Source organism: Trichomycterus rosablanca, chromosome 3 (assembly GCF_030014385.1).
Source record: "Trichomycterus rosablanca isolate fTriRos1 chromosome 3, fTriRos1.hap1, whole genome shotgun sequence".
Taxonomy (NCBI): Eukaryota; Metazoa; Chordata; class Actinopteri; order Siluriformes; family Trichomycteridae; genus Trichomycterus; species Trichomycterus rosablanca.
The window spans coordinates 53,509,606-53,581,694 of NC_085990.1; the positions used below are offsets into that span (position 1 = coordinate 53,509,606).

The 72,089-nt window shown below is 42.9% G+C and overlaps 3 protein-coding genes across 5 annotated transcripts in view; all 3 read left to right on the forward strand.

Moving 5' to 3' along the window:
- The first annotated feature begins 8,186 nt into the window (after window positions 1–8,186).
- m6pr (mannose-6-phosphate receptor (cation dependent)) lies at window positions 8,187–20,184 on the forward strand. The gene is made up of 7 exons (XM_062991470.1): window positions 8,187–8,383; window positions 9,900–10,063; window positions 10,145–10,305; window positions 13,491–13,600; window positions 14,962–15,092; window positions 17,075–17,201; window positions 17,281–20,184. The coding sequence occupies exons 2-7, from the start codon at window positions 9,909–9,911 to the stop codon at window positions 17,401–17,403; spliced, it is 807 nt and encodes a 268-aa protein (XP_062847540.1). The 5' UTR covers window positions 8,187–8,383; window positions 9,900–9,908; the 3' UTR covers window positions 17,404–20,184.
- A 5,994-nt stretch (window positions 20,185–26,178) lies between these two features.
- Window positions 26,179–45,558, forward strand: casp2 (caspase 2, apoptosis-related cysteine peptidase). 3 transcript variants are annotated; one of them, XM_062991473.1, is made up of 12 exons: window positions 26,179–26,238; window positions 26,877–27,016; window positions 31,190–31,339; window positions 31,427–31,504; window positions 33,605–33,677; window positions 33,976–34,067; window positions 34,135–34,314; window positions 34,451–34,579; window positions 36,717–36,807; window positions 36,881–37,057; window positions 41,144–41,253; window positions 41,335–45,558. In XM_062991473.1, exons 1-12 carry the CDS (start codon window positions 26,229–26,231, stop codon window positions 41,467–41,469), a joined length of 1,365 nt encoding a protein of 454 aa, XP_062847543.1. In that variant the 5' UTR covers window positions 26,179–26,228; the 3' UTR covers window positions 41,470–45,558. The 3 variants fall into 3 exon arrangements, with proteins under 3 accessions (XP_062847543.1, XP_062847542.1, XP_062847544.1); XM_062991472.1 differs by lacking the exon at window positions 26,179–26,238 and adding an exon at window positions 29,979–30,165 and having other exon boundaries at window positions 26,927–27,016; XM_062991474.1 differs by lacking the exon at window positions 26,179–26,238 and adding an exon at window positions 29,979–30,165 and having other exon boundaries at window positions 26,927–27,016; window positions 36,881–37,051.
- Window positions 45,559–68,485: 22,927 nt separating this feature from the next.
- Window positions 68,486–72,089, forward strand: part of clcn1b (chloride channel, voltage-sensitive 1b) — a 36,775-nt gene continuing 33,171 nt past the window's right edge. Inside the window, exons 1-3 of the mRNA XM_062991477.1 lie at window positions 68,486–68,645; window positions 70,957–71,088; window positions 71,183–71,311. Of these exons, the coding sequence (XP_062847547.1) occupies window positions 68,582–68,645; window positions 70,957–71,088; window positions 71,183–71,311 (325 nt within the window). The 5' untranslated portion in view covers window positions 68,486–68,581. The remainder of the gene's footprint in view (window positions 68,646–70,956; window positions 71,089–71,182; window positions 71,312–72,089) is intronic.

Genomic DNA, 72,089 nt, shown 5'->3' on the forward strand with positions numbered 1-72,089 from the left:
GATCAGCTTGCATGCTTTCCTCAAGCAACACGTCACCTCCCAACTCACCCAATTAAATATACGTAGTCTGTTGTAGAAACTCCTGCACTGGCTGTTGTTTGAAATAATTTACAACAATAAATAGTCCATTGTTTGTGAGTTACCAGTTTGGTAACATTCCAAATCACTGCCCTAATTACATTTACATTTTCAGCATTTAGCGAACGCTTTTATCCAAAGCGACTTACAGTACAGTGACAGTATATTATTTAAGCAGTTGAGGGTTAAGGGCCTTTGCTCAAGGGCCCAACAGTGACAACCTGGCAGTGATGGGGCTTAAAACAGCAAACTTTCGATTTACTAGTCCAGTATCTTAACCAGTGGTTTTGCTGCAGACCTCCTGACCCATCTCTGCTTTTCACCTGCACCTGGAGAGTCACGCACTGATCCCCTTTATCCCCCGTCTCTGTGCAGCACCATCGATCAGCCAGCAGAGGTCGTAACTGCAGCAGTTATGAGGAATCTTTTCTAACACTCCCACCCTCGGACGAGCCAATCATTGTCCATATTGGCGCCTGGCCTGTTGGTAGCAGAGCTGGTATTCAAATTTAGGGAGTTCACCTGGATTAATCAAGTCCAAAGTAGCCAAGTAGTTGTAGCCAAGCATTTAAAGAACTGGACTAGTAATCAAGAGGTTGCTGGTTCAAGCCCCACCACTGTCAGGTTGTCACTGTTGGGCCTTTAAGCAAGGTCCTCAACTCTCAATTACTTAGACTGTACTCTGTCACAGTACTGTAAGTCACTTTGAATAGAAGCATCTGAGTGGATTTGGCTATGAGACCAGCAGGGGGCATCTGTTCTGTTCTGTGGTGAGTTGGAGGTTAATAAATATTGTTTGCAATGCAGCGTGGGTATTATGGTTTGGCATAGGCGATAAGTCACAAATACTGTAAAGCTTGTGTGTGTGCTGATGTATTCTAATAGAAACTATATTACCCCCCTGTACCACATATTTAAATTTACACTCCTCCTCCCCCGGGTTTCCCCTCTGTATTTTGCGTTCATAACAGTCACAACCAGATCGCAACACCTTTCACACTACATGATTTGGAGTCGGTGTCAGGTCCAGATATTTAACATGCTAGATATTTTTCTTGAGTTGCTTCTGAGCTGCCACATCTAGCGGCGACCAGTCGGCGAGCGAAAACCAGGACAAACATTGTGTAGTGTGAACTAGGCATAACACTAGCCCCACTTTAAAATATGCAGGTGGTAGCATCATGTTTTGTATGGTGTATATGATATACATACACCGATCAGCCATAACAAACCACCTCCTTGTTTCTACACTCATTGTCCATTTTATCAGCTCCACTTACCATATAGAAGCACTTTGTAGTTCTACAATTACTGACTGTAGTCCATCTGTTTCTCTACATACTTTTTAACCTGCTTTCACCCTGTTCTTCAATGGTCAGGACCCCCACAGAGCAGGTATTATTTAGGTGGTGGATGATTCTCAGCACTGCAGTGACACTGACATGGTGGTGGTGTGTTAGTGTGTGTTGTGCTGGTATGAGTGGATCAGACACAGCAGCGCTGCTGGGGTTTTTAAACACCGTGTCCACTCAGTGTCCACTCTATTAGACACTCCTACCTAGTCGGTCCACCTTGTAGATGTAAAGTCAGAGACGATCGCTCATCTATTGCTGCTGAGAATGATCCACCACCTAAATAATACCTGCTCTGTGGGGGTCCTGACCATTGAAGAACAGGGTGAACGGGGGTAACAAAGCATGTAGAGAAACAGATGGACTACAGTCAGTAATTGTAGAACTACAAAGTGCTTCTATATGGTAAGTGGAGCTAATAAAATGGACAGCTGGGAACCTAACACTGGATTACTTAAAAAATAGAGAGAATTTGTATTTTTGAGTAACCCAGTCAGAGTATTAATCCTAATGTATATGAGTATCTGTATCTCCCCGACTAATGTAATGAAATTAAAATAATTATTTAAAGCAAATTGGCCAAAAACGTGTAATAAATCCGTCTGTAGCAGCTGCCAACCAAGTGGGAGTGAATCATTATAAACAGTTCCAGAGGATTCCAGAGTTGTACATAAACGCAGTGCTTTCTTTTAGCTACAGTAAGTACAGATTACAGGTCGTGAATAAGGATTTAGGGGGTTAATATTTTTCAAGGCATTGTATGTATGTGCTTATTCACACGCTTAAACAGAATAAAAAGAGAAACTATTGTATGTTACAAAATGGTGGCAGAATGACTGAACGTTAACTTCCTAATAGAGATGAAATACAACCCCAAATCAGAAAAAAAACATCATAAAACAAACACACCTGATATATTTCATGTTTTATCTGCTCAACCTCATTTCATTTATTAATAAACATCCATTCCTGCATTTCAGACTTGCAACACATTCCAAAAAAAGTTGGGACAGTAAAGCATTTACCACTCTGTAATGTTGTCGTTCCTTTTCACCACTTAAAAGAGGTTTTGGCACCGAGGAGACCAAGTGATTTAGTGTTTCAGCTTTTATTTTGTCTCGTTCTTCCTGCAAACACGTCTTAAGATGTGTAACAGTACGGGGGGTCGTCGTCGTTTCAAAATCCTCCACACGTTCTCTATTGGGGACAGGTCAGGACTGCAGGCAGACCAGTCCAGTACCCGTACCCTTGTACGAAACCCTTGTTTAATGATATTATGCACTGTAGAGGGAGAACATGCAAATCCCTTCCCATCTTTCTTTGAGGTTCATTATTTTTAAACATTTTAATCATTTTCTCACACATTTGTGGACAAACTGGATCCTCTGATCATCTTTACTCATCAGAGACTCTCAGCCTTTCCTGGATGCTGCTTTTGTACCAAACCATGATTACAATCACCTGTTCTCATCATTATTTAGTTTTTTCACCTCATTGCTAGCCCTAATTACTATACCTCATTTATTCCATGCTGCTATTATATATATATATATACGTTTATATTTGCTGCTATTTATTTGAATATTTTCATATACTTTTATTTTTAATTCTGTGCTGCCACTTACATCATATACTTTATAGTTTAAATCTATGCTGCTGTATATTTCATTGATATTTCATATCTTAATTCTATGATACTGTGTATCAATGCTTTTTTTTCGCCTACTTTTTTAAATTCCGTGCGGGCCAATTGCAACGAAATTTTGTTCTGCATACACTTGTGTATAATGAATGACAATAAAGTTCATCTAAGTCTAAGTCTAAATTGCTCGATTCGTACAAGGGTACGGGTACTGGACCGGCCTGCCTGCAGTCCTGACCTGTCCCCAATAGAGAACGTGTGGAGGATTTTGAAACGACGACGACCCCCCGTACTGTTACACATCTTAAGACGTGTTTGCAAGAAGAACGAGACAAAATAAAAGCTGAAACACTAAATCACTTGGTCTCCTCGGTGCCAAAACCTCTTTTAAGTGGTGAAAAGGTAACAACATTACAAAGTGGTAAATGCTTTACTGTCCCAACTTTTTTTGGAATGTGTTGCAGGCCTGAAATGCAGGAATGGATGTTTATTAATAAATGAAATGAAGTTGAGCAGATAAAACATGAAATATCTCAGGTTCATCCTGTCTGACATCAAATAAAAGAAACTGATCTGATTTGGGGTTGTAGATTTTCGTGCAATTATACTGACTTAAGTACAACTATTAAATAATCTAACAGATATAAAACACTTAAAATGGTTCAAACCACAAATCCAAAATCAAAATAATAATGTTGACTGGAGAATCAAGTGCCTACAGCAGTGCCAACTCTGTGGTTATAGTCAAATCACTGATTTAACCACTATGTGGGCAGTCTAAACCACCCTAAAACTAAAGATAAAAGATAAGAAAAACACTAATGACGTTGTAAATAGGACTCACCTGAGAAATGTACCCGCAGGAGACCATGTTCTCCCTTGTCCACTCTCTCTCACCAAGGAACTAACAGGGATTGCACAAGAGAAGAATGTTCCACATACCTGTGCGTGCTCGCTGACTGAATCAGTGCTGAGACTGAGATAAACGTTCACTGATAACGTGATTAACTTACCTGTTACTTAACTTAGTCAGTTCTTTAAACGTTTACACCACTGTCAGAGGTTCCTCGGTGCGCTCCATGCTCTCGGGGTTCCTTCCCCTCCTCCCTGTTTCCTTAAATTCCCAAACAAGTCTGAACAGAGAACACAGATCCTCCCTTTTTTCTTCTACTTCTACTTCACTTTCGCTCCTGTTTGGTCGTGACATAAAAAGGAACACACACACACCTAAATCCAAGGTCAGGGTTTTTAGCAAATCCTTTGCACTCCTCGGTAATCCAACATGATAAGAACTGTAGCTTCTGTAGTCCAGACCTGGGTCGTCTTCACACCAAGTTTCTGTGAGCTTATTTTTTTTGTACAGACACAGGAAGTGGACCTTCGGAGTGTCTCTCAGAGTGTGCTGATTGGGCAGATCAAGGGTGCTGGGTGTGTCTGCACTTCAAGCAGGTACAAACAGGGTGGGGGAGAACAGGGGAGGAGACCGGGGAGGGAGGATAACACGAATGCACTACAACTCATGTAAGATGTATTAAAATAAATAAACAGCAATGCTATAGACTCCAGACATTTGTAATCCTATAGAGTGTATGATATGAGTCAATAATGTACATACACCTGTAAGAAACAGGTATGACCTGGCAGTATTGGATTTGATTGATTCCTTGAGCAAGGACCTTAACCCTCTCTCCAAAGGACCTTGCGCTCTGACCACAGCTTCCAAACGAGCTGGGATACACGAAAGAGAAATTCATTGTACTCTACACGTGTATCTGTATATATGACAAATAAAGACCTTTTATAAGGTCGCATACAGCCACTCATCTGTGTTCATATAAATAGAGCTATTGTAGTTTGTCCGAACCCAGAATGCAGATTTCAGATCTCCAAAAGACCGAAAAATTCCTTTCTAAGTAACATCAGGTCCCAAGATCCTCTTCACAAATGAATGTCCCGAATTATAAAGTACGTGGGACGATGTTCTCTTGCCACTGTAATGAAAAGGATGGATAAAAACGGTCAAAATGTTCGTTAGTTAAACCTATTTTTCCCATAAGAAATAATGTAAATAGAATTAATCCATGCCAGACCCCCCAAACCCCCCCTTTACCTAACCTTTCTAATGTGTTAAATGCTATTTTTTGTTATAAATACACATATATTTTCCCTTAATCTTAAATTATAGAATAGACATTCCTGTAATAAACAATAATAAACAACAATACACAGTAGTACTGTACTGTACATAACACACATCACATTTCAGTACAGTACGTGTGCTGCACCATACACCATAATACATTTCTCTCTTTTTTTATAAAATGTATCTACCAGAAACAACAACAACTTTCATACTGTACTCTTAATTTAAGTTGACATCTTTGGCTTGCAGGGAGGAAAGAGGGGCAGGAAGAATAGAAGGGGGTTATTGTTTGGAAGGGAAGCCCCCTTCCAAAATAACATTAGGAATCATGTCTGGAGTCGTTTCTCTGCGTGGCTGAGTGTGTAAACCACTGGGACCTGCTTCAGGCTCACTAGGTTTCATTTTCTCTGCAACAAATTTGGGGCCAAATATAAATAGCACACTGGAAAAACACCGTCTGCTGTCTGAATGTTTGCTCACTATATATATATATATATATATATATATATATAGAGAGAGAGAGAGAGAGAGAGAGAGAGAGAGAGAGAGAGTCGACTTGTTTGTGAAGTCATGTGTTTTGTTTGCATGTGAATTTCAGTTCATAATCCCAAATTTGTTTGTACGTTAAGTTGATAAAAATTGCTCATAACCCAAAATGTTCGTATGGTAAACGGTTCGTAAGTCAAGGGTCTACTGTAAAGCATAAACATACACCACCGTTGACCACACACAGCTTGGCTTAGTGCTTATTTACGTAAAACTGAAGAATTTATTCCAACACAGGGCAGGATGCACATATGGGCTTTGTGAGTGTGTGTATACTTTGACTTTATTGTTTTAGAACTCAGCTTATTCAGTAAGATCACAAGATCTTCAGATCAAAAACCCTACTAGATCTGTGTGATTTGCCTTCTTATACCATTCTGCAAAAAAATATTAACGTTTACATTTTTGGCATTTAGCGGACGCTTTTATCCAAAGCGACTTACAGTACTGTGACAGTACACAGTCAAAGCAATTGAGGGTTAAGGGCCTTGCTCAAGGGCCCAACAGTGACAACCTGGCAGTTGTGAGGCTTGAACCAGAGACCTTTTGATTACTAGTCGAGACAGTCATACATTAATCCCTAGGCTACAACTGCCCTAAATTACATTTACATTTCATCTGAAGTGACTTACAAGCACATCAGGACTCTTCAGGACTCAGCAACCTTCTAATTACTAGTCCAGTACCTTAACCACAGAGCAACCACTGTCCAACAAATAGATATAATAGTCTACCAATAGACGACATTTGGCTTCGTTTATTCTGCAGAATAGATAGATCATAAGAGCTGTGCTGTAAGCTGTAATAAAACAGAGCTGCTTATCTCAAATTTACCATACAGAACCGATTTACATCATTTCAATTTAGAAAATAAGAAAGAACAGTAAATGAGAGGAGTTTTTATGTGTACAAGACCTCCACTACATATAACCAGATCGGCTGTTTTTAAAATACTGAAAACAAACCAAAATGAAAAGAGAGCAAGCTCTTCCTTCCTTCCATTAGTCCTTCTTTCTTTCTTACAACACAATAAAAATACTACTGTAATATTATGCTGCAAACCTTGTGGACCTTGGTAGGCTAGTGGGTTACCCACTGAAAGGTTGTGGGTTTGAAGCTCTGCTCTGCCATGAAGCCACTGTTGGGCACTTGAGCAAGGACTTTAACCTTCTTGGCTCCAACGGCACCAAGACCCCCAGCTTGCAAAGAATTCTAAACTGAGATACATAAAGAAAGCATTTTATTGTACTGAATGTGAGTATCTGTATAAAATTTTACCATGATTGAGCTTTTTACTTTAACTTAAACGTGTTTCCCTTTGTATTCATAATCTGTGTCGTTCACAGTTAGCAGACGAGCTACAGAAATGGGTGGGTGTGACTAATCACTGTTTGCATTTACATTTCTACAACAGGTTTTGATGGGACATCAGCTCTGACACCTTTACATGTCTGTGTTTGTTTGTAGGTTGTTGGAAACTAAGTTAAACAGGAATGTAAAGAATTGCTTCTTAAATGCAAATCGGCTCAAATAATTTTTTTAAAAGGATTTTTTTTGGCAATGTATGTGGCAACCGCTTGCCAAACACAATCCTTTAAATTATGTGTTATTATAATTTAATGTTTGTAATACCAATTTCTATTACATATGTTTATTACAAGTAATAAAGTGTTTATTAAACTGTCTGGTTGTCCAAAAGTAGTTATGATACTGTGTTTCTGTGGTGTGACTGTGCAGAATTACCATGATTATGTTCACCTGTCTGTCTGTAAGTCTATCTGTCTGTCTGTTTGTCTGTCTGTCTATCTGTCATCCATCTATCTATCATATATCTATTTGTCTGTTTGTTTGTCTGTCTGTCTGTCTATCTATCTAGCATCCATCTATCTGTCTGTCTATCATCCATCTATTTGTCTGTCTGTCTGTCTGTCTATCTATCTGTCTGTCTGTCTGTCTGTCTGTCTGTCTGCACGTCTTTGTACTGTGGGAGGAAACCGGAGCTCCCAGAGGAAACCCACACAGACACGGGGGGGAACATGCAAACTTCACACAGAAAGGACTCGAACCACTCCACCTAGGAATCGAACCCAGGACCTTCTTGCTGTGAGGCGACCGTGCTATCTATCATGCCACTCATAATAAAACCTGACCAAAACGAACTTTAATGAACTTTAATACATTGTTAATACATTGTAAATTTTAAGTAAATAACATGTACTTGATCAGTCTATCATATTTAATTGAAGGGAAACTTTAATAAAACTATAAAATGAATATAATGATCCATGATGACGCTGTAACTCTGTAAAACTCCATCTCCCATGAGCACTTGAGTCGCCGAGTTCCGCTTCATAACAGGTCACGAGGTACATGAGCTGGTCACGTGTTGTAGTTTAGTTTCATTTCCGCGTTATGAAGTGGTGAAGTGCATGTATCATGAGACTCGTGTTGACTTGATGAGGGTTTATTTGGAGTTTAATAAGCGATATTTCTTCTGCTTCTTGGATGTGCAGGTGGAATATGTGCTGATGGTTTAACAGATGTTCTATTATCGGCTGCTTTGAGAAGAGGAAGTTGCTAAGCTACCTGAAATCACCTGGTTAGATTCCTGCTGGTGGAACGGTACGATCTGTAATATCGTGATCAGTGCTTTATATCAAAGCCAGGCTCAGGATATACTGCATTTACACACTTATTACACTGGTAATAACTGGGGCAGACTGGGAGGGTGAAAGAGAAACTGCTGACTTTGTGCTACATGAACTTTCTTATCTCACTGACTGTAATAGTTATCGGTTTATTTATTTATTTATTAGGATTTTAACCTCATGTTTTACACTGTGACAGGACAGGTAATTACTGCTTACGCAAGATTCATCACTTCACAAGTTTAATACAATTTTGTATCTCCAATTCACCTCACTTGCGCGTCTTTGTACTGTGGGAGGAAACCGGAGCACCCGGAGGAAACCCACGCGGACACGGGGGGAACATGCAAACTCCACACAGAGAGGACCCGGACCGGACCGCCCCGCCTGGGGATCGAACCCAGGACCTTCTTGCTGTGAGGCGACAGTGCTACCCAGCAGGCCATCATGCCGCCCAGTTATGTGACAGTATACAGTCTAAGCAACTGAGGGTTAAGGGCCTTGCTCAAGGGTTTGAACCAGCAACCTTCTGCTTACTAGTCCAGTACCTTAACCATTTAGCTACAACTGCCCCAACTGCCTCATACGTTACATTATGGTACAGGTGATGTGCATGTCATGGTGGTTATGGTGATTCAATAACTGGAAACATCAGGCAGCATCAAGGGCCAATGTAATGCAAAACTCTTTCTACTGTGTTTGGGTGATCAAGGCATTTTACATTTACATTTTCAGCATTTAGCAGACACTTACAGTACTTACAGTATACAGTCTAAGCAATTGAGGGTTAAGGGCCTTGCTCAAGGGCCCAACAGCAGCAGCCTTGCAGTGGTGGGGCTTAAACCTGGCAACCTTCTGAGTACCTGTCCAGTACCTTGACCACCAAGCTGCAGCCACATGTTTTCCCAAAACGTACCTTGTGTTGTTCATGAGTCATGAAAGCGGACCTTATCTGGAGTGAGCAGGGCGGCGCGGTGGCTCGGTGGGTAGCACTGTCGCCTCACAGCAAGAAGGTCTGGGTCCTTTCTGTGTGGAGTTTGCATGTTCTCCCCGTGTCAGGCAGGCAGGCAGGCCGAGGGCTTGATGGTCACAGAGCCTTTATGCGCCGAGATCTCCCCTACCTCCCTGAATCTTTTCATGATGTTATAAACTGTAGATGGTGAAAGACACGTCTGAGAATCGTCTTTGAACTGACCGACTATTCTCTAATGTTGTCTGGAGCAAAGTGGAGCCATCCTTGCTCACAAAGACTGAGTATAAACGTGGACTCTCATTTTGTACCCACTCATGATTCTCTAATGTGTTACCAGTTAACCTGCTTATTGTGGAGCCTTCCAGAACAGCATTACTTTTATAACCTTAGTCTTATTTTGCCCCATTAGTCACATTTTATTGTTTTTTATATTTACAAAATACTTTGGGCATTATTAGTTATCTTAACATATTACATTTAAGTTTTTTATTGCATTTTTATATTAATATTTGCGTAGATCTCGATCATGGCCGCAGCCCTGTGTTGGAGAACGCTCACGTTCCTGAGCGTGCTGGTCGCCGGAACACTCTCCAGCGAAAACACGAAGCGGTGCAAACTGATGACCGAGAGTCCGTCCGAGAGACAAGTGCTCAGCCTCCTGGAGCCTCTCACTAATCAGAAGTAAGATTTTCCTCGTGTACCCGCTGTTCTGCTTTTACTTTTATGTAGTTGTGAACACTCTCTTCTCTCTGGTGTGTTTAGCTTCTCGTTTGAGGACAGTAACCATAAGGAGACCTACACCTACGTCTTCCAGGTGTGTGGCGACGCCGACGGGATGAAGGACGCCGGACTGGTGCAGAGCAACAAGGACGGCACTCAAGTCCGCATCGGAAACTATACGTCAGCGCAGGCTATCAAGGGATGTGAGTAACCATGTGCCAAAAATATGCGGACACTGATTGGTTCCTGTACTTAGATTATAAACTGACAGAATAAAGCTCAGCATTTTTATTAATATGAATATTTTATATAGGAGGCTGGTTTTTTCAGATTTGTACTTTCAGCCCTAATAGAAGAAACATCTAGAAGCAACCACAGCTCAGCCTGCTGTACGTAACGTGTGTCTGTTATTGACCACAGCAAACCACTACTAAGTTCCAATTTTTAGGGTAAAAACTATCAACTATCAACTAAATGTAAGATTCAGACATGTTGTGTGTACAAACCTCATTTCCAAAAAAGTTGGGACATTTGATTTATTTACCAAACAAAAGTACGAAGATTCCAAATACAGTGGTACCTCGGTTTCGCCGATAATCCGTTCGAGAAGGCCGTTTGAAAACCGAAACAATAATTCCCATAAGGAATAAAGTAAATACAATTAATGCGTTCATGAAAGGCAAAAATATTAACAAAAAATACATTTTATAGAGAGTAAATGTAGTTTTAAATACAGAAAACAATGAGAAATGATTATAAGTAAGTAATGAAACGGATAAATGAACATTTAACATCACACTTACCTTTATTGAGGAGTCCTGTCGGCGTATGGAAGGCGGCGAGGAAGGCAGAGGGATACCCCCGATATGGCCGCGCGAGTCTTTGTTCACGTTGGCCCGTACCGAGTCACGTGGGAAATGGCCGAACGCGATCGGTACGGTTCAACGAAAACCGAGTCAGCGTTCGAAACTCGAGGTAGAAAAAAACAGACGAAAGTCAACGAAAATCGAATCATACGAAAATAGGGGCTTACGAAAACCGAGGTTTGACTTGTATTTTGACTGATCGACTTCATTGTAGTTTGTAAACAAAAACACACTCCAAAAAAGTCAGGACGCTCCATCAGCATTCCAATCGTCTGACTCTCCTCTTCATGCTGCACTGAGTATTTTCAATAGGATACAGATCTGGACTGCAGGCAGGCCGGTCAAGCACACGCCCTCTGTGATTATAAGTCTACCTATAATAATAATACCTGCTATCATTTTCCTGGGATTCCTGGGAAAAGACGTCACCTTGGTGGCAGCGTGTCTCTCTAAATTCAATGGTACCTTCACACGTATGCGGTGATGCACCACCAAAGCATGACAGATGTTTGTTTTTGCACCTTTTACTGATAAGAGTCTGGATGGTCCCTTTGGTTTCCAAGCTGAAACCTGGGTTCATCTGACCACAGAACACGCGTCCACTGTCTTTCGGTCCATCTCTATAGAGTTGTTGAAGAGCTTCCTCCTTCCATAGGAGTTTCAGGTTGCATTTCATGATGCAGCGGTAGTCTGTGTTAACTGAAACTGGTTTTCTGAAGCATCCTGAGCTCATGTGGCTGCATTTATCACAGTAGCGTGAAGATCACATACATACAACACTGCTTTCTGTTTTTGCCTTTGATGGATTGAAATTTTGCCAGATTTTCTCAATCTTTTCACAATATTATGTACAGTAGACGGTAAAACACTTTATTTATTTACAGTCTTGCATTGAGAAATGTTCAGAAGTTTGGTACACAGTGGTGACTGAATCTTTTGTTTTATACCCCATCATGATTCTTTCACCTGGTACCAACATCATATCAACTTTTTGCCCCATTCCAACTTTGTTTTCAGTGTGTTGCAGCCATAAAAATACAAATAAAAATATTAAACAATCAAAATGATAAAGACTAGATAAATTAAGCAGACTGAAACATAATACCTGTCCTGCCATAAATGATTTACACGTGTTAAACATGGCATTAAAATCCAAATAAATAAATAAATCTTTGTGGTCATCATAGCGGATCTGCATACCAGACTTGGCACTGATGCCCTTCCTGACACAACCTTCCTATACATTTTGAATGGATTATTAATGAAATAAAATTAACATTAAAACACGTTTCTTTGTACAGTGGACCCTTGACTTACGAATGTAACTGGTTCTGAAGTTCTGTTCTTAAGTCAAAATGTTTGTTAGTTAAACCTGTTTGTCCCATAAGAAATAATGTAAACAGAATTAATCCGTGCCAGACCTCCCAAACCCCCCCTTACCCCTAACCTTTCTAATGTCTTAAACGCTCTTTTTTGTTATAAATACACGTATATTCTCCCTTAAATCTTAAATTATAGAATAGATAATACTGTAATAAACAATAATAAACAATACACAGTAGTACTGTACATAAACACACACCACATTTCAGTACAGTACGTGTGCTGCACCATACACCATAATACATTTCCTTCTTTTTATATCAAATGTATCTACCAGAAACAACAATAACTCTCATATTTCTCTATTATTTCCTTCTTTATTTCAGTAGTATTGTATTTTGTAAGTGTAATTGCACGAAAGAAAGAATACTTTACTGAGCCGAGTTCCTTCTTCTCTCTCACTCACTGTCCCCTCTGTCTGATACACAGTGACACCTACTGGCAGGAGTAATTATACAACACAACAAATGTAATAGATTTGTTTATTTTCTCAGCTCTGTGCTCTCTCTGCACCTTATTTGGGGACATTTTAATATTGAAAACATCGGAAAAACACCGTCCGCTGTCCGAATGTTCGCTCACTGTACATATACAGTGCACACTTTTTGGCATTTTCTCAATCAGCTTCATGAGGTGCCACCTGAAATGGTTTTCAATTAACGTTTGTGCCTCGTCTAGAGTTAATTTCTGGAATTTCTTGCTTTTTTTATGTGTTTGAGAGCATCAGTTGTGCTGTGCAGAGGTAGAATTGGTAAAATATAAAACATATTCTGGTTTGTTTAACACTTTTTTGTTCACTACATCATTTCATACGTGTTCCTTCATAGTTTAAATGTCTTCAGTATTAATCTACAATGTAGAATCTAAAAATAATCAAGAAAAACCACTGAAGAGAAGGTGTGTCCAAACTTTTGATATATATATATATATATATATATATATATAGATAGAGAGAGAGAGAGAGAGAGAGAGAGACGGTCGGAGGCAACTTGTTCGTGGCGTCACGTGTGTGATATCAGCCCTACTCTGCTGTGTTTGCTTAGTTAAAGCTCATCTCAAAATACTTTAGTCAGATCAGTGAATCTGCACGATGCTTAAACCCTCAGTAATGACAGACCTGTGTCTGGTTTCCTCCACAGCTGACTGGGTGATGCTGATCTATACCGGCGGGACTAAATATCATGAACATTGCTCAGGAGAGGAGAGGCGAGCCATCATCATGATCTCCTGTGATAGAACTAAAGCCTCGGTAAGCCCTTCCTGACATATACTACTAAGGATTCATTTCCTAGTCAGAATTTAGAAGTGTTTAGATAAGAAAACAATAATAACCTTGACGGGAGCTTTTGGTTCAGCTTTATTTTGATTATGATGGTTGCTCGTGGTATAATGGCATTGCTAAGTACCTAGGAGTCAAACCGGCCCTTCCTGCTGTGAGGCGACAGACAGACAGATAGATAGACAGACAGATAGATTCAACTTTATTGTCATTGCTCAGTATAGGTACAAGGCAACGAAATGCAGTTAGCATCTACCAGAAGTGCAAATGGTAGCATTCCTTGTTTCTACACTCACTGTCCATGTTATCAGCTCCATATAGAAGCACTTTGTAGTTCTACAATTACTGACTGTAGTCCATCTGTTTCACCCTGTTCTTCAATGGTCAGGACCCCCACAGGACCCCCACAGAGCAGGTATTATTTAGGTGGTGGATCATTCTCAGCACTGCAGTGACACTGACATGGTGGTGGTGTGTTAGTGTGTGTTGTGCTGGTATGAGTGGATCAGACACAGCAGCGCTGCTGGAGTTTTTAAATACCGTGTCCACTCAGTGTCCACGCTCCTACCTAGTCGGTCCACCTTGTAGATGTAAAGTCAGAGACGATCGCTCATCTATTGCTGCTGTTTGAGTCGGTCATCTTCTAGACCTTCATCAGTGGTCACAGGACGCTGCCCACGGGGCGCTGTCGGCTGGATATTTGTGTTTGGTGGACTACTCTCAGTCCAGCAGTGACAGTGAGGTGTTTAAAAACTCCAGCAGCGCTGCTGTGTCTGATCCACTCATACCAGCACAACACACACTAACACACCACCACCATGTCAGTGTCACTGCAGTGCTGAGAATCATCCACCACCTAAATAATACCTGCTCTGTGGGGGTCCTGTGGGGGTCCTGACCATTGAAGAACAGGGTGAACAGATGGACTACAGTCAGTAATTGTAGAACTACAAAGTGCTTCTATATGGTAAGTGGAGCTGATAACATGGACAGTGAGTGTAGAAACAAGGAGGTGGTTTTTGTGTAAAGTGCAGATGCAAATGATAAATAATAAATAGTAAATAATATGTCCAGTGTGTAGTCCAGGGTGTTGGTGGTGTTAGCGGCGTAGTGTAGTGTTTAGTAAAGTAACTGAGGTGGGAACAGTGCTACCCACTGCTCCGCCGTACCTCCCTGCTTAATCTCAGAACAAGTATAAAGCTTTTTTATCATTTTTAATCTTCATGCATCATATGAAAGGATTAGAGGTGTGATGCACTGTAGTGTAGGTTGATGATTGTGATGTTATTTTCTCTCTGTTTGTGCGTTAATGTCCTGTTTTGAATTTTTAGACCCCCCTGTCAGCGGTGCTGGAGAACAGAGAAAGAGACAAACAGTGTTTTTATTTGTTCGAGATGGATTCCAGCGCAGTGTGTCCTGTTATTGAATCGAAACTCAGCATCGGCTCGATACTTCTCATTGTGTGAGTACTGTAGAGTGGGCATTACAGAGAATGAGTTAACATGGACAACATCCCTACATCATGTTCTGTTTTACTGTAGCGTTCTGAGTAAAGGCAGGTAATAAAACTGTGTGATGAATTTGCTTAGTGTCACAGTGGAAATGGAATAGAATTAGCCCCTCTAATAGCCCGTTACTGCTGAGATTTGGGGATCCAGGGTTTGAATTTCAGGTCGGGCGTTTACATGGAAATGATTGGCTGTCTGATACAGCCCAGCCATTGGGAGGGGCACATGAACCTGTCAGCGCGCTCTCAGCACAGTCTAATCGAAATAGTAGGGTTGTGCCAGGAGGGGCTGTGCCATGTCTGGTACAAGGACCAGATCCACTCTGGCGACGCCTAAATACGTACAGGAGCAGCCAAAATAGAAAAAAACAAAACAATTAAATAGATTAGATCAACTTTATTGTTGTTGTGCAGAGTACAAGTACAGAGGCAATGAAATTCAGAAGCATCTAAGCAGAAGTGCAAGATAGAGATTTACATTTATTACTGTTAAAGTGCAGCTGTGACCTGTTTAGTGAATTGAGGAGATGTATGTGTAGAGTAGTAACAGATACTGCAGTATACCGCGCGACCTTGAAATTAGACATCAGTTGGTTCTGGAAGTGGCGTCGAGTTTGAAAGACGTCGAGTTTCAAGGTATTTTTCCCCATAAGGATGTTTGGGAAACCTGTTAATGCGTCCATGGTCCTGTAGAACTGCATATGTTTTAGTCTCATGTAAAATAACACAAATATAATATAAAAACACAGAAATACAAATAAAAACAGTTAAAAAATACAATAAAAGCTGCACTTTAGCTTTAATTCTTTATTTTCAGAATTAATTTTCATTATGCTTCTTAATGGTGGAGATGCTTGATCTTGGAATAACGTATTTCCTTCAGCTCTGGCGCATTCACATGAGAAGCTTAACGTGACCTATTGTAGTAAAACAGCGAGTGAGGAATGTGATTAGTGGAGGAACTTATGATCAGTAATAATGAAGAGAAGTTTAGTGCTCCTGTCTCCTTCTTTTACTACATTAAACCACGTTAAGCTTTATTTAGACTCTGGGAGAAGCTGATTCTGATTCTCACAGTTTCTCAGAAGCTGGAGCTGTAACACAAGTTTAAAAGTGAAACAGGGAGGAGAATCCAGATAAACACAGATACATGTGGAGCTGTAACCCTGGATCTGACGCTTATTCCACACTAATGCAGATTCAGCTCATATTCACACTCTGATGAGGTTTTACCGCAGTCAAAGCGCTGAACAAAGCGGCTGTTGCGCACAAGTCGAGTTTAAGGCACAAATTTCTCCACAAAGGGCGTCAAGTTTTGGTCAGACCATCACAGGGCTTTTTGCACTTTTTTTTAACCCCCAAAAAGAATCGCGCTCCATAAGACTAGACCAAAACAAAGAACATTATTTACCATTAAAGACATTTCTGAGTGGAAAAAGTAGAGAAAAGTGACTTGATTGCATCATTTCATTGGGCAGTTGTAGCCTAGTGGTTAAGCTCCTGGACTAATAATCAAAAGGTCACTGGTTTAAGCCCCCCACTGCCAGGTTGTCACTGTTGGGCCCTTGAGCAAGGCTTTTAAGCCTTAGTTACTTAGACTGCATACTGTCACAGTACTGTAGTGCCAAAAATGTCAAATATGAATGTACATTTCTGATGATTGAAGCTGTTTTTGCTCTTTTACTTGCTCTCTATCATCATAGCCCACAAAAAAGTATTTTTAATGTAAGATGAATAGAAATTGCTTTATTTTTAACAATTTTTTGAAAACAGGATTTTTGTTTCTGCAGTATTTATGCAAATAATTGGACAAATGTTGACAGGATTGGGTACATTTACATAAATTTGCTTAAAATGTGCATGAATTTCTAAAGAGACTCGAATCAGAACACTTGTTAATTTATTAATTGTTTTTATTTAATTGGTTGTATTTTCAGTGGCATCTGCTGCTTGGCCGTGTACCTGATCGGTGGAGCTCTCTACCAGCGACTGGTCCTGGGAGCGAAGGGCGTCGAGCAGTTTCCACACTACACGTTTTGGTCGGAGATCGGAAACCTCTCAGCCGTAAGTCCTCCGTTCTCCTTTCTCTCCGCTCGCATTTCCACGACCGCTTTAAATCGAGCATCTTTACTCACTCTCACAGGACGGATGCGACTTTGTGTGCCGTTCCCGAGGCAGCAGACAGGAAGCGCCCGCCTACAGGGGTGTCACCACCGAACCGTTGGAGGAGCCGGAGGAGCGAGACGATCACTTACTTCCCATGTGATCGGATTAAGAAGCCCTGAGCCGCCCGGGTGTGGATGCAGGTCGGGGGGGGGGGCTCGGGAAACGAACCATACGCACTTATTCTTATGCATTTATATAATACTGCTCGAGAAGATTTCAAAATAAACATATAGGTTCCATACGCATCATCATATTATTAAATTACGTGTAGAATTGTCACTCACGAGTAAATATTTGGTTTGTTTTCAGCTTTATACGGGAGTTCTGTGCTCAGATTAGAATCCGACTATGATTTATTTATTTATTTAGCTCCAAAGATGCACTTCTTATGCATTTCCCCCTAATTTAGTCATATCCGATTCCCCAGTCGGCACGTGTGCAGCACTGAATGCGCTAACAGAGAGTCACACACTGATCTCCATCATCCCCGGTCTATGTGCAGTACCATCGATCAGCCAGCAGAGGTCGTAACTGCAGCACTTATGATGAGCCCTCTCAGACGCTCCCACCCTAGGATGAGTCGATCCTCGTCTGTATAGGCGCCCGGCCGGCCGATAGCAGAGCTGAGATTCGAACCTCGATAGGTCACCGTCTGTGATGAATTTTGGCATGTTCTTCCCATGATACCGCTCTGAATTGTGATGCCCTACGATCTATTGGTGCCCTTGGATTTTCGTGTTGGCACCGGACCCACCGCTACCCCGGCCTGATCAGGATCATTAATTCTCTTCCTAACACTTGGGGTCTGTCCGAAATTCTAGTGACCCGCCCTGCTGCCTCAGTAGGAGCATTTTAAGGGATCTAAGAATTTAGACACGCCCTCTTCTCTGGAGTGTAGAATGATAGGGTTACCTTGTATGTTTGCTCATTGGTTGTTTTTTTAATCACACCTAACAGAATACAATGACTGACTGTAGCCCGTCTGTGGCTTTGTACACTTTATTCTCCTTCAATCTCTGTGTGGTTCCCACTGACCGGGCGTTGTTTGTATATTTAAACACCTGCTTTATCAGACACACACACACACACACACACACACACCCTGTATGGTCAGTGTGTGTACATTGTACTTCCGGGTACTCTTCATTTTCCTTCAGTGTTTTTGTATTGCAGTGCTTTGGCAGTGCCAGTGGTAGCCCCACCACTGCCAAGTTGCCACTGTTGGGCCCCTAAGCAAGGCCCTTAATCCTCAGTTGCTCAAACTGTTACAGTCATAACTGTAAGTGGCTTTGAATAAAAAACGACTAAATGATTTAAATGATCCGCCATCCTAATATCGGTTGGTCAGTGGGGGTCAGATAGGGTTAATAAAGTGCACAAAGCAACAAAACAAGTTACAGTTAGTAACTGTATAACCACAAAGTGTATAAACTGCCTGATTGAGTAAGTAAGGTTAGTGAGTGACTGAGTGAATAAATGTGTGAATGAGTGACTGGGTGAATGAGTGGGTGAGCGACTGGGTGAATGAGTGGTTGAGTTACTGGGTAAATAAGTGGCTGAATGAATGGGTGAATGAGTGGCTGAATGAATGGGTGTATGAATGAGTGGCTGAATGAATGGGTGTATGAATGAGTGGATGAATGAATGGGTAAATAAGTGGCTGAATGAATGAATGGGTGAATGAATGGATGAATGAATGAATGGATGAATGAATGGGTAAATAAGTGGCTGAATGAATGAATGGGTGAATGAGTGGATGAATGAATGGGTAAATAAGTGGCTGAATGAATGAATGGGTGAATGAATGGGTAAATAAGTGGCTGAATGAATGAATGGATGAATACGTTTGTGAATGAATGGGTAACAGTGGTAGAATGAGTGGGTGAATGCGTGGATGAGTGACTGGGTGAATGAGTGGTTGAATGATTGGGTTAGGTCAGTGAGGTGAATGAATGAATGAATGAGATAGAGAGAGAGAGAGATTTAGGTAATGCTGTGTTATAATGTTATAATACATTTATTCAGGCTGTATTTCTACCAGACCCACTGTAACCCTGAATGAGTGATTACTGTAGATGAATGAGTGATTACTGTAGATGAATGAGTGATTACTGTAGATGAATGAGTGACCCATGGCGATCATGGTGATCAGATGTACTACTACTTGAATGATTTTTTGTATTTAATAGTGAACTGCCGGATCGTACCGTCGCCCCTCTGGACTCTTTATTACCTGATTTAAAAAGGGAAGGATGGATTATATAAATAAATAAATACTTTATTTTAAATACTGTACACAGTAAACAACAATAGAAGATTATTTGCTGATGTTTGATTAACTGGTGAGACATTTTCTTGTATTAAAAACACTGTAAGTGAAAATTCTGAGTGGAATCTATATACTGACCTGTACGTTTATTTTAAGTATTTCATTCATTCTTAGTTTTGTTTTAGTTTTTTCCGAGTTAAAAGCTTAGTATATGTTTGCTTCACTGCGATTTCTGGAATAAAATGGGTTCATTTAAATGGTGATATGAGATTAATTTCTAAAACGAGGGTTTAACCAGACGTGTTACTATGTTATTGCTCATTTTGTTTAAACAATATTTAAAGTTAAAGACCTGGGTCTATTTTTTGTCTGTATTTTTTTTAAATCCATGCTTTAATAATAAATTCTCTAGACAGGGAAAGTGTGTGACAGATATTAAGTCACAACACCCAGAAAAATTTAAACGCTGGTGAGACTCAGGATCCTGATCATTAAAACTGACTAAAGTTATAAGCAGTTCTGCTTTTTTCCTCTTTTTTTTTGGTGTATTATGTGAAAAAAAAGCTCTGCTTGCGGTGGAAAGATTGAAATAAAGAGTTTTAATGCATAAAATGTGCGTTTCTATTTATTTATGTTTAAAGGGATTTTAATTAGATAAACCTCACCACACACATTAGGAGCTGGTCTGTATGGAAGTCTAGATGGATGGATGGATGGTAGACAGACAGACACTCAGACACTTTATTGATCCAGAAGGAAATTAAAGCCCCAGTAGCATAATACAACAAATAATTAACAGTACAAAACAAAAGCAAACAGAAAAACTACAGTATTTCTTGTAATTTACATAAAATAAATAACTGGTAACTGTAATGATGCAAGAGGTTTAGTTTTAGTGTAAAGATTGAATAGTAATTAAATTATTAAATAGTAAAGTGACGTGACAATATTGCACAATGAGGCCAGTATAGCCATATATTTACATACACATATACAGTACACACATGCAAATACATGCATGTATATACTCATGTACACATATGTAAATACATACATATATATATATACTGTATATACGTTTGCACATGCATGTGCATACAAGTACATACACACATGGCTACATTAGGACCCCCAGTCTTTAGCTACAGTCAGCCGTCCCTGCCTGGTGGAGTTGTAGAGCCTAATGGCTCTGGGGACGAAGGACTTTCGAAGCCTGTCCATGGAGCAGCTCTGAGACAGCAGCCTGTCACTGAACATGCTCCTCTGTTTAATCATCACTGTCTGCAGTGGGTGACTGACATTGTAGTAGAAATAGTAGTAGATGACAGAATAGAGTTTACACAGTGTCCTCCTTTCTGCCACTGTTACCAGTGGTTCCAGTTCAATGCCAACCACTGCACCAGCTCGCCCAATCAGTTTGTCCAGTCGTGCTTCATCTCTCTTTTTAATGCTGCCACCCCAGCACAGCACCGCATAAAAGAGAACACTGGCCACAACAGATTGGTAGAACATATGCAGGAGTTTGTTGCATACATTAAAGGACCTTAACCCTCTAAGAAATTAGAGCCGGCTCTGTCCCTTTCTGTATAAAGTGTAAGTATTCACTAACCAGTCCAGTTTGTCATCTAGTTGCACCCCTAGGTATCTGTAGCTCAGTGATATCTGGGGCCAGTGGTATCTGGGCCAGTGATAGCTCAGTGGTTAAGGTACTGGACTAGTAAACAGAAGATTTCTGGTTCAAGCCCCGCCACCACCAAGTTGCCACTGTTGGGTCCCTGAGCAAGGCCCTTAACCCTCAATTGCTTATCGTGTTCAGCTCATTGTGTAAGTCGCTTTGGATAAAAGCGTCTGCTAAATGCTGAAAATGTAAATGTAATGTAAATGTAGCTCCTCACAACCTCCACAGCAGTAAGGTCTTGTGTGTTATTTTTTTATTTCATGATATCAAGATAACAAGAGCTTTTCTGGTGATTAAATGTTCTGTATATTAGTGGTTCTCAACCAGGGGTCATGGCCCACTAGGGCTCTTAGACCCCCCTGTGTACAAAAGTTTTTTTTTGACCCTGTTTATACTGGTTGTGATATTCCTACGCTTCCAGTAACAATGTCAAAAGGTCTCCGAATAATGTTTATTAGCCTTCTTGCTGATGGGCAATTTGGTAAATCCATAAATCCACAATGATTCGGTTGTAGACATGAAAGGAAATGAACAAGCAGACCTGGCAGCAGAGCAAGCTGTAACATCCCCGATCCAACAATGCCCCTACTCGCTATCTGATCTGAGACCAATTATAAAGGCATACACCACAGCTCGTACCACCAACAAACTCTACAAGATCCACCCTACCATAAACACGGATAAGGCTCAATACCCCAAAAAATTAGGGCAGTCGTAGCTTAGTGGTTAAGGTACTGAACTAGTAATCAGAAGGTTGCCGGTTCAGAAGAAGTAATCAGAAGAAGCCCCACCATTGCCAAGTTGCCACTGTTGGGTCCTTGAGCAAGACCCTTAACCCTCACTTGCTCAGAGTGTATACTGTCACAGTTCTGTAAGTCGCTTTGGATAAAAGAGTCTGCTAAATGCTGAAAATGTAAATGTAAATGTAAATGATGGGAACCAATTATCTACACAAGCTGCCTCATAGGAAACACTAAACTCACTCACACCTACCTGCTGAAAAGAGACCAGGCCCCCATTCACCCCCTCTGTGGATCAAAAAATTCTATTAAACACGTCGTCAATTCATACCAACAAATGAACATCAGAACAAAATTCTACAATTCAAACAGCTACAAGGAAATCTTCACCTCAGTACCCCCCCCCCCCCCCCCCCCAAAAAAAAACTGTACACCTTCATAGTTATGCAAACACTCTAACCACTATACACACAACTTCCCACCACTCTGACGTTTAAAGACTCTATTAGCTAACCATGATAATAGCCATAGTCAAGTCAAATTTATTAGTATAGCACTTTTTACAATAGACATTGTCTCAAAGCAACTTTACAGAATACAGGACCAACAGACCAAAAACCCCTGTTGAGCAAGCCGAGGGCGACAGTAGCAAGGAAAGTGGGCCCGTCACATCTAGCAGGAGCAGCATTGTTGGCACGGCAGTCTCGACTTGCAGGATTCAACCTCGGGTGGGTAAACAGATTTACTTCAGAACCACCTCAGGTAAAACAACAGAAAATGTAGTTCAAATGTGAAATCGTTTAAAGTAGAAATATCAATTCCACAGAGAGTAGCTTCAGACTCCGGCACTTCTAATTATTACAGCATAACTACAAGGGAGAGCGAGCAGGTAACAAGGTAACAATCACGAAGGCTTTCACAGGACATCAGCGCCCACCTCCCCCACCGTCATCAAACCTGAGTGATCAGACAAGAGAGGCAGAACGACAGCAACACAACATCCCTGATCATAGCAGCTGACATGGTGTTAAGAATGAAACAAATGGATGTAGACAAACATATTTTTGCTGGACCTGGGAACTCCGACTAAGTGCTAAGTGTATTTGGTTTGCTGAAGGCTTGTGCATTTGTACTGTGCCTATCAGTACATGTGCCTATTCTGCTATGCTCAGTAAAGCTGTTGTTCTCAGACTTCAAACCTTGACTCTGTCCAGTACACCTAACGTCCACATTAACACCAAAATGTTGTGTGCTGTGGTACTTATGCTGTACAATCTTCCCCACTAACTCAGCACCTTTTCAACCATCTTGAAAGTATGTACCAGTAGGGTACCAGTAATGCCAGTAGGTGGGTTGGTAAATTGCCTCTAGGTGTGAGTAAGAGAGTGTTTGATGCCCCGAGGTGGATTGGCACTCAGTCCAGGGTGAATATTTCTGGTGTTGAGATGTTGTGGTGAAGGAAAGTGAAAGAATTACTGTCTACCTCATGAGAAAATGCCAGTAGGTGTGTTGGTAAATTGCCTCTAGATGTAATGAGAGAGTGTGTGGTGTCCTGAGGTGGATTGGCGTTCAGTACAGGGTGAATGTTTCCTGGTGGGACCTGACCCCTCTAGCTGAGATGTTGTGGTGACCAAAAGTGAATGAATTGCTGTTTAGCTCGTGAACATTGCCAGTAGGTGGGTTGGTAAATTGCCTCTAGGTGTAAGTGAGTGAGTTTATGGTGCCCTGAGGTGGATTGGCGCTCAGTCCAGGGTGAATATTTCCCGTTGAGATGTTGTGGTGACCGAGAGTGAATGAATTACTGTCTACCTCATGAAGAATGCCAGCAAGTGGGTTGGTAAATTGCCTCTAGGTATGAGTAAGAGAGTATTTGGTGCCCTGAGGTGGATTGGCGCTCAGTCCATGGTGAATATTTCCTGTTGAGATGTCGTGGTGAACGAAAGTGAATGAAAAATGCCAGTAGGTGGGTTGGCAAATTGCCTCTAGGTGTGAGTAAGAGAGTATTTGGTGCCCTGAGGTGGATTGGCGCTCAGTCCATGGTGAATATTTCCTGTTGAGATGTCGTGGTGAACGAAAGTGAATGAAAAATGCCAGTAGGTGGGTTGGCAAATTGCCTCTAGGTGTGAGTAAGAGAGTATTTGGTGCCCTGAGGTGGATTGGCGCTCAGTCCATGGTGAATATTTCCTGTTGAGATGTCGTGGTGAACGAAAGTGAATGAAAAATGCCAGTAGGTTGGTTGGCAAATTGCCTCTAGGTGTGAGTGTGTGAGATTATGGTGCCCTGGGGTAGATTGCAGCTCAGTCCAGGGTGCATGTTTCCTGTTAAGATGTTGTGGTGACCCAAGTGAATGAATTACTGTTGGCTCTGCAGGAGGCCAGTTAGGCTTACCTGGTCGGCCTGTTCGAGGACACCAACCTGTGCGCCATCCATGCCAAGAGGGTGACCATCATGCCTAAGGACATCCAGCTGGCCCGCCGTATTCGCGGAGAGCGTGCTTAAACGAACCCACTCCATCCAATTATCCACAAAGGCTCTTTTAAGAGCCACTTACATGCTTCCAATGAAATGGGCACTTTTTAAATTTTATTTATTTTTTTATTTATTTTTTATTCTATCGTGTGCGCGTGTTCCGAGTTATAATTTAGTTATATTTATCAGTTATAAATATTAGGAAAAACTGGTTGTGTTTTTGTGTGTGTGTGTAGAGATGTACTTTACATGTTCTTACAACAATTATAAGCAAGGTTACATAAGTACAGCTGATTAAAGATTGGCAGGTGGTGTCTTATAACACATGATTAATAATGTTTATAGTGGTGTATGTTTATGGGGTTCTATAAAGCACTGAGTTAGTAAGAGTAATATAGTCGTTATGAGTAGTAGAGTAACAACAAAAACATGACGGTAAAGAAGTGGGAGCAGTAAATTGCAGCGGTGGTTAAAATATTACGCTACTAATGCAAAAAAAAAAAAAAAAGATTAATAATCAGTAATTATTCAGAATAATATATCAATAATAAAATACTATTCTAGGTACTCAACACAGGGTAATTAGAGACATTTTAGAACAGACATACTGTAAAATATTAAGTGTAAATAATCATAATTACTCATAATAATGATTTTTATTTCTATTATAGTTGTTGTAATAATAGTATTATTGGTGATGGTAGTAGTAGTAACTGTAATTATAATGTTATGGAGAACCAATAGACGGTTAGTGGATCGTGGCCAAAATTTGAAAACACGAACTAAATTTGTGTGTATGTGTGTTTTCTTTTATGTATGTATATTTGTATGTATTTTTATGTAATATAAAAAATTGTTACGAGGATTTAGTGGCGTTGGTGTTGCACGGTGTACACAGTCTGTATTTTACACAGAGATCGTATTAACTGATTGTAGTGTAATCTACAGTATGGCTGTACATTGGTAGAATGCAAACACGCTGGATGAAGGCATAAGGAATGAGCAGAATATTGAAACAGAAGGTTGCCGGTTCAAGCCCCGCCACCTGAGCAAGACCCTTAACCCTCAATTGCTCATCGTGTTCAGCTCATTGTGTAAGTCGCTTTGGAAAAAAGCGTCTGCTAAATGCTGAAAATTTAAATGTACTGTCTACCTCATGGAAAATGCCAGTAGGTGTGTTGGTAAATTGCCCCTAAGTGTGAACGACAGAGTGTATAGTGGATTGGTGCTTAGTCCAGGGTGCATGTTTCCTGTTGCGATGTTGTGGTGAAGGAAAGTGAATTAATTACTGTCTACCTCATGGAAAATGCCAGTAGGTGGGTTGGTAAATTGCCTCTAGGTGTAAGTGAGTGAGTTTATGGTGCCCTGAGGTGGATTGGCGCCCAGTCCAGGGTGAATATTTCCCGTTGAGATGTTGTGGTGACCGAAAGTGAATGAATTACTGTCTACCTCATGAAGAATGCCAGTAGGTGGGTTGGTAAATTGCCTCTAGGTGTGAGTAAGAGAGTGTTTGGTGCCCTGAGGTGGATTGGCGCTCAGTACAGGGTGAATATTTCTGGTGTTGAGATGTTGTGATGACCGAAAGCGAATGAATTACTGTCTACCTCATGGAAAATGCCAGTAGGTGGGTTTGTAAATTGCCTCTAGGTGTAAGTGAGTGAGTTTATGGTGCCCTGGGGCGGATTGACGCCCAGTACAGGGTGAATATTTCTGGTGTTGAGATGTTGTGGTGAAGGAAAGTGAATTAATTACTGTCTATCTCATGGAAAATGCCAGTAGGTGTGTTGGTAATCTAATGAAGGTAAAGGTAATGTGTGAGAAAGAGATCTGCCATGCACCCAGTGTTTCCTGGCAGGATGTGGACCCACCACACCGCGACCCTGATTACTGAAAACGAATGAATGAATAAATAAGTAAATAAATGAATAAATAAAGGAATAAATGAATGAATGAGGTGATAAATCCAGTATGTGGCAGTAACTAATCACGGTCATGTTTAGCTCGCTAGTTAAAGTAAGTAGGAGGGGAAACATTTTCATTCGCTGTTTGATGGCGGAAGTTTGTGCAGGACGCTCCTTCTACTGTCAGTTATTATTTTAAATTGTTTAAATTTCTTGCAGCGAGTTTATTTGAAGCAGGTTCGTGTTTCTGCGGGAGTATTTTTATTCACAAAAGCGCTAACGCCGTGCACTGTGCTAGCGCGGCATGCTAGCGGAGTTAGCCAGCACGGCTAGCCGCTTTGGTTTGTTTTCATTTGAGCGCGGGCTAATCTAGCTAATAAACAATTAGCATCAAGCTAGCCAACCAGATAGCCTTTAGCTTAGCGGACTTCATATGCCGTCCAGCTGCATCCAGCTGCAGTTCGGATGTTTAGAGTGTGTTAAAATATGTTTTATATGTTTATTTTTTAATTCTAGAGTTTGTGATTGTGCTTCTGCGGTGGATAATAAATATTAATAGCTGGTCCGCTTGGAAAAAGTTTCTGTTCCTGAAAGTTGGTCACATCTACTTCGCTTGTTTACTTAAAAACAGCAGAACTACACGCCCACAAAACAAGGTAAGCTGTTTTAATTCTAGTTAGCCTAAAATCTAGTCTAAAATAAAGTCTAATCTTAAAATTGAGCTGCGTCCCAGATTGCATACTAGTCTAATAAAAAGTATGCATACTAGTCTAATACTCCGCTGGTACTGTTCTAAGTACGTATACTACCGAGTATGCTAGTATGCACCTTGCATTAGTGCTGATTAGTGCTGTAATTAATCCCAATGCGGTTTTCTCCTCTGTATTGTCAAAGTAACCATCATTAGATGTATAATTATCTTCTGCAGGTAATTAAATAAATTAATAATCAAAGTATTCGTGCAAAAAAATGTAGCCCCAGATTCACAATATGGTCAAAAATATTGGGACACCTGATTAGGAGCTAGTCAGACATTCTGTAGCCCTAATATAATCCTCTTTTCTGTACAAAGAAAAGCCTTTCTACAGGTCTTTAGAGTGTATCTATGGGAATTTGTGCCCATTCAATCAATAGAGGGTTGGGTGTTAAGGAAACCAGAGCACGCTTTGGGCTCAGGAGCAAAATCATGCAGAATTAGACGAGGGGATTCCCCAAACTGTTAGTACAATGTTAAAAGCGCATGATTTACCTTGTATTATTTGTATACACCTGTTAGCAGTGAGTGTGGCAGAAATGACAAAATTCAGTCATTACGACGGGTGTCTACATACTTTTGGCCATGTAGTGTAAGTCTGGCTGTGCAGTGTTACACTTAGTATTAATCCAAACCATAAATGTTAATAAATGTGCCCCCCGTTAAATAAAGTAGAATATATATATGTAAAAAATTAAAGACTAGGTTGGAGGTGGCATGGTGGCTTGATGGTTAGCGCTGTCACCTCACAGCACGAAGGGCCTGCGTTTGGGCGTGGGTTTCCTCTGGGTGCTCCGGTTTCCTCCCACAAGTCTAAAGACAGGCTGTCAGAAACATCTGTGGACTTTAAAGTGTCCTAGTTCACCACAGTGTTTCAGGACTGACATTCTAAAACTCTGATATCGACTGACGCTCCCGTCCTCCACCCGGCTCAGTATCGACTGAAATTCAGAGCGTTAATAGTGAGGTCCAGTCAGAAACGTGAAGGATTAGATCGATTCCTCGTCCAGTATGGATTGTTCATATACCGCCATACCGTAGCACAGTTGATACAACAGCTGTAGGTTTCAGTAGGGCGCAAATCATATAATATCGTCCGGCACTAAAAGCGCTATGGAGCGCCGTGCAGATTAGATACAGCTTACAAACAAAACCAGATGGAGGATGAAGAGAGGGAGACCAAATATGCACCGGGAGAACCTGCCAAAGAAGTGATGGGTGTGGGCAACAGACTGAAGTACTACAGTAAAATCATTTTGTGTATTACTCACTTGGGGGGGAAAAAATCAACTGAAAAAGACAAACCCAGACTGGACCTGTTTTATTTACATGTATGTAAATATGTGTTACGTTACAAACGTGCCCCCGAGGCCACCGCAAACAAATGTAAACCCTCTAGTTTAGTACGATCAGCCATAACATTAAAACCACCTCCTTGTTTCTACTCTCACTGTCCATGTTATCAGCTCCACTTACCATATAGAAACACTTTGTAGTTCTACAATTACTGACTGTAGTCCATCTGTTTCACCCTGTTCTTCAATGGTCAGGACCCCCACAGGACCACCACAGTGCAGGTATTATTTAGGTGGTGGATGATTCTCAGCACTGCAGTGACACTGACATGGTGGTGGTGTGTTAGTGTGTGTTGTGCTGGTATGAGTGGATCAGACACAGCATCGCTGCTGGAGTTTTTAAACACCGTGTCCACTCACTGTCCACTCTATTAGACGCTCCTACCTAGTCGGTCCACCTTGTAGATGTAAAGTCAGAGACGATCGCTCATCTATTGCTGCTGTTCGAGTCGCTCATCTTCTAGACCTTCATCAGTGGTCACAGGACGCCGCCCACGGGGCGCTGTCGGCTGGATGTTTTTGGTTGGTGGACTATTCTCAGTCCAGCAGTGACAGACTGATCCGCTCATACCAGCACAGCACAACACACACTAACACACCACCACCATGTCAGTGTCACTGCAGTGCTGAGAATCATCCACCACCTAAATAATACCTGCTCTGTGGTGGTCCTGACCATTAAAGAACAGGGTGAAACAGATGGACTACAGTCAGTAATTGTAGAACTACAAAGTGCTTCTATATGGTGAGTGGAGCTGATAAAATGGACAGTGAGTGTAGAAACAAGGAGGTGGTTTTAATGTTATGGCTGATCTGAGTCTTGGGAAAAGATCTAATTCATATCAGGTGCACATTAATGGCTAAGAAATGAATTAAAATAAAAATAATAATAAAAATGCAATAATTTATATATAGACTGTAGACTTTCTGATCTTAGACTGTTGGTTCAGTTTATCTCTGTGTGTCAGTTCATTTCTATCCATCTTCATTAATGTATTAAGGATTCTGTTGAGATGACGTTTCTTATTAAGTGCTTACGTTCATAACACACTTATTTATTATAACTAAGTATAATAATGTGAGGTAAAACACGCTAGCACATCAGAGCTGACGGATCTACTACCGCCCGGGCTCGTCCGAGGGTGGGAATGCTGTAGGGATTCCCTTATAACTGCTGCAGTTACGACCTCTGCTGGCTGCACAGAGACGGGGGATGATGGGGATCAGTGCGTGACTCTCCGTGCACGATACGGATCTCCGTATGGACCCGCCTCGTGCAGGTGAAAAGAAGCGGTCGTGTGTTAGTCATGGCTCTCCTCGGTCAAAAGTGGAGGTAAAACACAATCGAGGAATTGGATACGACTAATAAGAGTACGAGTAAAGCCCTGAATCCATCCCTCTGTTCTACGATTGAAGAGTTGATATGAAGCGATATTACAGACATGGACGTGTTGCTACTCTGCGTCTGTCCTTGTCGTCAATCGTACGTCTTTCCCTCCGTTTCTCCAGCACGACCCTCAGCAGCAGCAGCAGCAGCAGCACCATGCTGGGCAAGTTTGGCATGAACGAGCTGGACAAGTTGACGCTCAGGAGGAATTCTGTCCAGCTCTGTAAAGAGATGGTGGTGAACGAGCTGCTCGTTCATTGTTTACAGCAGCGGGACACCCTCACCGAGAACATGGCCGAAAGCATCCTGGTGAGGTACCACTAACACATTAGGGATCTGCTTCCTGCCACCTCCTTGTTTCTACACTCGCTGTCCATGTTATCAGCTCCACTTACCATATAGAAGCACTTTGTAGTTCTACAATTACTGACTGTAGTCCATCTGTTTCACCCTGTTCTTCAATGGTCAGGACCCCCACAGGACCACCACAGAGCAGGTATTATTTAGGTGGTGGATGATTCTCAGCACTGCAGTGACACTGACATGGTGGTGGTGTGTTAGTGTGTGTTGTGCTGGTATGAGCGGATCAGTCTGTCACTGCTGGACTGAGAATAGTCCACCAACCACAAACATCCAGCCGACAGCGCCCCGTGGGCAGCGTCCTGTGACCACTGATGAAGGTCTAGAAGATGACCGACTCAAACAGCAGCAATAGATGAGCGATCGTCTCTGACTTTACATCTACAAGGTGGACCGACTAGGTAGGAGCGTCTAATAGAGTGGACGGTGAGTGGACACGGTGTTTAAAAACTCCAGCAGCGCTGCTGTGTCTGATCCACTTCAGTGTCACTGCAGTGCTGAGAATGATCCACCACCTAAATAATAACCATTGAAGAACAGGGTGAAAGGGGGTAACAAAGCATGCAGAGAAACAGATGGACTACAGTCAGTAATTGTAGAACTACAAAGTGCTTCTATATGGTAAGTGGAGCTGATAACATGGGTGTAGAAACAAGGAGGTGGTTTTAATGTTATGGCTGATCAATGTAAACATACATTTACATTCGCGGCATTTAGCGGATGCTTTCATCCAAAGGGTTTAGGGCCTTGCTCAGGGGCCCAGCAGTGGCAACTTAGCAGTGGTGGGCCTTGAACCGGCAACCTTCTAATTACTGCTTACCACTGAGCTACCACTGCTCGTATACACATCTATACACCTGCCCTCATACATACCCAGGCTCGTTTGGAAGTTGGGTTCAGAGCGCAGGGTCAGCCGTGTTATCCGACGGCATACGGCGAGTGTCTGACCTTGTGGTGACCTTAAATCGCGCAGGTGGAGTCCACGTCCGAGAAGCGGAGCAGCCGCCTGCTGTTTCTCCTCCCCAAGCGTGGCCCCCAGGCCTTCGGCGCTTTCTGCGAGGCCCTCCAGGAGACGGAACAGAAGCACCTCTACGACCAGCTCGTTCTCTTCAGAGAGCACGAGGTGAGGGAACGTGAGAAACCACACGTGTGTGTGTGTGTGTGTGTGTGTGTGTGTGTGTTCCTGACGTGTGTGTGTGTGTGATTACAGAGGCTGCGTACACACAGCGAGGGCGACGTCTCGTTCACACGGGACAGCTCACCCGCTAAGATCAAGAGAACCCAGGAGGTGAGTCTGAAACCTGCTCCCCACCATCTACCCGGATTCTAATAAGACATGCAGCTCATAATCAGATTATTTAGACGCTCTACTATAACAGAGATGCACTTCTGCACTTCAGCACACAAATGATTTCAGATCTAATCTCCTCCTGTGCCCGAACGTACAGCACATGCATACAGTATATACATGTGCATATATATATATACAGTGTATCACAAAAGTGAGTACACCCCTCACATTTCTGCAGATATTTAAGTATATCTTTTCATGGGACAACACTGACAAAATGACACTTTGACACAATGAAAAGTAGTCTGTGTGCAGCTTATATAACAGTGTAAATTTATTCTTCCCTCAAAATAACTCAATATACAGCCATTAATGTCTAAACCACCGGCAACAAAAGTGAGTACACCCCTAAGAGACTACACCCCTAAATGTCCAAATTGAGCACTGCTTGTCATTTTCCCTCCAAAATGTCATGTGACTCGTTAGTGTTACTAGGTCTCAGGTGTGCATAGGGAGCAGGTGTGTTCAATTTAGTAGTACAGCTCTCACACTCGCTCATACTGGTCACTGAAAGTTCCAACATGGCACCTCATGGCAAAGAACTCTCTGAGGATCTTAAAAGACGAATTGTTGCGCTACATGAAGATGGCCAAGGCTACAAGAAGATTGCCAACACCCTGAAACTGAGCTGCAGCACAGTGGCCAAGATCATCCAACGTTTTAAAAGAGCAGGGTCCACTCAGAACAGACCTCGTGTTGGTCGTCCAAAGAAGCTGAGTGCACGTGCTCAGCGTCACATCCAACTGCTGTCTTTGAAAGATAGGCGCAGGAGTGCCGTCAGCATTGCTGCAGAGATTGAAAAGGTGGGGGGTCAGCCGGTCAGTGCTCAGACCATACGCCGCACACTACATCAACTTGGTCTGCATGGCTGTCACCCCAGAAGGAAGCCTCTTCTGAAGTCTCTACACAAGAAAGCCCGCAAACAGTTTGCTGAAGACATGTCAACAAAGGACATGGATTACTGGAACCATGTCCTATGGTCTGATGAGACCAAGATTAATTTGTTTGGTTCAGATGGTCTCAAGCATGTGTGGCGGCAATCAGGTGAGGAGTACAAAGATAAGTGTGTCATGCCTACAGTCAAGCATGGTGGTGGGAATGCCATGGTCTGGGGCTGCATGAGTGCAGCAGGTGTTGGGGAGTTACATTTCATTGAGGGACACATGAACTCCAATATGTACTGTGAAATACTGAAGCAGAGCATGATCCCCTCCCTCCGGAAACTGGGTCGCAGGGCAGTGTTCCAGCATGATAATGACCCCAAACACACCTCTAAGACAACCACTGCTTTATTGAAGAGGCTGAGGGTAAAGGTGATGGACTGGCCAAGCATGTCTCCAGACCTAAACCCAATAGAACATCTTTGGGGCATCCTCAAGCGGAAGGTGGAGGAGCGCAAAGTCTCGAATATCCGCCAGCTCCGTGATGTCGTCATGGAGGAGTGGAAAAGCATTCCAGTGGCAACCTGTGAAGCTCTGGTAAACTCCATGCCCAGGAGAGTTAAGGCAGTTCTGGGAAATAATGGTGGCCACACAAAATATTGACACTTCAGGAACTTTCACTAAGGGGTGTACTCACTTTTGTTGCCGGTGGTTTAGACATTAATGGCTGTATATTGAGTTATTTTGAGGGAAGAATAAATTTACACTGTTATATAAGCTGCACACAGACTACTTTTCATTGTGTCAAAGTGTCATTTTGTCAGTGTTGTCCCATGAAAAGATATACTTAAATATCTGCAGAAATGTGAGGGGTGTACTCACTTTTGTGATACACTGTACATACACACACAGGCACATGTATACACATGCACACACATGTACTTATACACACACATACATATACAGGTATATATAGTATACACACATACACACATTATAATTTCTGATCTGAGTCACCAAACCAGCAGAGAAAAGCATTCAGCCGTTATTATAAATAATAATAATAATAATAAACCCTGAGGCTCCGACTCTTTCATGAATGTATTTACATGTAAGAAACGTTTTTTTAATCCTGACTGGTTTCGTTTGTTTGCAGAGGTTTCCAGACCCGGCGCTTCCTCTTTCGACTCAGGAGAATGCCATGCTTGCCAAAAGATCTCGCACCCAGGGTGAGTATATGTGTTTAACGCTCATGTTCTGTTCAGGGGCCCCTGAGACCCCCGGAGCCAAAATATCCTGAGCCTTTTAAATCAGCTCGATACTTCAGGACTGTTCCTAATTTTATGGACACTGTAAATAAAGAATATTTCATTTTAATATTGTGTTCCAAACACCCAGTAATTTAAACACTTCTGTTTGGGCTCTCAGGGGCCCCCCAGCTAGAACACAGAAATACAATCAGGGAGTTGGATATGACTAAATTGGGAGGAAATGCAGGCTGGTTAAATCATTGGCTCCATCTTTCAGAGTCGATGGAGATGTGCTTGGACGCGGACAGTCCGGTGACCACTGCGGTGCTTCCCTGCACAGAGGACTTCTACCTGTCTCACCTTGCACAGGTACACACACACACACACACACACACACACACCGTTTCAGCACCTCACCTCTCCCCGTTCCCCTCAGGCGTACCCGATGAGCTCCAGTCCCCGCGGCCTGGCGCTGGTGCTGAGTAACGTCCACTTCGACCCCGAGCTGACGGAGCTGGACACGCGGAGGGGGGGCGAGGTGGACGAGGAGGTGCTGAGGAGACTCTTCACAGAGCTGGACTTCACGGTTTCTCTGCACAAGGACCTCTCTGCACAGGTTCTTCTCACTTGCCCTTCAGCTCTCAGCCAGCGTCTTTATCGTGCTTTAAATCCGCGAGCGATTCGTCATGATGTGGAAACCGTTAGGATTAAAACGCGATGGTGTTAAAGCTCTGCTCTCCCGTCTGTTTTAGGCCATGAGGACGTGTATAGAGCAGTTCGTCCAGCGGTCAGAGCACGCCGGGTTCGACTGCTGCGCCGTGAGTTTGCTCTCTCATGGAGTGGAGGGTTCCATCTACGGTGTGGACGGAAATCTGCTGGAGGTCAGACGGGCTAGAACACCTCACAGCCACTAATATACCCTATAAGTTCATTTTGACCCTATAAGTCCATCAGGTGGTTTCATTGCTTCAAAAAAGTTGGGACGAAGGCAAAATAAAAGTAAGAAGTTGATAGAATTTACACATTTAGGAGGAGACGCTTTAATCCAAAGTGACTTACAGTACTGTGACCGTATACAGTCTAAGAAATTGAGGGTTAAGGTCCTTGCTGATGGTGGTGGGGCTTGAACCAGCGACCTTTCGATTACTAGTCCAGTACCTTAATCGCTATGCTACACCTGCCCTAGATCGATAGAATGCCATAGTATATCATTTATAAACAGGTGATCAGTCTGTACAAGGGCAGGTGTAGCCTAGCGGTTAAGGTACTGGACTAGTTATCGAAAGGTCGCCAGTTCAAGCCCCACAACTGCCAGGTTGGGCCCTTGAGCAAGGCCCTTAACGCTCAGTTGCTCACAGTGACTGTCACAGTACTGTACGTCACTGTGGATAAAAGCGTCCGCTTATAATAGCAACAATAGGTTGTGGCTCACCACTGTGTTCCAAACTACACGAGAGAATCGTCAGCTAGTTCAAAAAGAACATTTCCCTAGTCTTAGTCCTAGTCTTTCACCATCTACTGTTCATGATATTGTGAAAAGAGCCGGAACCCCCTACTGAGCTCTCGGACAGCGTCGCTGTGTGATAAATACAGCCACATGGGCTCGGGGGTACTTCAGAAAACCGTCGTTACTTGACACAGTCCGCCGCTGCATTACGAAATGCAACCTGAAACTCAGGTACACAGATACCCCTTTTCCACCAACAAAACCATGGTTCTTGAACCGGTTCTGTTCAGGTTTCTCTGAACCTTGGTGTTCTGTAGAGAACCGACGCGCGTTTCCACCAGTTTTTGGGAACCAAGCAGCGTCATCATCGGTGGGCGTTACTTACTAAGAGTTAAGAGTAGTAATATCATGGCGGAGTGTGTAGATCATGTGCGAGCATTTGTGCTGCTGTTACAGATGTTGGTTTTTATGTAAAAACATCAATCAAATATCGGTGATAAGAAGACGTGACGTGTTTGTATCAGTTGTTGTTTTCTTTAGTTTATTGACGTGAGAAGCGTTTTGCGCTTCGGTCTCACCGCGACTCTCGGCGCAAATAACCGATTTGCTCAGCGCTCGACTCGAGAGATAAAACATCATTAAAGTTCCACAACACGAACATTTATCTGTGTGAAATAACCATCAAATCCAGTCTAACAGCTCAACATGTATCAGTGTTTAACTGGATTTACTTCACGTGTGTTTCTGCAGCTCGGGGAGATGAAAAAGCTTCACGTTTCGTTCTGTCCGGGTCACTTTTATCTCGTAATATCACACAGTTCATCTTTTTAAAGGCGCTTTGAAAATATCAGCGGCAAACTGGTTCAAAATGTAATCAGGTGAAGTTTAAAAGATAAAGATGCAGCATTAAGCTCCATACGAGACCCCAGCTGACGGCATTGTTGCTGTCGCTATGCTGTACAACATGACGCGCCCACTGACGGACGTCACGGTTCGGGCTGAAAAACCAAGTATCCTGTGGTGCCAGATCGACCCGCTAGTTCACTGTCTGGAACCTCTTCTTTCCGGTGGAAACACCGTGCCGCGTCGGTGGAAAAGGGGTATCTGCAATGTTCCCTCTAATTTTTCATGTGTCTGAGCAAACACACAAACTCCCTGACCGGTCCCTTGGACCACTGTGAGCAACATCAGATGTGTGCACTGTGGTCACGCCAGCATCGCATCTATCCAAGTTACATGGTTTAATAAAAGAATCAAATTTCAGCATTTACATTTCTGTTAGAATACTTTTCATTAAGTGCTTTAGCCCACTTACAATAAAAATTACAAAAATCTTGTTCATGACCTGGGTAGTATGTTAACGCTATTGGAAGTATAAATATTTAATTTTAAATATGGCAAAACATGAACTGCCGACCAAACCAAGCCAACTATGAACTCCAATTTTGAAAACACACTGAATATTTTTATTGCGCCCCCGTCCTGATTGTTCTGGAGTGTGTTTATGTTTACAAACTACAATAAAGTAAAGATGAGTTCGTGTGTAACCTCTCCCTCCGTCTCCGTTCCAGTTGGAGTGGGTGTTCGAGATGTTCGATAACTCCCGCTGCGCCCTGCTCCAGAACAAGCCCAAGATGTTCTTCGTCCAGGCCTGTAGAGGAGGTCAGTGTAGCTCCCGCCTGCTGCCCCGTAAACCACCCGGCGTGCTCTTAACCCTCGCCGTGCTCCGTTTCAGAGGACATGGACTGCGGCGTGGACCAGCTGGACGGCGACGACGTGACGCAGGGGGACGCCGGGAGAGAGGACAACGGCCAGATACAGAACAGAGCCAGCGAGGAGGGAGAGCGGCTGATGGTGAAGCTGCCCCAGAGATCCGACATGATCTGCGGATTCGCCACGCTCAAAGGTTTCAGTGTGTACCTGCTTACGTTTAAAATATTCATATATATATATATTGTACATATATAAATATAAAGATATACGGTGGCTTAGTGGGTAAGCACTGTCACCTCACAGTAACAAGGTCTTGGGTTTGATTCCCAGGCGGGGCGGTCCGGTCCGGGTCCTTTCTGTGTGGAGTTTGCATGTTCTCCCTTCCGGGTGCTCCGGTTTCCTCCCACAGTCCAAAAACATGCAGTCAGGTTAATTGGAGACACTGAATCGCCCTGTAGGTGAATGGGTGTGTGTGTGTGTGTCCTGCGACCCTAATTGAATAAGTGCTTAAGACAGTGAGTGAGTGAGAGTGTGCATCCATCTAAAATGACTTATAATTTAGACTGTATACATTGCAAGCAAGTCAGGGTTAGGGGCCTTGCTCAAGGGCCCAACAGTGGCAGCCGGACAGATAGTCCTGTACTTTACCTCCTCAATCTTTCCTCCCAATCTAGTCGTATCCAATCACACGATCGTATTTTCACGTGGAGATCACGCATTATCCCCGTCTCTGTGCAGACCGCAGAGGTCAGGCGTTCCCAGTCGACTCGCTCACTTGTACCTGATAGGGGCGAGGATGCCCCCCTCTGTAGGGCTTGTGCGTTAAATCCCCATAGTCATAGAGCACAGCTGAAGTGGAAGGTACAGAGATGGGCGACGTGTGTTGTTAAGCCAATAAAGAAACGACGGTTACCACAGAAGTGCTGAAACTGTAACGTCACTAGAGCAGTGTACAGGGAGGCCCACAGTTCTGTTCTTTGTTCTTCGGCTAATACGCCGCTGTGAGAACCCACGGCCGCGCCACTTCTCCGATACAGTCCACCGTAACCTTCGTCTGCTTATTTGTGCATGACGGCAGCCTCTGTCGAACGCCAAATACCCTAAATACAGCAGGGAAAGGCGGCGACTAGCCCAGAGGTCCTCAGTCCAAACGACGCAACGACGATACTCAACGAAACGATGATTTGTGATACTTTATCACGAATATATAAAATTAAGGACGTGCATGTAAAGCCAGAAATCGTAAAAAGCCAATACCCCTTAATGCCTGAATTTATTTATAATTACATAAAAAAATTAATTATTTGTGTTTTTGCTTTAAAGCCGATGCTACATTAAGTGGAGATTGTAAATTTGTCCATAGCACATAAAATAGATATAAATTCAGGTATGTAGACTAACATACATACATATACATTCACATATACTGTATATGTCATAATAATATAATAATACACAATACATATAATAATATAGTTTGTTTATTAGGATTTTAACGTCATGTTTTACACTTTGGTTACGTTCATGACAGGAACAGTAGTTACTCATTACACAAGATTCATCAGTTCTCAAGTTTATATCAAGCACAGTCATGGACAATTTAGTGTCTCCAATTCACCTCACTTGCACGTCATTGGACTGTGGGAGTAAACCGGAGCACCCGGAGGAAACCCACACGGACACAGGGAGAACATGCAAACTCCACACAGTAATAATAATAATGATAATAATATATATATACACACATACATACATACAGTGTATCACAAAAGTGAGTACACCCCTCACATTTCTGCAAATATTTTATTATCTCTTTTCATGGGACAACACTATAGACATGAAACTTGGATATAACTTAGAGTAGTCAGTGTACAACTTGTATAGCAGTGTAGATTTACTGTCTTCTGAAAATAACTCAACACACAGCCATTAATGTCTAAATAGCTGCAACATAAGTGAGTACACCCCACAGTGAACATGTCCAAATTGTGCCCAAAGTGTCAATATTTTGTGTGACCACCATTATTATCCAGCACTGCCTTAACCCTCCTGGGCATGGAATTCACCAGAGCTGCACAGGTTGCTACTGGAATCCTCTTCCACTCCTCCATGATGACATCACGGAGCTGGTGGATGTTAGACACCTTGAACTCCTCCACCTTCCACTTGAGGATGCGCCACAGGTGCTCAATTGGGTTCAGTCCATCACCTTTACCTTCAGCTTCCTCAACAAGGCAGTTGTCATCTTGGAGGTTGTGTTTGGGGTCGTTATCCTGTTGGAAAACTGCCATGAGGCCCAGTTTTCGAAGGGAGGGGATCATGCTCTGTTTCAGAATGTCACAGTACATGTTGGAATTCATGTTTCCCTCAATGAACTGCAGCTCCCCAGTGCCAGCAACACTCATGCAGCCCAAGACCATGATGCTACCACCACCATGCTTGACTGTAGGCAAGATACAGTTGTCTTGGTACTTCTCACCAGGGCGCCGCCACACATGCTGGACACCATCTGAGCCAAACAAGTTTATCTTGGTCTCGTCAGACCACAGGGCATTCCAGTAATCCATGTTCTTGGACTGCTTGTCTTCAGCAAACTGTTTGCGGGCTTTCTTGTGCGTCAGCTTCCTTCTGGGATGACGACCATGCAGACCGAGTTGATGCAGTGTGCGGCGTATGGTCTGAGCACTGACAGGCTGACCTCCCACGTCTTCAACCTCTGCAGCAATGCTGGCAGCACTTATGTGTCTATTTTTTAAAGCCCAACCTCTGGATATGACGCCGAACACGTGGACTCGACTTCTTTGGTCGACCCTGGCGAAGCCTGTTCCGAGTGGAACCTGTCCTGGAAAACCGCTGTATGACCTTGGCCACCATGCCGTAGCTCAGTTTCAGGGTGTTAGCAATCTTCTTATAGCCCAGGCCATCTTTGTGGAGAGCAACAATTCTATTTCTCACATCCTCAGAGAGTTCTTTGCCATGAGGTGCCATGTTGAATATCCAGTGGCCAGTATGAGAGAATTGTACCCAAAACACCAAATTTAACAGCCCTGCTCCCCATTTACACCTGGGACCTTGACACATGACACCAGGGAGGGACAACGACACATTTGGGCACAATTTGGACATGTTCACTGTGGGGTGTACTCACTTATGTGGCAGCTATTTAGACATTAATGGCTGTGTGTTGAGTTATTTTCAGAAGACAGTAAATCTACACTGCTATACAAGCTGTACACTGACTACTCTAAGTTATATCCAAGTTTCATGTCTATAGTGTTGTCCCATGAAAAGATATAATGAAATATTTGCAGAAATGTGAGGGGTGTACTCACTTTTGTGATACACTGTACATGCTATTTTATAATGATTATACAAATGAACTAGAATGGCATTTCCTAAAGGAAGTGCATGTGAGCGCTGAAATCAATCTAAATACAGCATTATTTATAGGCAGACTTTATGGCCGATTGTAGCCGTTATGGTCGGATGTAGCTAATTCGCGACAAACAGAAAACTTCAAATAACAGAAAAAATATTCGTCACATGAAATCTATTCCAATATGTCAGCTGTAGAAGCAATCAATAATGTGCTACGTATTTTTATCTTAGCACAACCTGCATCAAATTGAACAATATCTCCAAATTTGCAGCCGCAAAACTAGTGCTTGCAAAAGGTTCCTTGGAACGTGTTCAATAAGCACAAACCGGCATTGGAGGAATGCATACGCTTTCTCGGCTGCAATCTGAATTAAAGCGCTGTGTTGCGAATTCGCGACAAGCGGCGTTAAGGGGTTAAACGTAACTTCTCAGAGTGAACGGGGCATTAAAAGCACAACAGACGGGCACCCAGGTGGCGTGACGGGTCGTTCGGGTTTGAATCTCGGCTCTGCTACCGGTCGGCTGGGCACGATTGGCGGTGCAGCACGCAAACTCGGCCCCTAGTCTGCTGGGTGGGAAAAGACGGGACTAAAAAGGGGGATGATCTGACAGTATGACTTAAGAAATTATAATAAAAGCAATAATATATAGATTCTTACATTTATAACTATATATTTATCTCTATATGTTCGTATATATACCGCCTACCTGATCAGCTGCCTCAGTAGAGAGGATTCTAATCAGACGTGGAGCCATAATCGGATTATTTAGACGCTCTACTTACACGTTTTTGCTCACTAAGCTAGCACAGTTAGATCTGAGAATTTGGACACGCCCTCTTCTCGGGAGTGTCTTGATTGTGTGGTAATGTGTGTGTGTGTGTGTGTGTGTGTGCGTGTGCGCGCAGGCACCGCCGCCATGAGGAACACAAAGAAAGGTTCCTGGTTCATCCAGGAGCTCAACACAGCCATGAGACAGAGAGCCAGAGACACACACCTGTCGGACATCCTCGTCCAGGTAACCCCCCCCCCCCCCGCCGGCGCTAGTAACGGGTCATACGCTCCGCCGCTCGCTAACACGCCCTCTGTGCTCCGCCAGGTGAACAGCCGGATCAAGGAGAGAGAGGGCCACGCCCCGGGCTCGGCCCACCACCGCTGTAAGGAGATGTCCGAGTTCACCAGCTCGCTCTGTAAAGATTTCTACCTCTTCCCCAAGTACTCGCCCAATAACTGAACACACACACACACACACACACACACACACGCCAAGCTGTAAATATTATTATTCCTACCTGATTGTTTGTTTCTGTCACATGGGCCAATTATTTTCCACTTTTATAACCCAAAGTATTTTTTAACACGCGTCTTATACCTGAATATCATTACTTATTTTATATATCTATGTATTAAATATATATATATACGTTTATTATATATGTTTGTCAGCTTACGCCAAAATAACAAACACAGTATATATCTTTAATGCTTCTTTAATCTACTGTCATCTACTTTTATTCCACGTGTCTGTTTTGCCTCTTAAAACTGTATTTTTGTGGGTTTTATAGGAACGTTGAACCTCTTGTGTAGCTTTTATCTTTTGTAGTAGATTTTTATTTTTGTTTTTAACCTAATTCTTCTCCGTTTCCATCCACAACATTCCACACGGGGGGGTGAAAGCGATTTCTGTTAGTCGTTCTGTTCAATGATTCTAAAATACTGACCCTGGACGGTAGAGGAATACCCAGTGTGTGCCGGGGAAGGCGATAACGGGAGCGTAAGAAATCCCACATCAAATGGGGCCCGGGTGGCTGTGCTACCAGGGTGTGATTACTTACGACCGCTGCAGTTACGACCTCTGCTGGCGGATCGATGGTGCTGCACTCTCTGTGCGCGATACGTACCTCCAGACGATGGTGATTGTTGTTACTGCACATGTGACAAAGGGGCGTGTGTTAGTCTGGAGTAGAGGTCTGCAGCAGAAATAAGATCGGGGCATTGGATACGACTAAATCCGACCAATTCTAAAATATTGTGTGTGCCGGGGACGGCAAAATAACCAGGGCGGTCATAATGGGAGCGTAAGAAACCCCAAATCGAATAGACGGGCGCCTACACTGAGGGTGGGATTACTATCGGGATTACTTATGACTGCTGCAGTTACGACCTCTGCTGGCTGGTCGATGGTGCTGCACTCTCTGTGTGCGCGATACGTACCTCCAAACGATGGTGATAAGCAGTCGGTACTGAGGTGGAAATACGATCTGGGAATTGGATATGACTAAATTGGGAGGACAATCAGTTGAATTAGGGATTCATAGCTGTTTGTCTATTGCAAAAAGCACAAACTGGAACTGTGCTGTTGATTTAACTGCCGCTCCTTTTTAGGTTCGAGTCTCGGTGCTATCAGCCGGTCGGGCATCTGCACAGACTTGATCGGCTAGTGTTCTAAGGTGGGGTGGCCGAACAGCGTAGTCTTTTAGGGCATCCGGTGTAAAAGCAGGTATATGTGCAGGAAAATATGAGTTGGCTTTAGTCCCCACAGTACTTGTACTAAATCCTGAGTCAGTAAAAATCACGCTGGTTTAGTCGCCCTACTAGTTAATCTGTAGTAAACATTTTATTTTATTATTATTTGTTATTATTTACTATGTTAAGGTGCGCACTGTGCTTTTAATTCCTGCAGATCTTGCCAATACGTGTGTTTGCGCTCCTTCCATCCATTCCACAGTTAATGCAGTGCTTGCACTTCCACTCTGTCTCCTCTAGGTGGCAGTAAAGTATCAGAGGTGGCGCTCACGTCCCTGTATCACTATTAAACGTTTAAAATAAGTTGTTTGGTCAGTACAGGGCTGATTCTATAGTCTGTAGGTTCCCTCTTACTCAGTTTGTTTATGCATTTTTCTCACAATTTAGTCATATCCGATTACCCGAGTGTGTTTCACGCGATCCTTCCGAGACGTGTGCAGTCTGGACCGCTCCTTTTCACCTGCACCGGGCGATCCGTATCCGGCGCTCCCACCCTGGGTAGATCCGATCGTTACCCGTATAAGCACCCGAGATTTAATGCACCGGTCATTTGCACTTTTCTGGCATTACTAGCAGACTTGACCCGACCATAACTAAATTTTACAGTACTGTACAGTAAGATTTACGGTATTGTGACAGTGACAACCTGGCAGTGGTGGGGCTGGAACCAGCGACCTTTCGATTACTAGTCCAGTACCTTCACCACTAGGTTACACACACTTTTGTTTCCTTATATATCGCATACAGCAGCTCGGCTCTTGTATGGCAGCTGTAGCCTAGTGGTTGAGGTACTGGACTAGTAATCAGAAGGTCGCTGGTTCAAGCCCCACATCTGCCAGGTGGCCACTGTTGGGCCCTTGAGCAAGGCCCTAAACCCTCAATCGCTTAAACTGTATACTGTCACTGTACTGTAAGTCGCTTTGGATAAATGTCGAATATGTAATATACCTGCAGCGGAAGACAAATTGACTACGATAAAAATTGGGAGAAAATAGAAGAAAATGCATCAATAAATAGTCAAAAATCTAGATCTAGATGTGTGATTGACCCTAAACACGAGGACGTCCTGTTCCACCGTGTGCCAAACGTGGTCACTACCACGATCTGATAAACGTGCTTCCTTTTACAGCTTAATAATAATAATAAATGATGTTCCAATGAAGTTGCACATTCTCAATAAGAGTAACGTTTCATTCCATGTCTTTTATTCCATTTTGTGCCAAATAAACCAACCTGGTGCCCAAAAGCATCTGTGTTAATAAAGGAAATGATTATCTATATCCGTATGTGTTAGTGTTAGTGTCGTCCTTACCCTTAGCCTAGTGGGTGGAGCTTTGGGCTGTCAATCAGAAGATTGTCGGTTCAAATCCAGGCTCGAGCAAGGCTTTTAACCCCGTCTGCTTCCAAAACGAGCTGGGATACACGCCGTATTTCCTCTTACACCCCCGTCTGAGACCCCCTGACACGGGTTATGACTTTATTCTTACACGTTTAGCCAGAACGACCAAAGGTTTGTGTTTTTGCTGATGGTAAAAAAAAATCAGCTCCATATAGAAGCACTTTGTAGTTCTACAATTACTGACTGTAGTCCATCTGTTTCACCCTGTTCTTCAATGGTCAGGACCCCCACAGAGCAGGTATTATTTAGGTGGTGGATCATTCTCAGCACTGTTAGTCTCACTGTGTTAGTGTGTGTTGTGCTGGTACGAGTGGATCAGACACAGCGGCGCTGCTGGAGTTTTTAAACACCGTGTCCACTCACTGTCCACTCTATTAGACGCTCCTACCTAGTCGGTCCACCTTGTAGATGTAAAGTCAGAGACGATCGCTCATCTATTGCTGCTGTTTGAGTCGGTCATCTTCTAGACCTTCATCAGTGGTCACAGGACGCCGCCCACGGTGCGCTGTCGGCTGGATATTTCTGGTTGGTGGACTATTCTCAGTCCAGCAGTGACAGCGCTGCTGTGTCTGATCCACTCATACCAGCACAACACACACTAACACACCACCACCATGTCAGTGTCAGTGCAGTGCTGAGAATCATCCACCACCTAAATAATACCTGCTCTGTGGTGGTCCTGTGAGACTACAGTCAGTAATTGTAGAACTACAAAGTGCTTCTATATGGTAAGTGGAGCTGATAACATGGACAGTGAGTGTAGAAACAAGTAGGTGGTTTTAATGTTATGGCTGATCGGTGTATTTCTGGTGAACTGATGGTAGGAGCTTCATCACCTGGATCTGCAGCTTTCTTGTTGACTTTTGCACTTTTGTGATGCGCAGTAGATTTAATGGTCAGTACTTTGCACTCCTTCGTATAAAAGTAAACAGCCGGGCTACTAATAGAGATGCTGATAATCTATAATCGATAAATAAACTCCCCTGGACGAAGTACTGGATCAGATAACAGTGCATGTAAACTCTTCACATTGTGCAGCTATTCACAACCTCCTTTTATTTTATATATTTTTTATTGGTGATTTTTTTTATTGTACAATTTGAAAAAAATCTGACTTGTGAATAAAACTGCACGACTGCAGGACCACACCCATCTTATTTCTGCTCTCTGATGATCCACCGAGTGGTGAAAGTCTCGTGTTCTTTTATGGAATTAAATGAAACGATCAGCCGGGATGAATTAATGAGTATTTAAAGTTGATTGGCTTGATTCACTGCCGTTATATTTCATATAATAATTTTATATATATATAACAAGCTCTGTATGGTGCTGTCGTCCAATGATATCTGATATTTTTGTAAACGAAAACTGTCTGAATAAAAAGTGTTTTGTTTTAAATGATCTTTGTGATGAAGTGATTTTGTTTGTGTTCGTATACTTTCATGTTTTATGTTCTAATATTCCTTCCCTCAGGTGGTGCCGCTTTGTTCAGCATGTGAATCTGCATTAGTGTGGAATAAGCGTCAGATCCAGGGTTACAGCTCCACATGTATCTGTGTTTATCTGGATTCTCCTCCCTGTTTCACTTTTAAACTTGTGTTACAGCTCCAGCTTCTGAGAAACTGTGAGAATCAGAATCAGCTTCTCCCAGAGTCTAAATAAAGCTTAACGTGGTTTAATGTAGTAAAAGAAGGAGACAGGAGCACTAAACTCCTCTTCATTATTACTGCTCATAAGTTCCTCCACTGATGGACAATAAGTACAATAAGTCACGTTGAGCGTTGTCGCTTCTACCGCCTCATATCAAACAGTTCGTCTCATTGGAGGAGCTTTGAAAAGGACAGCGGCAAATCGGATCAGTGAATCGGTCAGGGAAGCTAAGCAGCACCGCCACACTTCATAGGAAACGAGGGCACAGCGGCGCGGAAGCGGTTTTGCCGCTTCTCATGTGAATGCGCCCAAAAACACACTAGCCCACCGGTGCTGACTATCAAGCTGTGGGTTCGAAGCTCAGCTCTGCTACGCAAACAACAATTGGCTATGTCTGAGAAACTGCCGGCTGCAGTTACGACCTCTGCTGGCTGAGCAATGGCACTGCACAGAGACGGGGGGTAACGGAGATCAGTGCGTGACATGAACCCGCCTGGTGCAGGTGAAAAGAAGCGGCCGGTGCTGCACACGTGTCGGAAGGGCCTCGGCACATGGCTAGAATTCTTTAATTCTATTAATTCTATGAATTAATGAAAGTTTGCATTTTTACAGAGATAAACTTTTTTAATTAATTGTATTATTTCTATTCATTAAAAAAAGTGATGCATTTTTACAGGGATAAAATTCTTTAATTCTATTAATTGGAAAAACAATACATTTTTAATTTAATTTATTTGAATTTTATTCTATTAATTGAAAAAAGGAGATGCATTATTACAGGGATAAAATTCTTGAATTAATTCTATTAATTTTATTAATTGAAAAAAAGTGATGCATTTTTGCAGTAATAAAATCTCTTAATTATATTATTTGAAAAGCATTTTTACAGGAATAAAATTGTATAATTCTATTAATTGAAATTTTTTTTTTTTGCAGGAATAAAATTTAGTCTATTAATGTAAAAAATAATTCATTTTTACAGGAATAATTTTTTTTTAATTAATTCTATTAATTTTAAACAAATAAGCAATTAATAATTCTTTTAATTGGAAAAAAACATAAATTTTTACAGGGATAAAATTCTATAATTAATTCTATTCTGCCCGTTAAAGCAGTGTATTATAACTGTATTACTAAACCGTTTTCACTCTGCCTCTGCGTGGTGTTTTCCCAGCTGCTCCGCCGTGTTCCTCGCTCGGCTCTTGTCGCCTGTTTTTCACACTGCTGAATGTTTTCCGCCTCCTCCGGCGGGCCGTGCTTGGGTTTCCCTCTCCTGCACCGCGGTGATTCAACCCGATCGCGTTACGTTCGCTCCACGGATTGTTTTGACTTGAATGTTTTGGTACGTTGGTGATTGGATCATGGAGACCGTGCCAGCTTCTGGTTCTCGCTTCAGTACGACGTGTAAGCTGGTGGTATTATAGCTGTCTAAATATAGACTTCATTAAAAAGAATGGTAATTCTAATCCAGAACCAGATTCACAACCCCAAATCAGAAAAAGTTGGGACAGTATGGAAAATACTAATAAAATATAAAAAAACATTTCTTACATTTACTTTGACTTTTATTTGATGTGAGACAGGATGAACCTGAGATCTTTCATCTTTTATCTGCTCAACTTCATTTCATTTATTAATAAACATCCATTCCTGCATTTCAGGCCTGAAACACATTCCAAAAAAAGTTGTGACGAGGGTAATTTAGGGCCAGTAATGAGGTGAAAAAACTAAATAATGATGTGATTTTAAACAGGTGATTGTGATCATGGTTTGGTACAAAAGCAGCATCCAGGAAAGGCTGAGAGTCTCTGATGAGTAAAGATGATCAGAGGATCCAGTTTGTCCACAAATGTGTGAGAAAATGATTAAAATGTTTAAAAACAATGAACCTCAAAGAAAGATTGGAAGGGATTTGCATGTTCTCCCTCTACAGTGCACAATATCATTAAACCATTCAAGGAATCAGGAGGAATTTCAGTGCGTAAAGATCTTAAGCTTAATCTGAACGCTCGTGATCTTCCATCCCTCAGACGGCGCCGCATCAAGAACCTCCACTCAACACTAGCTGATATAACCACATGGGTGAGGGATTAGTTTATCAAACCGCTATCAAGCTCTACAATACAGAGTTACTGCACTAATCATACTTAAAACTTTACTGTGCAAAAAGAAGCCTTATGTTAACCATGTCCAGAAGTGGCGTCGACTTCTCTAGGCTTGGAGGCATCTAGGATGGACCATCACACAGTGGAAACGTGTATTGTGGTCAGATGAATCAGAATCGTCTGATTTACAGGTTTAATTCTGATTATTTCAGTATGATTTGATATGGAATGATTAATTAGACGAGAGGCTTCCGTGGCCCGAGAGCTCGTAATGCCGAGAGGGGGCAGTTCATCACTCATTAATCACAGCTGTGCTTTTAATACGCGGCGCTGGTTGAATTTAAAGCCTCTGTGTGTGTGTGTGTGTGTGTGTGTGGCAGCTTCCTCTTATCTGACGAGGTGAAAGTTGCTAAGACCCCCCCCCCCAACACACACACACACACACACACACACACTCATCAGGTTACAAGGGCGCTCTAAAGGGAAGCAGGATCCTCTCCAAAAAATCCCGACTCGGCCCGCGGGGGGAAAATAGAGGAAGCAAAACGGAAATCCAGGCGGGAGGGGCGGGCCGATGGACTGGCATGGTGCCGTGGGGGGGTTGGTGGTGAAAGGTTGGCACGACTGCTGCAGTGCTGGTGTTAAAGGCAAAGCAGGCCAACACTTATCCATTCATAAGTTTACTGCTGATAGACGCAGACATGATCACACACACACATACACACCCACACATACACACACACACACACACACACACACACACTACAGGTGTGAAGAAAGGTGTGTGTTTAATTTTCTAGATTTAATGATATATAACAGTTGTGTCCAGGGGGCTATCTTATCTTGTCTTGTCTTATCACCTTCTCTCATCTTGTCTTTTCTAATCTTCTCTCATCTTGTCTAATCTTCTTTTATCTTGTCTTATCTTTCATCTTGTCTTATCTTGTTTCATATTCTTATCTTTTCTAATCTTGTCTTCTTATCTTGTCTTATCCTGTCTTATCTTCTCTTCTCTCATCTTGTCTTGTCTTATCTCATCTTATCCTGTCCTATCCTGTCTTATCTTGTCTTCTTTCATCCTGTCTTGTCTTGTCTCATTTTGTCTTGTCTTATTTTCTGTCATCTTGTCTTATATTGTCTCATCTTCTCTCATCTTGTCTCGTCTTCTCACATCTTGTCTTATCTTGTCTTCCCTCATCTTGTCTCATCTTATCCTGTCTTATCTTGTCTTCTCTCATTCTGTCTTGTCTCATCTGGTCTTGTCTCATCTTCTCTCATCTTGTTTTATCTTGTATGTTCTCTCAGCTTGTCTCATGTTCTCACATCGTCTTGTTTTGTCCTATTTTGTCTTATCTTATCTCTCTACTTATCTTGTCTTTTCTCATCCTGTATTCTCTCATCTTGTCTTATCTTGTCTCGTCTTGTCTTATACTATCTTATCTTATTTGTTATCATGTGTGGGACAATAAATATGGGAACCAACAGACGTGGACCACTTTTCCCATCCACAAAGTGATGCTGCTAACTAGATGATAATTAACAGATGAGAGAAGCCAAAATCTTCTCATAAGCTCTGCTGGGACTTGTGCTATAGACAAATGTGCTGATCTATATTTAATTTAACAAGTTACAGATAAAAAAAATTAAAGATGAATTGAGAGCAGTTTTTACTCTAATAAACACGATGTTTTACACTATCGTGCATATAAAGCAGGTCATTTTAAGTCAGCCTCACTGGCAGTAAAGCACGTTTTCTCCTTGTAGCAGCTCCAGATCATTTTATATCTCTTAGAAACATGACGTTTACCTGTATCGTGCATATTTACCATGCAAGTTCTCAGAATGTAGTTCTCCACAGTCCAAAGACAGAGTGCTTTTCGCCGCTCCAAACATTGGCGTCATTAAAACGAACATCCGTTAGACTCCAGAAGGCTCTGGATAAACCATTCTATAAAAACAGCCCCTGATCATTTTATTTCTCTAACAAACATGATGTTTGCCGATATTGTGCATATTTAGCATGTAATTTCGCAGAGAGTAGTTCTCAGCAGTCCAACAGCAGTGTTCTTTACACCACTCGGGCCAAACCTTGGTGTCACACACAACAACCATCCGTTAGAATGTAAACAGCTCCTCCAGAACGCTCTGGATAAACCGTTCTATAAAAACAGCCCAGATTATTTTATTTCTCTAATAAACACGATGTTTGACTTAAGTCAGACTTCCTGGCGATAAAGCACTCCAGACGTAGGTCTCCACTGTCCAACGGCAGAGTGCTTTACACCAGAGGGCTTTACGAACATCAATTAGACCGTAGAACACTCTTGATAAATAATTTTATAAAAAACAGCCCCAGATCATTTTATTTCTCTAACAAACATGAGGTTTGCTGCTATCATGCCCCTATAGTACTTCTCAGCAGTCCAACGGGCAGTGTGCTTTACGCCGCTCCAGCCAAACGGTTTCACGCACAACAACAATTCAGTAGAACATAAATGGCTCCTCCAGAACACTCTGGATAAACCGTTCTATAAAAGCAGCCCAGATCATTTTATTTCTTAACAAACAAGACGTTTGCTGCAATCGTGCATGTTTAGCATGTAATTTCTCAGAAAGTACTTCTCGGCAGTCCAACAGCAGAGTGCTTTATGTCGCTCCAGCCAAACCTTGGTGTCACACACAGTGGAAATCTATTAGAGCGTTAAAAGCTCCTCCAGAACACTCCGGATAAACAATTCTATGAAAACACCTTATATTATTGTATTTTTCTAACAAACACGGTGTATGACTTAAGTCAGGCCTCCTGGCGGCAAACCACTCCGAATGTAGCTCTCCGCTGTCCAATGGCAGAGTGCTTTACGAACATCAGTTAGACTGTAGAACACTCTTGATAAACAATTCTATAAAAAAAAACACTTCAAATCATGTTATTTCTCTAAAAAAATGTGATGTTTGCCGCTATCGTGCTGCTGTTGTACTTCTCAGCAGTCCAACAGCAGTGTGCTTTACGCCGCTCCAGCCAAACGGTTTCACACACAACAAAAATTCTTTAGAACGTGAACAGCTCCTCCAGAACGCTTTCAATAAACCGTTCTATAAAAGCAGCCCAGAATATTTTATTTTTAACAAACATGATGGTCGCTGCATTTGGGCATGTTTAGCATGTAATTTCTCAGAAAGTACTTCTCAGCAGTCCAACAGCAGTGTGCTTTACGCCGCTCCAGCCAAACCTTGGCGTTACGCACAACAAACATCCGCTGGATTGTAAACGGCTCCTCCAGAACGCTCTGGATAAACCGTTCTATAAAAAACAGCCCAGATTATTTTATTTCTCTACACGCCGTTTGACTTAAGTCAGACTTCCTGGCGATAAAGCACTCCAGATGTAGTCCAACGGCAGAGTGCTTTACACCAGAGTGCTTTACGAACATCAGTTAGACCGTAGAACACTCTTGATAAACAATTCTATAAAGAACAGCCTTCTCAGTAGTCCAAAGACAGAGTGCTTTACGCCACTCCAGCCAGACCTTGGTGTCACACACGTAACGCAAACGGCTACTCCAGAACGCTCTGGATAAACCGTTCTCACGCCGGTGACCTTTCAGCCGCGGGTCGTGACGTATTATTTTTACACGCTCCGGCGCTGGCCGCTCGCTCCTGCGTGACCCGCTGCATTTCCACGTCACAATAATAGCGCCCACCCCTGAACCGGTGCGGCTCCAGCGGGGAGGAACTTTTGGGAAAGTGCCGTCCGGTGACACCGAGAGCTTCGTTGTATCCAGAGGAGTCTACGCACTTTTGGATCTGTGGTGCATTTCTAACGACCGAGACATTTCTGCTGACCTGAACGTTTCACTGGGCTGGACCGTCGTGCAGAGTCTCCTGCAGAGCTGCATGTGAACGTAACCTAAGCAGGTTGTGTGGTTAAGTTTCCATACGTTCCATAAATACATAAATACATATCATTTTACTGTACCGTGTGTTTGTGGTTTCACTCGGAGCGCAGACGGTGTGGCGGTTATTTCAGTGTATTTATTTGGTGTGCTGCAGGTGCCGTATCACTGCATGTGTGTGTGTGTGTGTGTGTGTGTGTGTGTGTGAGGCGCTGTAATACAGGAGCGGGACGGTGTGTATGTTTATTTTTGGCTCAGTGCGAGCTTGTCGATGGCTGTCGATGCGTCGCAAAGGAAGGCTCTGAGATATCAGCAGACCCTGGTCAGTCTCTCTCTCTCTCGTCTCGTTCTCGGCGTCCTTTGTGTCGTTTTGCGCTCAGGTACGTTGTTGACTAGCCGCGCGGCGGGTCCTAGCTATGCTAGACATGTGCGTGCTGGATTTCGCTGCATTTGGAAGCGGCGCTCTGGCGTACCGGGGCGGATTCCCTCTCTCCGCAGGCCCTCGGCGTGTTAATCTGACCCGGGTTCGGCTCTGATTGATTTTCCGTTCCGTTCTGGGCGCTGGTGTGATACTGGGCGAGGCGCGGTGCTGGTTTGAGACCAGTTTGTGTTGGTCGGGATGTGTTTCTATTAGTGCGCGTTAGTGCCATGCATGTTATTCCACTCACTCAGTGGAAGTAAAAGTGTTGACACTCGCTTCCTTCTTCTATTCTCCACCTGTTCTTTTTATTGGCTGCTGCCTGCCTGCTTTATTTATTTATTTATTTATATTTATTTATATTTATTTATTCCCACTACTTAGAACTAAAACATCGTTAGACTTAAATTGTTCTAGGATTCATAATCGTTTCAAAGTCGTGTTACGTTTGATTCATAAACTACTAACTTTTGTAGTAACCTTTGATTCACTCACCTATGTACTGATTCATTCCATTCACTTACCTGATTCCTGATTCATTCAATTCAAGTACATGTGTACTGATTCCTTAGATTTATTTACCTGTCTACTGATTCATTCGATTAATTAACCTGTTTACCGATTCATTTTATTCACTCACCCATGTGCTCCTTCTTTCCATTCACTTACCTGACCACCGATTCACTCGATTCACCTACATGTGTACTGATTCCTTTGATTCACTCGCCTATGTACTGATTCATTCCATTTATTTACCTGACTACTGATTCATTCGATTCGCCTACCTGTGTGCTACTGATTCCTTAGATTTATTTACCAGTGTACTGATACTTTTGATTCACTTAACTGTATTTTTGACCTGTCTACTGATTCATTCGATTCACTTACAGTATTTGTCTGTTTGTTTGTTTGTTTATTAGGATTTTAACGTCATGTTTTACACTTTTGGTTCCATTCATGACAGGAACGATAGTTACTCATTATACAAGATTCATCAGTTCTCAAGATTATATCGAACACAGTCATGGACAATTCAGTGTCTCCAATTCACCCTCACTTGCACGTCTTTGTACTGTGGGAGGAAACCAGAGCACCCGGAGGAAACCCACGCAGACACGGGGAGAACATGCAAACTCCACACAGAAAGGACCCGGACCGCCCCGCCTGGGGATCGAACCCAGGACCTTCTTGCTGTGAGGCGACAGTGCTACCCACCGAGCGAACTTATTTCTCTAGTGGTTCATTTAATTCAATTACTGTCTACTGAGCCATCTGATTTACTAACCATTCTGCTGATTAATTTGATTCACTTATTTGCCTATTGATTTATTCCGTTCACTCACCTGTCTACTGACTCATTTGACTAACCTGTCTACTGATCCCTTTAATTTAATAACCTGTCTACTGATTCATTTGATTCACTCACCTGCCTATTGATTCATTTGATTTAGAATTGCACAATTTCAGCTACCAACCATCCGGCAGTTTTATTTATATTTCAGGTCATTCTTTGTGAGTTGGCGTACACTCATCTGTGTTTGATTTTGTTCATCCGTCTTAGTCTGAAGTTACTGACGTCCCCACTGATTCAGTTTAGTTTGAATTAGTTGAGCATTTTCTTCAATGGTTTCTCTGATTCTTTTTTAGCTTGACTCTGTGAATCACTATGAATCGCTATGAATCACTCCACCGCTTTATGTTTGTTTAATTCGTTCAGAATCGTTTTCTCAGTTATTTTTGTTTGACTGTTTTGTACTACAACTGATCTGTCAACTGTTGATTCAGTTCGTTTTATCTGGCTCCGATTCTTTCAGCTTCGAACAAACTAAACGACTCTGCGAGTGATTTTAAACGTCTAATGGTTTGTAATTCGTTCTGCTTGTGGCTCGTATGTAACTCGCGTGCATGTGGGCTGACGCTAACGCGGCGTCCACATCTGTGTGACAGCGTGCTAGAGGAAACCTGAGCATGCAGGTTAAATATACATCCTCTTTAGCATGGAGCAGAGGAACGTACAGCACAGCTCAGCTTATTAATGACCCCCTGCAGAGTCGCCCCTGTTCTGGAGCGGCTGGAACCGGGGGGATTGTGAAATTTAGAAACTGTGTGTTACCACAGAGAAAATTATTTTTAAATGCATAAGTCGAGTCAATTGTGACGATACTGGTTTTACTGATTATATCAGCCATAACATTAAAACCACCTCCTTGTTTCTACTATCACTGTCCATTTTATCAGCTCCACTTACCATATAGAAGCACTTTGTAGTTCTACAATTACTGACTGTAGTCCATCTGTTTCACCCTGTTCTTCGATGGTCAGGACCCCCACAGGACCACCACAGAGCAGGTATTATTTAGGTGGTGGATGATTCTCAGCACTGCAGTGACACTGACATGGTGGTGGTGTGTTAGTGTGTGTTGTGCTGGTATGAGTGGATCAGACACAGCAGCGCTGCTGGAGTTTTTAAACACCTCACTGTCACTGCTGGACTGAGAATAGTCCACCAACCAAAAACATCCAGCCAGCAGTGCCCTGTGGGCAGCGTCCTGTGACCACTGATGACGGTCTAGAAGATGACCGAATCAAACAGCAGCAATAGATGAGCGATCGTCTCTGACTTTACATCTACAAGGTGGACCGACTAGGTAGGAGTGTCTATTAGAGTGGACACGGTATTTAAAAACTCCAGGAGCGCTGCTGTGTCTGATCCACTCATACCAGCACAACACACACTAACACACCACCACCATGTCAGTGTCACTGCAGTGCTGAGAATCATCCACCACCTAAATAATATCTGCTCTGTGGTGGTCCTGTGGGGGTCCTGACCATTGAAGAACAGACTGAAACAGATGGGACTACAGTCAGTAATTGTAGAAATACAAAGTGCATCTATATGGTAAATGGAGCTGATAAAATGGACAGTGAGTGTAGAAGCGAGGAGGTGGTTTTAATGTTATGGTTGATCAGTATATATATATATATATATATATATACAGTATATATATATATATATATATATATATATATATATATATATATATATATATATATATGTGTGTGTGTGTGTGTGTGTGTGTGTGTAAAATATGTGACAGTATAAGGTCTAAGCAATTGAGGGTAAAGGGCCTTGCTCAAGGGCCCAACAGTGATGACCTGGCAGTGGTGGGGCCTTTTTTTTTGTTTACTACAACTATACCAGCACTACTATCTAAGGGCTTGCTCATGGGCTCAACAGAGACAACTTTGAGGTGGTGGGATTTGATCAGACAACCTTCTGATCACTAGTTAGCACCCTGCCCCGGATTAAACCACACACCGGACAGTTCTGAGCTTTATTCTCCCTGATGGAACTCCTGCCCTGTGTATTAAGTGCTGTTGACAGAACACTGTCAGCCACAGACGCCGGTCATTAATCACTGCTGCATTATGGGTCACGTATTTCCCGAGTCGTACAGTACGGCCCGGATTCCACACCTCTATCACAAAGAAGGCAGGTACAGTTAGTGAAGGTGAAAAGGACAGGAGTGTAGAGGTAAGAGAGGGATCGCACCGGACTCTCGCCGGACGCAGTGACAGGATAGATCACCATGAGGGATGTCAGGGAACACTCCGAGACCGTAATGAACTTGGATCAGGTTTTGGTAAGAGCTAAAATTATATTTTAATGATATTTGCTTCATTCTGAGTAGATAATAAAAATTAACTGAGAATTTTTACCTTACAGTCGTGCACTTAAAATTTTTTTTGCAGAAAGACCTAAATCAATACTAATGCAAGTGCAACTTTTAGACTGGTGTCCATTTAGTTACAGAATAGATTTTAACGTGGAGCTACAGGTCCATAAATCACAGACCCATCGATTCCATCTCAGCAAACGTACAAGTAGGTCTCGGTCTCTTAGAGTCCACGGACTTGGGTCAGCTTGTCTAGCCCAGAGTCCAGACTAAATACTCTACACCAGGGGTGCCCAATACGTTGGTCGCACAGTGCACGCCGGTAGATCGCGTCTCATTCAAACAGGTCAGCGTGATCGACATGAAATGTGGTCACTGTTTCTCTAATTAGCTACACCTCAGCCCACCTAAAGCACGGCTAATCTAGGACGTTTTCATTCATCAGTAGCCAGTTTGCACCATTTTTGCATTTTTCCTTCTGTGACCTGCATTGTTTGTGAAGACGAGGGCGCAACCGAGCACAAAGAAACCAAAAACGCTTCGATTCGGGCGAGAACGCTGCAGAGACGCTGTTTCATTCATACGTGGAAGAAGCTGACAGAGAAATTTGAACCTACAATCTGACATTCATATGAAGTCAAGCGCCTCTGCTGGACAAGTTTGGAACTTGCTGGCTGAGGAAAAAAAATCCAAACATTTTTGGATCGACCTACTTGTGTAAATCAGCCTTTTTCAACATGAGAATAATGAAGTGTAAATATCCGTCCACTCTTACTGATGAACACTTGGAAGCTGCTTGAGAATCAGTATCAGCAGCTCCTTTCCAGATACATAAACCTGACCGACACCATTCAGTGTAAATCATCAGAATAAGATCAGTGTGATTTCACTCGCTGCTCTGTAAAGCTGAACATCAATACAGGAACTGAAGCTGCATTTAATTAAGCGTCAAAGCCTTATTGAAACATGATAAGGCCGACCTTAAAAAGTGAAAACTGAAATAGTAGAGCTCAAGCCACGAAAGTGTGGGCACCCCTGGTCTACACACAGCTGGAACAAACTTTCGGAAGATCTTGGATGTTCCTCAAATGTAGACATTTTTAAATCCAGGTTAAAATCGTTTCTCTTTTTACATACTCGTGATTGGCATCTAAAAGTTGCTTATTTTAAGTTTTGGCACCTCACCTTTTTACCTTCAATACGCTAATTTGATCAGTTTTATACTCTTATGTTCTTTGTTTTAATGTCATGCCTATGTAGGGTTAAGAACCTTGCCCAGCGATTTAAAGATTGTAGGTTTGAATCCCGGCTCTGACATGCGGCATCTATTGGTAGCCTAGTGTAGTCGTGGTTAAGCCTTTTGTTCCAAAGATTTTTGGGACCCTCTTGGCACAGGTTATGATATTATTCTCATGCTTCCAGTGAAGGTTTTGAGTCCTTGCTCAAGAGAATTTGATGAATCCACGATGAAGGTATAAATCTTGGTATTGTCTGATTGTGGTTGATGTACTGGGTTTATTTCTGGTGACCCAGTGGTAGGAGCTTCATCACTTGGGTCTGCTTCAGCATGATCTGCAACATCCGCCATCCGTTGACCTTTGCACCTTTGAGGTGGGCGATATTTGTCCGATATCAGACCCCCGTCTCCCGTATCCTAACAGTCGTCTGTCTTACCATGTGTGATTATTTTTACTCTTCCCAAAGGGATCCAAATGCAACCGGATCCCTTTTTAGGCTCAGTGAGGCCCCCTAGGGGTTGAGAACCACTGATTCAGTGGGTAGAGCTTTCAGTTATCATGCAGCCACTGTTGGACCCTTGAGCAAGCTGACCCTGCCCTCTGACCCCAGCTTCCAAACAAGAGATATGGGACAGTGGTAGCCTAGTGGGTAGAGTCTTGGGCTATCAATCAAAAGGTTGAGAGTTTGAATCCCAGCTCTGCCATGCAGCCACTGTTGGACCCATGAGCAAGGACCTTAACCCTCTCAGCTCCAGGCTCGCCGTACAGTGATGGTATATATGTATATATGACAATAAAGGCGTAGGGGAAGCAGTTAAGGTACTGGACTAGTAATCGAAAGGTTGCTGGTTCAAGCCCCACTGCTAGGTTGCGACTGTTGGGCCTCAATTGCTCAGACAGTATACTGTGTTAGTCGTTATCAGGGCTAGTGGTGGATGAAATGTCCGACAAGCTAATGGTCAGGTGTCCACATTGTTTTGACCCTACAGTGCATGTACTTCACGCTTCATGTTCCCTTAATGATTGTAATTAATGTCACAAATCATCTCACTTCAGCAGCTGTCCTTAAATACTAGATGTTTGATAGAAAAGCACTTTTATTACATCCTGCTCGTGTATTTTATAGTTCGTATCGGGACGAGAGCGGATCATGACGATTAACGGGCGGCTCTGGAGGAATTACAGCTCGTTATTGTTCTCCGAGTCCGAGCATGTCTGGGCGTCTGTCTGTCAGTGCCTGGGTCAGATTTTAATCATCATGATTCTCGGCCAGCGTGGAGGAATGCCCTCGTATTATATTTTAATTAAGTCTCAAGGTCGCCGCGCCCTTCACCTCCCACTGGTGATTCTTTCACTCCTTCGCTTCCTGAGCCCTCAAGTCATCTGAAGGACGTATTTAATCACGCTCACGAGATGAGAAGAGACGGGAATTCCAGGCGCTGTCTAAAATCATTGGAACCTTTGAGTAATCGAGAGCGCAGGGTCAGACACTGTACAGCTTTTCTATAGTCCACAGGGTGTGATGGCTAGACGACCGGGTCAGAGCATCTTCTAAACCACAGCTCTTGTGGGGTGTGTCCCGGTCTGCAGTGGTCAGTATCTATCAAAAGTGCTCCAAGGAAGAAACAGTGGTAAACCGGCGACAGGGTCATGGGCGGCCAAGGCTCAGTGATGCACGTGTGGTCCGATCCAACAGACGAGCTACTGTAGCTCAAACTGCTGAAGAAGTTCATGCTGGTTCTGATAGAAAGGTGTCAGAATACACAGAGCATCACAGTTTGTTGTGTATGGGGCTGCATGGCCGCAGACCAGTCAGGGTGCCCATGCTGACCCCTGTCCACCAGCAAAAGCACCAACAATGGGCACGTGAGCATCAGAACTGGACACGGAGCAATGGAAGAAGGAGGCCTGGTCTGATGAATCACATGGATGACCGGGTGCGTGTGCGTCGCTTACCCGGGGAACACACGGCACCAGGATGCATTATGGGAAGAAGGCGAGCCGGCGGAGGCGGTGTGATGCTTTGGGCGACGTTCTGCTGGGAAACCTCGGGTCCTGCCATCCATGTGACACGTAGCTCCTACCTAAGCATTGTTGCAGACCATGTTCACCCTTTCATGGAGACGCTTCCCTGATGGCTGTGGCCTCTTTCAGCAGGATGATGCTTCCTGACACAAAGCTAAAATGCTTCAGGAACGGTTTGAGGAGAACAACGACCAGTTTGGCCTCCAAATTCCCCAGATCTCAATCCAATCCAGCATCTGTGGGACGTGCTGGACAAACAAGTCCGATCCATGGAGGTTCCACCTCACAACTTACAGGAGTTTTGGTGCCAGATACCACAGCACACCTTCAGGGGTCTAGTGAAGTCCATGCCTTGACGGGTCAGGGCTGTTTAGCAGCAAAAGGGGGACCAAGACAATATTAGGAAGGTAGTCATAATGTTATGCCCGATCGGTGTATCAGCTGTCTCTCAGGTTTTTATGGCGAGTTTGATCATGGTGACGTCTGGTGAAGGTTCTCTTGAGATTCTTGACGTTCTCCATCATTCAGCTCTTCATTTCATCACAAACGCCCCTCGTTCAGAGCACATTCACTGCCAGACAGACACACTTTTATTTGGACATGACCTCTGCCCAGTTTTCCTGGATGCTGCTTTTGTTCCGAATCATGATCACAATCACCTGTTTGAAATCACATCATTATTTCGCTTTTTTGTACCTCATTACTAGCTCTAAATCACCCCGTCCCAACTTTTTTGGAATGTGTTTTAGGCCTGACATGCCGGAACGGATGTTTATTAACAAACAAAATGAAGCCGACCAGACAGAACACGAAACATCTGAGCTTTATCCGGTCTGCAATCAAATAGAAGTCAAAGTGAAGTTGCGTTTTCCTTACCGTCCCAACTTTTTCTGATTCAGGGTTGTGTAAGATGGGGTTGTGTATTTGCCTCCGCCGGTATCTGCTAAATATAACGGCAGGTCATCGTTTCATGTTCAGCTGTCGGTCCCGGAAACAAACACTTATGACGGCTGAACTTGGTTTCAGTCGGCTGCTGCTGGAGCGCAAACAAACAAACAAACACTCAATCAATCAATCACACTGGAATCAATCGTCTCCTACAAAGACGCTTTTACTGATTTTTCTACCTGTTTCTGTGCTTGTTTACTACCGTAGGACCCTCGTGTGTGTGTGTGTGTGTGTGTATTCTCTGTGCTTTATGTGTGTTTTGCTCTTTTCTACCCTCTTACTGTTTCTGTTTTGTTACTTTGTAATTAGGTGGTTCTTGGCCGTGATTGGAAATTAGAATTACTTCTTAATGACTTACCTGGTTTAATGAAAGATTTAAAAGTTGCCACTGTTGGCGCAAACTTGTTGGTTTGAATCTTTGCTCTGCCCTCCGGCTGGACGGCTGTATAAACAACAAGCCGGATAGGGACCTCATAACTGAGGCAATTACGACCTCTGCTGGCTGACTGACGGCGCCTCGTGCAGGTGAAAAGATGCAGTCGGCTACTGCACACGTGTCGGAGGGGGAGTGTGTCAGTCCCGCTCTCCTCGACCAGGGCGGGGATCGGCATCAGTAGAGAGGAAGCATAACTGGGCATTATTACAGCATAATTACAATCGGGTAATTGGATACGCTAAAAAGTCGGGAGAAAAAGCATAAACAAAAATCTTAGGGATGTTGCGAGAGACTCCGAAGCTTGCGTCATAAAAAAACAAAGCAGTGGCTTTAAAGCGGTGTATCGATGCTTGATTCGTTTAACCGCATTCCCGTGACCAGTGACGTCTGAAGCTTCGTTCTGTTAAGAGCACTACAGCAAGTACCACTGTTGAGGTGCAACGATACCTCAGTGACCCAAATATACCGCAATCAGAGGACAGAGGAGCAATGAGTCCTTTCCCCAACCAGTTTGCAGGTGAGCTTCATTGCTTCAGAACAGAGATGTTCACGAGTCTTTAGGCTAGAGTCCGAGTCAAGTCACGAGTCTTTAGACTAGAGTCCGAGTGAAGTCACGAGTGTTTACACTAGAGTCCGAGTCGAATCACGAGTCTTTAGGCTAGAGTCCGAGTCGAGTCACGAGTCTTTAGGCTAGAGTCCGAGTCGAATCACGAGTCTTTAGGCTAGAGTCTGAGTCGAATCACGAGTCTTTAGGCTAGAGTCCGAGTCCAGTCACGAGTCTTTAGGCTAGAGTCCGAGTCGAGTCACGAGTCTTTAGGCTAGAGTCCGAGTCGAGTCACGAGTCTTTAGACTAGAGTCCGAGTCGAGTCACGAGTCTTTAGGCTAGAGTCCGAGTCAAGTCACGAGTCTTTAGGCTAGAGTCTGAGTCAAGTCACGAGTCTTTAGGCTAGAGTCCGAGTCAAGTCACGAGTCTTTAGGCTAGAGTCTGAGTCAAGTCACGAGTCTTTAGGCTAGAGTCCGAGTCAAGTCACGAGTCTTTAGGCTAGAGTCCGAGTCAAGTCACGAGTCTTTAGGCTAGAGTCCGAGTCAAGTCACGAGTCTTTAGACTAGAGTCCGAGTCAAGTCACGAGTAAATATAATCTACACGAAACGTATATTATAAATGTAGCGTAGAAATAAAGAAATAATCTGTAAGTTCAGATAAAAACAACAACAGATTAGCGAGTGTATTTAGCCGTTTTACTTCGTGTCTTTACTTTCCTCCTCATTGTGTAAATTAATGTAAATTCTGTAACAAGAAGGTTCCAGTTAAAAGCTTCAACTGATACGTTTTGTTTTCATTACAGAACAAAAGCGCTCGATAAATCACGGCACAGCGGCCAAAATCCAAAACACAGCAAAAACATCATAACCGCTGCTTACCTTAGCTTCTGTTCTTCCAGATGCTATTACATTTATAAGCATGTGTCCCATTAGGAATAGAATCTGTTATTTTGTAAATGTGCTTATAATTAAAAACCTCCAAACTTTTCCTGGTTGTGAAGTAAAACAGGAAGTCGTTAGAAAGCCGATCGAGCGTTTCATTACCACGTCATCTGTGTGACGCAAATAATAGCATTTCTTACTAACAATTACAATCAGAAGCTCTGATTGGTTCATAAAGCGGCTCTATCAACCATTAGCGCCGATTCTGTAGGAGCGTCCATTCACCCCAGTTGTTCCTGAAGTGCACTACGTAGGGTATTCCACCATCGTTCACGAGTAATTTTTTGTGAGTCATGAGTTGTTTAAAACGAGTCAGAGTCGAGTCTGAAGCCGATGTCTGCTTCAGAGCGCTTCGTTTTACCATCACTAAAAAAATCTATATAAAAAGCAAGACCCGTAACCCTTAATTGCTCGAATTCTGCTACATGCTGCAAACGTAATACCCGGTCTAACCAATCAGCAGCAGTAACTGTTCAGCATGTGACTGTGTGTAAACGTGTGTTTTATTAAATCGCTGTGTAATTTGTTCATTTACTTTCTGGAATTGTGAAGAGCATCTTACAAACAGGCCGTCCATCCGTCCATCCATTTATCCAAACTAATGCCAAGTTCACACTACACGACTTTCCAAGTCGCCGGGTCTCTGTACAGTTCTCACTACACGACCGGATCTCTTGTAATCAGGAGTCTTTCAGGTCGGTGTGTTTTTCACACTACACGACTGATCAGTGATAGGGGGTCACACACTAAACCATCTATCACCAACTGCGAGCTTCTCTGGTCTCCCAAACTATGTTCTGTTACGAAGAGAACGAGAGAAGTGACGAGAGGGTTAACGATACCGCGTCCAAAAATGCACGTCAACAAGCAAACACCGGGCAAATCGTGTATTGTGAACCAGACATAAACGAGACTCTTCTGTGGCAGGAAAACGATCCTCCATTACTGAAAAACATGATCAGTATTAACACTATTATCTCTCGTAGTCGTAGTCGTATTTTGGTAAATAAAATCAGAGAACTGAGGTGCTGCACACAGATGGAAGCTGGTTCTGTTCTCGGAGCAGGATTTTCTCACGCCGTCTAAAGGCTAATTAATCAGCGTTCTGACCTCAAACCCTACAAACAGATCAACATCCGAGACAAACGAGAGAGTGATGTGGTCAGCCTTGGATGCTAAACGTTCACACGGTGACCTCTGACGCTCGGCTTTTTATTTGAATGTGTTAATTCTAAAACTGTCCTGGTGTGTTTAGTTCCTTCTTTATAACATAGACGTACGTGAGAGAGGGAATGTGAGAGAGTATGTGAGAGAGTGAATGGGGTAGAGAGACGTATATGTAAATAAAACGCCATGTCGTGTCACCGCGTCCGAAAGTTCAGTCTTGGTGCACAATGCCCAAGAGGACGAGTGGACGAGAGGTAGGTCCAGATATTCAGCTGATAGAATTTGTATTTTTTTAATAAATATCAGAATAATAGAATTGAAGTGTAAAATAGAACGTACGAATGTGCATGTTTCTGTATGTGTATAAAAGTAGAAAACGTATCTCTAACCCTCGGCTCATGCTTCTGTTTACGCCGATTAGCTGCTTTGATAAGTTATCAACCAGCTTCAGGTAGAAATCTGATTGGATCTTTGACAATCAATCAGTTGATTTGTTTGTTAGGATTTTAGTAACAATCTTCAAGGGTCAACAAATCTTCTACACCGTCACCTTTGTTTGTGATGCATTTTTCCAGCATCGTATCGACTTTTTAACGCCGTCAGCAAAAAATCACACAGTTTTTGGTTGAGCGTGTAGCCACTGATGCGCCGGTGCTTTCACATCATCATCTCATGAAAATCTTCTTCCTCTTAAAGCTTCTCTGAGCGTCCAAAAAGGTGGAAATCAGATGGAGCTAAATCTGGACTATAAACGTCTTTCAGACATGAGCTATTACAACAGAACAGAACCAAACAGAACACAATAAAACAGAACCAAACAGACAAAACCAAACAGAACGCAATAAAACAGAATAGAACCAAACAGAACACAATAAAACAGAACAGAACCAAACAGAACACAATAAAACAGAACAGCACCAAACAGAACACAATAAAACAGAACCAAACAGACAAAACCAAACAGAACGCAATAAAACAGAATAGAACCAAACAGAACACAATAAAACAGAACAGAACCAAACAGAACACAATAAAACAGAACAGAACCAAACAGAACACAATAAAACAGAACAGAACCAAACAGAACACAATAAAACAGAACAGAACCAAACAGAACACAATAAAACAGAACAGAACCAAACAGACAAAACCAAACAGAACGCAATAAAACAGAACAGAACCAAACAGACAAAACCAAACAGAACGCAATAAAACAGAACAGAACCAAACAAAACAGAAAAAAACAGAACAGAACAGAAGCAAAAAGAACACAATAAAACAGAACCAAACACGGATACAATAAAAAAGAACAGAACCAAACAGAACACAATAAAACAGAACCAAACAGAACACAATAAAACAGAACAGAACCAAAAAGGTGTAAATCAGATGGAGCTAAATCCGGTGTCTCTCAGACACGACCAATTACTACTGAACAGAACCGAACAGAACCAAACAGAACAGAACCGAAGAGAACCAAACCAAACATAACCAAACAGAACAGAACAGAACTGAAGAGAACCAAACCAAACAGAACCAAACCAAACAGAACCAAAAAGAACGGAACCGAAGAGAACCAAACCAAACAGAACCAAACAGAACCAAACAGAACCAAACAGAACCGAACAGAACAGAACAGAACCAAACAGAACAGAACCGAACAGAACAGAACCGAAGAGAACCAAACCAAACAGACCCAAACAGAACAGAACCGTAGAGAACCAAACCAAACAGAACCAAACAGAACAGAACCGAGGAGAACCAAACCAAACAGAACCAAACAGAACAGAACCGAGGAGAACCAAACAAAACCAAACAGAACAGAACCGAGGAGAACCAAACCAAACAGAACCAAACAAAACAGAACCGAGGAGAACCAAACCAAACAGAACCAAACAGAACAGAACCGAACACAATAAAACAGAACAGAAAGGTGTAAATCAGATGGAGCTAAATCAGGACTATAAGCGTCTCTCAGACACGCCCGATTCCTCCTCCTCTCCACCCTCACCGCTTATAACCACAATATACAAGTGATGAAACTTTTTCAACATTCGTGTTTATTGTTAATATATAAGAACTAAGAAATTGAGTTGTAATGTTGGTGTTGAAAATAAAAATACATCTTTTTAATCTTTAATCTTTTAAATCTATGTAATATACAAAATTCCGCTGGGACCATCAAAAGTTGGGACGCTTTGTAAAAGGCAGTGAATTAAAAGTAGAATCTGTGATGTGATAATTTTCCTGAATCTTTATTTAACTGATGAAAGTATTTTCACTAATCAACTTTATCGTATTTTGTAAATAGAAGCATGTTTCGGTGCTTTCTGGGCTCCTCATAACTGGTGTAATTACGACCTCTGCTCGTCGAGTCGAGGAATAATGCTGATCAGGGTGTGGCTCTCCGTACACAAAGCTGATCCGCACATGAACTCACCTCGTGCGGGTGAAAAGATGCAGTCGGTACTGAACACGTGTCGGAGGGGGCGTGTGTCAGTCTCGCTCTCCTCAGTCAGCAGTGGAGGGCTGTATCGGTAGAGGGGAGGCGTAACACAATCAGGGTGATTGGATACGACTAGATTAGACAGGGACAAAATAAGAGTTAAACAAAATGATGTTCCTCAGTAAGCAGGTGAGCTGGTAACAGGTGAGAGATTCATGATTGAGTATAAAAGGATCCACCAAGCAATGATGGGGTGTGGCTCACCACTGCGTTCCAAACTCCAGGAGGGAAGAACATTTCTCAATGCCAAATATAGTGTTTCACCATCTACCGTACATAATATTGTGAAAAGATTCAGGAAATCTGAATGTGCTTGACCTTTGAGCTCTCAGACAGCACTGCATAAGAAACCGTCATGCTGCTGTGATAAATATAACAATGTGCGTTTGTGAGTACTTCAGAAAACCGTTGTTGTTGATCACAGTCCACCACTGCATTAAGAAATGCAACCTAAAACTCTATTATACAAAGAGGCCGGTGTACATCAGATTTTTGGGTTCTCTAGACTTGAGCTAGGATGACCTGAAAGACAGTCAGTTATTTGTGCCACAGACAAAAAGGACCATCCAGACTGTTATCAGTGAAAGGTGCAGAAGTCAACATCTGTCAGGGTATGGGGGTGCATGGGGGACTTGCATATGTGTGAAGGAACCACTGACATAGAGGAGTATTTTGGGATTTTATCAAGGCGACATCTTTCAAGTCCATGCTTCATTTAGCAGAAGCAACAGCAGCATGTCTTTGTAGACACAGATGTAGACAGTGTGCTTGACCGGCCTGCCTGCGGTCCAGATCTGTCTCCTATTAAAATTGTCCGGCGCATCATGAAGAATCAGACGACGGCGAGCACGGACTGTTGAGCAGCAACATTTACTGTCCTCAGTTCCCGACGCACGCCCCCCATCCTGACTTTTTTGGAGTGTGTTTATGTGTGTGTGTTTGGTATGATCATCAGGTTGTTTTAATCATCAGGCTGGGCGTCTATACGGACATGTGTGTGTGTGTGTGTGTGTGTGTGTGTGGATTAGGTGTGTAAGTGTACATACAGTTAAATATGCCTGGAACGCCTGTGTTGTGTGTGTGTGTGTGTGTGTGTGTGTGTGTGTGTGTGTGTGTTGTGTGTGTGGCCCCTCCTGATTTCCCTAATATTTGCATGTGACAGCAAATGTTTTGAGATCTTTATGTAAATGTAACAGTACTGCACAGCACGGAGGGAACACGACATAAACAATCATTGTACTTACTGAAACAGAACACCCACACACCTAGATCCAGGTGTAAGCTGTGTGGAGATGAATTGCTCCCACTGTGGTACACTGGAGCCCCAAATGCCTAACGATAACCTTGCAGCTCTTGTTTAAAGACTTGTTTGAGACGTGTTCCTGTAGTCTTCTGTCCATCTGACACTAAATGAAACACAAAACTTTAATTCCAATACAAGAATCCTCACCCAGGCAGGTTCCTTTAAAGCCAACCGCACATCTGTCCAGTTATTATTAATATATGTACAGATGTGTTGAGTATGGAGAGGAATCAGTGCCACACACACACACGTCAGTTCTGCTACCGACAGGCCGGACGCCTATACGGACGATGATCGGCTCGTCCGAGGGTGGGAGCGCCAGAGGGGATTCATCATAACTGCTGCAGTTATGACCTCTACTGGCTGATCGATGGTGCTGCATAGAGATATATATACAGTATATAAAGATTATAGATAGATCGACAGAAATATAGATTATAAACAGATAGATGGATAGATAGATAGATAGATAGATAGATAGATAGATAGATAGATAGATAGATAGATAGATAGATAGATAGATAGATAGACAGACAGACAGACAGATAAATTATAGACAGACAGATAGCTTGATTGATTGATAGATAGACAGACAGACAGACAGACAGACAGATAGATAGATTATAGATAGATAGACAGACAGACAGAGAGATAGATAGATTATAGATAGATAGACAGACAGACAGATAAATTATAGACAGACAGACAGATAGCTTGATTGATAGACAGACAGACAGAGAGATAGATAGATTATAGATAGATAGACAGACAGACAGATAAATTATAGACAGACAGACAGATACGTTAAAGTATCACTGTACTTTACTTTGTAGGTGTATAAATAGAATAAAAATATATAATAAAATATGTAAAATGAAATCTGTACACATGAGTTGACACGGTTGGTGTAGCGGAACTCCAGCGACCTGGACAAGATGCCTGACTTCAACTCAATTGATTATTGTTGTAAGAATTGGAACCCTGATTGTGAGCAACCCCAGTATCTCCAGGCCACCACTGTCGCCCTTGGCTTGCTCAACGAGGGGTTTTTGGTCTGTCGTACTTAAACTTGACTTGATTTTTTACTTGAATGGGCACAAATGGAGGCTGTTACGGTTCCAAAAAAGCAAAGTGAGGGTAAATAAACGCTTTGAGCAACTTCACCTTTGTATCTGATGCCCGACAACCTCATTATCATGTGTCCACAAACTTTTGGCCATATAGAACAGATTTATAGAAGACACATAAGCCTAGCCCGGAACACGGCACGTCGAGTGCATCTAAAATGATTAATGACCGCATTTGTCTTGAAATTAAATGAATCTTAAAAGTTTTCGAACCGTTTTGGTGACCCATCCTCACACCCCCGCTCTGCTCTCTCGTCCGTCCCCCCCCCCATCCTGTCTCTCAGCTGTATGGAGAGTACAGGGAGCAGCCGGGTACCTTCGCCAAGAGGGAGGCCACGCACCTGCTGACCGGCAGTAAGCCGAGGAGACACGGCGGCGATGCCAGGGCGACCAGGAGAGGCTACGGCAGAAAGCATCGCGCCAGCTTGGAAAGCGGACCCATGACGCCAGAGTTCAGCCACGCCTCCTCCACAAAGAAACACCGCCCGTATTCGAAATGCCAAGGTGAGACTGTCCTCAACTACACTGTTCAATCATTAATTCATTTATCGTCTCTTTTACTACTGTTTTATCCTGGTCAGGGTCTCTGGAGGTCAGATTCATTGGCCAAAAGGCAGGGAACAAGTTGCCAGTCCATCACGGGGCACAAACACACACTTAAGACAATTTCTAGTAGTTTCAGTTGTCCTTAATCCAGACTTGTGTGTGGAAACCGGAGCACCCGGAGGTAACCCACATGGACACACCCCTGTGCAATGACCGCCTTTTGCCCAATGAATCTGACCCACAAGGATAAAGCGATACGGTGATAAAACAGATGATGTGTAGCGTATTAACAAAGAGGAAAAATAAATGAATCTGAGTGGATTTGGATATGATTAATCTGAATCATATTTGGCTTCACGACCAGCAGGGGGCGTCTTGGAGGTTAATAAATATTGTTTGCAATGCCGCCTGGGTATGATGGTTTAGTGTAGATAATAAGTCACAGATACTGTAAAGCTTGTGTGTGTGCTGATGTATTCTGATCTACACTATATTACGCCCCTGTACCATGTTTTTACCCTCCTCCCCCCGGGTTCCCCTCACCCCGTATCCTGCGTTCTCATTGGCTGCAGTTCGAAATTGCACTCGCTGCCACCTTTCACACTACAGGTACAGATATTTAACATGCTGGATATTTTTCTTGGGTTTGTGAGTGCTCGGCGAGCTGCTCGGACCGAGTCGTCGAGCGGTTCGCACACAGCGATCGAGAGCCGAGTTTTGATCCCCGAGCGAACGCCGAGTTGCTCCCGAGCTGCCACATCTAGTGGCGACCTGTCGGCAAGCGAAAGTCTAGGCATAAGCAGGGTTTGGTTTTACAGAACTGTACGCCTGGTTCACACTACACGACAGGTTGCCGACAGATGTGGCACCTCAGAGGCAAATCGGCTTTAATTTGACACTCGAAAATCGACTGTGAGCTGCTTAACGACTCAAGAAAATATCTAGCGTGCTAGATATCTGGAGTATGAAAAGTGTTGGGTCTGGTTAAGTTAATATTTAAGTTAATACTTAAGTTGTTGGAACGTACCAACTGGACAAGTACTGGACTAGTAATCTGAAGGTCACTGGTTCAAACTGATTGGACCCTTGAGCAAGGTCCTTAACCCTCAATTGCTCAGACAACAACAATTTGGATAAATGCGTCTGCTAAATGCCAAAAATGTAAATGTACCCAAGCTACCCTCGCTGACTAAACTCATGGTCATCATTAGCAGTTTGATTAGCAGTCACGTGGTGAACATCCAGTCCTGGGCCGCGTAGGGGTAAAACACGCTAGCAAAACATCGAAAGCCGACATCTCAAGCTCGCATGGTCAAATCTCAGGTCTGCTCTTCGCCTATGGGGACACTGACTGATCAGGATTGGTTCCTCTGGTACCTCTGCTGGCTGATGGATGGATCTGGAGTGTGAAAAGTGCTGCGATCAGGTTGTGATTGGCAGTGAGTGCTGCGCCGAGCTCCAGCCAATCAGAACGCAGGATACGGAGCTAAAGGAACCCAGGGAAAGAAGTGTAAATCAGAACACATCGGCACACGCACAAGCTTTACAGTAACTGTGACTTATCGTCCACGCCAAACCATCATACCCACGTTACACTGATTTACCTCCGACTCTCTCTGCAGAACAGAACAGACGCCCCCTGCTGGCCGCGTAGCCAAACCCACTCCTTCACCCAGATTCATCAACGTAGTTTTGGGGCAGATCTCATGTCTGTGATTCCTCCTGATGGTAGATGGTGTATCGGACCCCCGTGTAGTGTGAGATCCACAACGACCCAGGATTACAAGAGATCCAGTCGTGTAGTGTGGACTTAGCATGAGGAGCTTGACCTAGACATTCGTCTGTAGCTCACATGGCCAAAAATAAAATGTATTTTATGATGATAAGATATGTGAGCGGCGTATTAGGATAATGACCCACCTACAGCACAATACGCATAAAATTATTAAATTCTTCAAATATATATTCAAATTCTTGTTGACGTTTATTGAGACGCTTATTAAGACGCTTATTAAGATGTATTAAAATCTGCACGGATGTGAAGTGGTGCTCAAACCGTCTTGCTAGGGTAGAGTCTGAGGTACCGAGCTGACATTTGAAGACCCTTAAAAGACTCTGTAAATAAATTCTAAAATTATATTCAGGCGACAAACAGAGTTAACGTGATCCGCCTCTCCAGATCGTGTGATGAGTCTAAACTCATTATCTAATCATGTTTCTTTATTTTAAATGTAATGTTGTATTATTTGTACTACTTTGTTGGGTACAGACTGTCTGGGTCGGATTCAGAGATATCTCGTGACCAAGCTCGGGGAGGACTGGATCTTCCTGGTGCTGCTGGGTCTCACCATGGCTTTGGTCAGCTGGAGCATGGACTACACCAGTGCCAAAAGCCTGCAAGGTGCGTAACACCTCGACCCCCCCCCCCCCCCCCCCCCCCCTCATCCCGAACTCGTATTACATCCGAGCTAATTTCAGTTTCTGTTTCTGTACAGCGTATAAATGGATGTACGTGGAGTTAAAGGGGAAGGTGCCGCTCCAGTATCTGGCCTGGATCACGTATCCTCTCATTCTCATCGTTTTCTCCTCGGTGTTTTGTCACCTGGTCTCTCCACAAGCTGTAGGTGTGTACATCTCCATAACCTTTCCTTTCCTTTTTATAAAAATAATGCTTTAAATAAACCTCTCTCCTTACATCACACTTCTTTTACTTCTCACTGGATGTTTACTCTTCCATCTTTACATCTAACTGTCCAGTAGGAGTGATCGCTCCTCTGATGGGGGGTGGTTAAGTTAATATTTAAGTTGTTGGAACGTACCAACTGGACAAGTACTGGACAAGTAATCCAAAGGTCACTTGTTCAATCTGACTACTGACAGGTTGCCACTGTTGGGCCCTTGAGCAAGGCCCTTAACCCTCAATTGCTTAGACGATATACTGTCACAGTACTGTAAGTCTCTTAGAACAAACTCAAGCTCCCCTCTGTAATAAGACTCAGCACATGGACATCATGGCCAGAGCAAATTTCTGTAAGTGCTTGAAGACTGTAAATATAAAACGATTAGCAGTCATGTGGTGAACGTGCAGTCTTGGGTGGCGCAGGGGTAAATCTCAGATCTGCTCTGCTAAAGGCCAGCCAGGCGCCTATGGGGACAATGACTGACAAGGATTGATCGATGGTGCTGCACAGAGACGGAGGATAATGGAGATCAGTGCGTGACTCTCAGTATGAACCCAAACGGTGCAGGTGAAAATGAGCGGTCTGTACTGCACACGTGTCGGAGGGGGCGTGGGTTAATAACAGCTCTCCTGAGTCAGGAGTGGAATTGGATACGACTAAATTGGGAGAAAAAGTGAATTGAAGTCAAACTTGAACATGTGGACATAATCTAGCCTAGTGG

Coding starts and splice junctions, on each gene's coding strand:
- m6pr (XM_062991470.1), top strand. CDS start 9,909: ATGGCCGCAGCCCTGTGTTGGAGAACGCTCACGTTCCTGAGCGTGCTG. Junction 15,093..17,074: donor GGCTCGATACTTCTCATTGT/GTGAGTACTGTA, acceptor TTGTATTTTCAG/TGGCATCTGCTGCTTGGCCG. Junction 17,202..17,280: donor AGATCGGAAACCTCTCAGCC/GTAAGTCCTCCG, acceptor TCACTCTCACAG/GACGGATGCGACTTTGTGTG.
- casp2 (XM_062991472.1), top strand. CDS start 30,013: ATGCTGGGCAAGTTTGGCATGAACGAGCTGGACAAGTTGACGCTCAGG. Junction 33,678..33,975: donor CAAAAGATCTCGCACCCAGG/GTGAGTATATGT, acceptor TCCATCTTTCAG/AGTCGATGGAGATGTGCTTG. Junction 34,315..34,450: donor ACAAGGACCTCTCTGCACAG/GTTCTTCTCACT, acceptor CGTCTGTTTTAG/GCCATGAGGACGTGTATAGA.